We start from the raw sequence: 63,718 nt of genomic DNA on the forward strand, positions 1-63,718 counted from the left end.
GTTTATTCCCAAGTATTTGAATTTTTTGTTTGTTTTAATTGTTAATGGAATGGTTTTCTTAATTTCTTCTTCTTCAGATGGATTATTTGCATAAAGGCTGTTGATTTTTGGGTGCTGATTTTTATCCTGCTACTTTAATAAACGTTAATTATTTTAATTATTTTTTTCTGTGGAATTTTTAGGGTTCTCTATGTATGTTATCATATTGTCTGCAAATGGTGATAGCCTCACTTCTTTTTTTCCAATGTATATTCTTTGTATATTTTTCTTTTATCTTGTTGTTCTGGATAGAACTTCCAGTATATTGAAAAGCAGTGGCAAGAGTGGACATCCTTGTCTTGATCCTGATCTTAAAGGAAAGGCTTTCAGCTTTTCACCATTGAGAATAACACTGGCTGTGGGTTTGTCGTATGTGGCTTTTATTTTGCTAAGTTATGTTCCTTCTATGCTGAGAATTTCAAGGGCCTTCATCATACATGGATATTGAAATTTGTCAAATACTTTCCATCTATTGATATGATTGTATGGTGATTTTTATTTTTATTGATGTGATGGATTACATTAATTGATTTTGCATTTTTTTCCGTATTACTTTTTCATGTTCATTTCTAGCTGTATACTATTGTAAAGTTATCATACTTTAATGTAAATCTTTTCAAAGTCAGAAGAAGCCATACAAAACACTGTTGAGCCTAAGAGAAAAATAGACTGCTAAAATTCACATTGAATTATGCATTTATTTGCCTCCTAATGTTTCATGTTTAATTTAAAGATGATATTGTACAAAATTTTCCATGTTTACATGCTAATTTCAAGTACTTCCTTATTTTCATCTTGGAAAAACCTATAGAAAACATCATACTCAATAATGAAAGAGAATGTGTTTCCTCTAAGATCAGGAAAAAGCTATTATTTGACTCTCCTCACTTATATCCAACACTTCACCGGTGGTTACAGTCAGGGTTCTTAGTAATGTAAAAGAATTTAAAAGCATCTCTAATAGAAAGGAAGAAGTAAAATGATCCCTTTTATGTAGCTTTGCTTAAGGAATCTTTACTGAAATAGTATCAGAATTAATATTTAAGTCATTAAGGTCTAAGAACACAAGAGTAATATATGAAATAAAGTGCATTTGATCCAATTAACAATTCACAGTCCAGGACTCTAAATAATAAATAATTACATGCAAAATAACACTACAGAATATATTTAAGTAAAAACATTTTAAATTAACTGCAAGATTTATACACCAAAAAGCACAAAACCTTGTTGAAATAAAGAAGCTAAAAATAAATGCATAAGCATTCATGTTCATAGAATGAATGAATTTTAACTAGTATCAATATTCTCCAACTTGGTCTACAGGCTCATTGCAATAACTATCAAAATGCATTTTTGAAAAATTGGCAAAATCTAATTGCTGCAAATAGAGGGCCAACAGGCATATGAAAAAACTGTTCAGCATCACTTGTAATAAGGGAAATGCAAATCAAAACCACAATGAGATACCATATCACACTAGTGAGAATGACACACACTAAACAAGCTAGCAACAACAAATGTTGGTGAGGATGTGGAGAAAAAGGAGCTCTCCTACTAGAGATAATGTAAAATGGTCCAACCACTATGGAAAGCTGTTTGGAGGTTTCAAAACCTACTAAAAATGGAGCTTCCATATAACCCAGAAATTCCACTCCTAGGTATCTACCCAAAAGACACAAAAACATTAATTCAAAAGGATACCTGCACCCCTATGTTTATTGCTGCATTATTTACAATAGGCAAGATATGGAATCAACCCAAATGCTCAAAAACAGATGACTGGATCAAGAAGATGTGGTACATATTCACAATGGAATATTACTTGGATGTCAAAAAGGATAAACTAATGCCATTTGCAGCAACATGGATGGAGCTGGAAAGGATCATGATTAGTGAAATAAGCCAGAAAGAAAAAGAAAAATACTGGATGGTTTCACTCATAGCAGGAGTGTAATGGATCAGGAAAATAGATAGCTAGATACATAGGGTGTGTGTGTGTATAGTAATTGTAATAAAGTAAAAACGAGCATTAACTAACAACTATAAACCAGAGACATTCTATGGGGGAGGAGAGGGGAACAGTATCAAAACTGGGGTAGGAAGAGCACATGGGATTATGGTGATGGCACACGAGTGAAGTAGTGGTGGGAAATCCACGGGGATTATAACTGAGATGGGAAAATGCACAAAATAAAGAATAATGTAAAAAATAAAAGTAATTGCTGCAAATAGATTTTTGCAAGAGTAGGTGTAGACCCCTGTAACTATTCTTTCTGTCCCTTGTCCCATTCCTTTCCCCCCCCTCCCTGTTGACCTTGGAGCCCTCAGGGTGTTTATTGATGTTGAAGATGTTTTGAACATGTTTGATGTAGTCAAACTATGTGTAATATGAATTTTCTATATTTGTTTTTAACTATTCTGACTTGCTTTGCTTCATATACTTTTTTCAAATTCTCTCCATCTTACTGAAAATGGATGCACTTCATTTTTTGTTATAGCTATGTAATATTCCATGGTATATATGTATGGCATCTTTTTGATCCAATCATCCAGTGAAGGAGATTTAGGCTGCTCCCATATCTTAGCTATTGTAAATAATGCAGCTGTAACTAATATAGAACATATGTGATTCATTATCGATGGTTTTATATTCTGTGGATAATTTGCAAATTGGTTTCACCAGTTCACATTTTTACCAATAGGATACTAATGCTCCTTTTTCTCCACATTCTATCTAGCACCTGCTGTTGTGGCTTTTTTTGATATGTGCCACTTCAAAGGTGTGAGGTAGTATCTTATTATAAAGTTAATCTGCATCTCTAAGAGTGATGATGAACTATTTTCTAAATATCTTTTAGCCTTCTGGATATCCTCTTTAGTCAATTGTCCATTCATTTCTGCTACCCATTTATTATTAGTTTATTGTTATTGAATTATATGAGATTTTTTTAATATATCATGGATATTAATTCCTTACCAGTTACACATTTTGTAAATATTTTTCCCATTTTGTAGGATGTTCATTTAAACACCTTTTATTTTCTTTTGTAATATAGAAGCTTTTTAACTTAAGGTTAACCTAATTATTTAATTTTGTTCTTAATTCCTTTGCCATAGGGATTGAATCAACAATAACTTTTTTCCTTTTCTATTTATCATCTTTTTTTAACATTTTTTATTTTCTTACATTGTTGTTCATTTTTGTACAATATTAGATTTCTACCTTTATGTGTAGTCCCCATAAATCTCCCACAACCACATCGCCTGAAAACCATCACCAAAGACCCTTGTTCTCCCTCCCTTGTTTTGGCCCCTTTCTCGGCTCTTTTCCTGCTGTGTGCCTCAGATCTATAGTTTGCCTTCAAGGCAAGGCTGGCTTTTTTTTTTTTTTTTTTTACCCTTTGTACCCTTTGTTCGACTTTCTATATTCCTCTTATTTATAAATGAAATCATTTTATATTTTTCGTTTACTTTCTTACTTATTTTGCTCACTATAATGTCTTCCAGCGCTATACATGTTGCTGCAAATGGTATGAGTTTATCTTTTTTGATTGCTGGGTAGTATTCCATTGTGTATAGATACCACTTCATGATCCAGTCATCTGTTCGGGGGTAAATAGATTGCTTCCATATCTTAGTTATCGTAAATAGTGCTGTAGTAAACAGGAGTGTAGGTTTCCTTTCAAATTGATGTTTTTGTATCCTTTGGTTAGATTCCTAGGAATGAAATTACTGGATCATAGGTGTAGGGTAAATTATTTAATCGGGCTTTTACACCACTTGCCTCTGTGGCTATCAACTGCAGCCTTGATCATGTTCATACAGAAGGCTCTTGGAGCATGGGTGCAGAGCATGTGTGCCTGATTGTGGATACTTAGCATGTGTGTGTGTGTGCACATGCACAAGTGTGCACACCTGAGCCAAGAGTTCAGGGATATAAGGGTAGCATCACTCAGATGCAGAGAGCGGTGGCAGATGTCTACAGGAGGACACACTGACTACACAAGAGGCGAGACCACAAGAGAAAGCCAGAGAGAGCCCAGGAAAAGAAGAATAAAGATTCACAGGGGTCTGGGAGGCTCAGGTGCCTCCAGCCCCCCACCTCCCTGCCATGTCAGCCTTTTACATATTAGATTGTTGTTGGTCTTATAACTAAATCTATTTTTCTTTTATGTGTAGCTTTCCAATTTTCCCAGCACCATTTATTAAATAGACTCTTTTCCCCATTTTATGATCCTGGACAATTTATTCTAGATTAGCTGCTGGCATGTGTGTGGATTTATTTCTCAACTTTGATTAATTTCCATTGTTCCATGTATTTGTTTTTGTGCCACTACCATATTGTTCATAATAGTATTGTGTATAGTAAGATTTGAAGTCAGGTAACATAATACCTCCATTTTTTCCCTTTTTTCTTAAGATTGTTTTTGCAATTAGAGATCTTACTGATTTCTTATAAATTTCAATATTTTTATTCAGTTTCTTTGAAAAATATTGTTGGGACTTTGATGGAGGTTGTGATAAATTTGTATAACATTTCTGGCAAGATAGGTTTATTATATTGATTCTCCATATCCATGAGGATGAAATATCCTTTCATTTCTTTATGTTACTAAGTCCTTTGATAAAGTAAATAATAATAAATGAATATATCTAATTTAGGACTTCTGCTCCATGATGGCACAGGGGTTAAAGTCTCAGTGCTATCAAACTATCGCCAGCTATTATGGCACATGTTCAATCCCTAGCCAGGGAGGTGGCCCACATGGTTCAGCAAACCTCTCCTATCTCTCTCCTCTCACTACTGCTCGCAGCAGTGTACTTCAGTAGATCCATCTGTCCTGCTCCCCACTCTTTTTCTGATGAGTCCCCTCACCGCCCCCCATCACCTGGACCTCTTTAGTTACAAAGAAACTATACATACAGTTCTTGTATGCATAAACAAATAAAAATAAATCTTTATATATTTAATTTAAATTTTTAAAAAATCTTTTTTCAAAGAAAATTGAAGAACTCATTGCCTATAGAACTATACTATAAGATATGTAAATGGAAATATCTTTACACAGAAGTTAATGACATAAAAAACTGAAACTGCATGAAACAATAATGGTTTCTGCAAATGGGTAAAATTGAGGTAAATATAAAACACAATTTTGCCTATTTTTTTCACTCTAAAATATAATTGGTTATTAGAGAAAACACAGTAGAAATGATAGTGGGGTTTTACATTCTCTAAAAATATATATGTGACAAAACAGTCAAAACACCAAAGCAGTTTATTGTTTCAGTGTTCTTAAACCACATGTGTAGCAGTATAAAATTATTTGAATACAGGCTCTGACTAATTTCATATTTGTATCATACGCCTTGTTACTCGATGTAAGAAGGTTCAAGACAAGTGGGCTACATGAGTTTACATAAGAATGTGAAGCTCCAATGTGAAACTGTAATAGATAATTATGCAGGCATTTCTACCAGTAACCCCATCAGATTACCCATGGAATGGAAACTTGATAGAGATCCCCTGTTTCCTGAACATTTGGAGAGACAAATAACATGTACGTCAATATCCACTTAGTCATGTCTTTGAGTCCTAAGACAAGTTAGGGTTCAGTAGGCAGCTGCAGGGACAGTGTAGACAGAAACTTCGGAAGACCTAAACAGGCTTCTAAGATAAAGACAATAAATTCTAAGAAGTGCTAACCAAAATATACTCCAGAGGTGATGTGAAAAACTCCAGGAGGACTAAATAAAGACCATAAAACTTGAGAGAATAAGACCTTGGAGTTCTCCCTGGTGGCCCAACGAATTAGGACACAGCACTGCAAGCAAACCACAGCCGCCCCAGTACAAGTTTGATCTCTGGCCATGGAGTTGATCCACATGGCGAGGCAGACCTCTCCTGAACCGCCTGCTGCTCCCCTCAGCAGTGTACTTTGTCAGTGGGCCTGATCTGCTCCCCACTCTGTCTCTAATGAATCCTCTCACCGCTCCTGCACCTCTGGCCTGTACCCCAGTTCTGTATGCATAAATAAGTTTTACAAAATCTTTAAAACAAACAAAAAAAATACCTTGGACAGGGAAGATAAACTCTAAAATAAGCACTAGGAAAATGTGCACATCTGCCCAGAGAGGTAGGACCACTAGGAAGAGTCAGTCACAAAATAGGATGATAGGATTTTAGAGTAGAGAAAAAGAAAAGTTAACTACCCTAGACACAGCCCATAGGCCTTCCTTGCCCCTGCCAAGGACAGCATACTTGGGAGTCCATACTTTGTTCCTTTAAAAAAAAACTTTACTTTTTAAACAAAGTTTGTATCTCTCTGATTACTTACCTAAAACATCTACAAATTCCTTTTTACAGCTTTGTGAGGCACCAACCTGTGGGGTTGTGGTGGCTGGGATTCAGCGCTGCCACTGCAGCCTGGAATCCACTCCTGGTGGGGAGGCTAGGCCTGAACACCTGAAATTACAGTATCTTTATCACTCTTTAAGAAAAGACAATCTTAATCAGTAGAAGTACAAAACACTCATAGCTTGAGCGTACTTGAGGGGATCTATTGCAGCTTTTAGGGAAGAACAAGAAAAAAAAAATCTGTACTCCTGAAAGAGACAGTAGTCTGTGTGAAGACTAATACTAAATCAAGAGTAAATACAGGTCAAATAAACAATCCTCCAGTTCACTGTGTCTTCTAGAACTGAGGTTGTTTCAACTCAACAGAGAATACCCCATCTCTCCTCCCCCATCAATAAAATGAAAAATGTCAAATATAAATGACAGTGGAAAATAGCTTGAAAAGTTGTCAGCAGCATCTGCTCTCTGAGGGGCATTACACAAAATATTCCCAAAATCAAGGAATGACTCAATGACAAAGGTAAAACAGATCTTGAGAAGAAACTTTGATGGGCCCCCAGCCACCATTATGAATGACAACTTGACTTTGGCCCAGAAGTGCTTCAGGGGGAGGTCCCAGAAACCCATATCTTGGTCCCTGCACTTGCCCAGACAACCCAGCAACCAGACCATAGCTCAGAAGAGTTTATGGGGATGTCCCAGAACCAACCCACACCTCACTAGGCCCCAACATTTGCGCTCACCTCACCATCCAATAATGCCTGGAACAGTGTAAAGAAGGATTCACACACAAGAGAAGACCCAAAGACAGCAGAGCAAACCAGAAAGCAAACAGCGGGGAGAAAGAATAATACAAATGGCTAAGAGAGAAAACAAATCTCAGATCCAAACCACAAAGACATGGAAGAGCTTTTATTTGTATTAGACACAGAATTCAAAATTTCCATAATCCTGAAAATCAAATAATTGAAACAATACAAAGCAGAAAAGTACTTCAGAGATATGCAAGAAAAGTTCAGAAAAGCAAATGAATGCTATGAGTATTACAATCAATAAACCCAAAATCAAACTTGATACTCTAAATAAGGAAATAATGGAAATGCAAGATATAAAATGATCAATGAAGGAAATGAAAAATTCTAGAAAAAGCCAAGAAATAGAACAAATCAAATGGAAAATTGAATCAGTGATCTTGAAGATGCAAATGGAGAAGGAACCAATATAGAAAATGGGAGTCATGGCAAAGAAATGTCTTTTGGGAACTTAATAGCAAGGGGAACAAACACAAATATAAACAAATGAGCTTACCACAAAATAAAAGACATCGGCTCAGGAAAAGAAACTATCATTAAAATTAAAAGATGCTAGGGCCCTCCCTGGTGGCGCAGCGGGTTAAAGCACAGCACTGAGAATCTAAAGCCGCTTCCTCATGAGTTCGAATCCCGCCTGCCCCGGAGGTGACCACATGGCGTGGCAGACCTCTCCTGACCCGCCCCTTGCTCCCCTCAGCAGTGTGTTTCGTTGATCTGCCTGTTCTGCACTCCGCTCTGTCTCTGGTGAATTCTCTCACCCACCGCATCTCTGGCCTGTATCCCAGTTCTGTATGCACAAATAAAAAAAAAAAATAAAATCTTTAAAAAAAAAAATTAAAAGATGCTATATTGAATGGGAGCAGACATCTGCATATCATACATCCGGCAAAGGGGAAATAGCCAAGATATGCAAAGAACTCATATACCTCAGCAACAAATGACCCAATAAAAAAATGGGCACAAGAGAGCAAGAGCTAAACAGATACTGTTTGAAAGAAAACAGACAGATCACCAACAGAAGTATAAAAATATAAAAATAAAGTGTTTATTATCAACAGGTATGTGCAAAGCAATACCACAATGTGATATCCCTTCACAATCATGAGAATTGCCCACATTAAAAATAATAATAATAAAACAGAAGCAGCAAGTGCTGAAATGGATATGGAGAAAAAAGGAACCCTCATACACTGTCGAAGGGAATGTAAATTAACCCAATCCATATGGAAAACAATAAGAGTTTTCTCAAAATACTCAAAATACATTTATCCTATAATCTAGAAATTCCATTTCTAGGTATCTACCCAAATAATGCACAAACACTACCTGAAGGAATAGATGCACCTCTATGTTCTCTGAAGTGCTATGTACAATAGCCAAGTTATTATTATACAAACAACCTAAGTGACAGATGAGTGGATAAGAAATTGCATTAAATATACAAAATGGAATACTATTTAGCTATGAAGAAACATGAAATCTTGTCATTTGCAACATCATTGGAGGTGGACAGGATTATGCTAGGCTAAATAAGTAAGAAGAAAGCCAAACACTGGATGATTTCACTCATATGTGGAACTGAAATAGAGGGGAACTGACAAAACTAAACCAAAATAAATGGTGGCACTCTGACCATAGAGCTGAGACCACCAGATGGGGAAGATTGGTGTAAGGAGCAAAGGGGAGACAACCCAGTGGACTATGATGAAGATCATGAGTGTTTTGGTGTTTGGTATGGTATGGTAACTTACATCTGAATAGTTACAAATCTGTATTTCTAAATCATATACCATGTTGTTTCACAACTATATCTCAATAAACAAAATAATCTAATCAACAATTCCAATAAAGATTCAGGATACAACATCAACATACAGGTATCAGTGCATTACTTTACATTATGTTGAACCATAAGAAAAAGAAATAAAGAAAACTATGCATTAGAATCAAAAACAATAAAAGAGTTAGGAATAAATTTAACCAAGTATGTGAAAGGCTGGTATAATGAATATTACAAGATTTTGTGGAAACAAATTTGATAAGATACAAACAAATGGAAATATAGGCTGCCAACAAGTTTTAGTAAATTTAAGAATATTAAAAACATAACAACCACACTGGTATGAGACTCTAAATGAACAGCAAGGGGAAATATTAATGATAAATCTGATAAGGGGTTGGCATCTAAAATGCATAGAGAACCCATACAACGTGGCAGCAAGAAAATGAATGACCCAATTAAAAAATAGGCAGACTACCTGAATAAACATTTTTCCAGAGAAGATATATGAATGGTCAACAGCTACATGAGAAGGTTCTCAACATCACTAACTATCAAAGAAATGCACATCAAAATCAGGATGGAATATCACCTCACACCTGTCAGGATGTTTATAAAGAAGTCAGGTGATAAAAAATGCTGATGCAGTGTGGAGAAGAAGGAACACTTGTGTACTGTGGTGGGGATGTAAATTGGTACACTCACTATAGAAAAAATTATGAAGTTTCTTTTTTTTTAAAGATTTATCTATATATACAGAAGTGGGATATAGGCCAGAGATGCAGCAGCAGTGAAAGGCTTCATCAGAGACAGGGTGGGGAGCAGAACAGGCAGATCTACGAAGTACACTGCTGAGGGGAGCAGCGGGTGGGTCAGGAGAGGTCTACCCCACCATGAGGATCACCTCCTTCCTGGGCCCGGGATAGAACTCACACTGAAGCAGTTGTGGCTATCTTGCAGTGCTACACCCTAACCTGTTGTGCCACCAGAAAGGGCCCTTAAGTATTTTTCAAACATTTAAAGTAGAATTACCATTTGATCCAACAGTAACATTTCTGGTATATATCTGAACAAAAAGAGGTAAGTATCTCAAGGTGCTATCTGCACTTCTTGTTCACTGCAGTATTAGTCACAAGAGCCAAAATACATGAACAAATAAAGTATTCATTGATGGATAAATGTCTAAAGAAAATGTAATACAAATATATAATGGTGGTGTATAAATCACAACTCTAGTGTAAAACTTTAAAGACAAAAGTATTAAAAATAATTATAGTGTAAAACTTTAAAGACAAAAGTATTAAAAATAATTATAGCTATAACAGTTTGTTAATAGTGACCTAATATGAAAATATGTGAACTGTGATGTGTGACAGTAGAAGTACAGTTTTACGTGTAATTGAAGTCATCAGCTTAAAATAAGATTTTGCAGCTACATGAAGTTTTATGTATATAGATACACAAAAGATAAAGAAAAAGAATCAAATACCTCTAAAAAAGCATTAACTCACAAAGAAAAAAGGAATGAATTCTTATGAAATAGAAGAGAATATTTAAAAGGGTAATAGAAAGCACTTACTAACCTCTAGTTACTTTATTTTTAAATTTTTAAAAATATATTCATTACATCATCCTTCATTTTTGTATATTGTGTGATTTCCCTGTGAAATTCCCACCACCAATTTACCCAGGCACCATCACCATAATCCCTTGTGCTCTTCCTATTCCTGACCTGATCCTTCTCCCTCTCCTCCCCTACAGAAAGTCTCTGATCTACAGCTGCCTGATGATTTTGATTTTTACTTCATTGTAATTACTTTTTTTTTTGCTGATTCCATATTTGGTTTCTCTACATTCCTCCTATAAGTGAGACCGTTTGATATTTTTCTTTTTCTTTCTGGCATCTTTCACTGGGCATAATCCCTTCCAGCTCCACCCATGTTGCTGTGAAAGGCATGAATTTATCCTTTTTGATTGCCAAGCAATATTCCATTGTATAAATATACCACATTTCTTGATCCAGTCATCTATTTGGGGGCATTTCGGTTGCTTTCATAGCTTGTAAAGTATGATGCAATAAACACAGGGGTGTACGTGTCCTTTGAATTAATGTTTTTTTGTCCTTTGAGCAGATTATCCTAGAGTGGAATTGCTCTGCCTTTTGCCTAAAATCAAGTGTAGTGTCTATTCTTATCCGTATACTTACTTTAAAATGCTAATGGATTAAGTTCCCTAATCAGAAGCAGAGTGAATTTATGAAAAAACAGGATCCAACAAAATGATGTAATTTTCAGAACACATAGATTAAACATAAAGCAATAGAAAATGATATTATATGCAAATGAAAACTATAATAGAGAGCAGGGTAACTATACTTATCTCAGTGAAAATGTACTTTCAGTCAAAACAGTCATAAGGGGAAAAATGAGACATTGTACAATAAATAATAAAAGAATCAACTTACCAATAGTCATAAATATATGTATCCAAGATTAAATTATATTAAGCAAATATTTGAACTGTTGTATTGAAGACAATACAACAATAAAAGCAGGGGAACTTCAATAGCCTACTTTTACTAGTAGATAAATCATCCACAAAGAAAACCACTAAGGAAGAGTTAACCTTAATCATTCTGCGGACCAAATGAACCTAGCAAAATATACACTGAACATTTCATCCTAGAGCAGCAGAGTATATATTCTTTATAACCATTCATGAAACTTTCTCTAGGACACATCATATATTAGGCCACAAATAAGTTTTAACACAATTCTAAAACATGAATTCTTATTACTTTCTACAACAATGTAATAAATAGAAATTAATAACACAAGAAAAATTTCAAAATCAATGAATGACAAAAATAACATACTCTTGAACAGTAAATGGGTTACAGGAAAAATGCAAATGGATGCTATAAAAATTCTTGAGACAAATGAAAATGAGAGCACAAAACTTATGTGATGCAGAATTGTTAGTTTGAATAGCAATAAATACCTATGTTAAAATATAAGAAATCTCTTAAGAATCCATCTAACTTATACCTGAAGCAGGTATAAGTATATAGAAATAAAGGAAATAGAATATATCAAGAAAAATAAGAGTTCTGGGCTCTCCCTGGTGGCACAATGAATTAAAGCACCACATTATGAAGCTCTCCAAAGCCACTGCAGCACAAGTTCGATCCCCAGTCAAGAAGCTGACACACATGGCTTGGGCAAACCTCTTCTGACCCGCCTGCTGCTCCCCTCAGAAGTGTACTTTGTCAATCTGCCTGTTCTGCTCCCCACTCTGTCTCTGGTGAATCCTCTCACCCACCACACCTCTGGCCTGTACCCCAGTTCTGTAAGCATAAATACCCTTTAAAAAAAATAAGAGTTCTTTTGAAAAGATAAACAAAACTGACAAATCATTAGTTATGCTAAGAGAATACTCAAATAAATAAAGCCATATGAAATGAGTCACTATAACCCATACATCAAAATAAAAAGGAAATAAGAGATCATCATGAAATTATATGACAATCAACTCAGTAATTTAAAAAGAATGGTTAAATTTCTAGAAATATACCATAAAGCATATCATGAAGAAATAGAAGCTCTAAGTAGAGGTATACCTAGTATACAGATTAAGTCAATAAGCAAAATTCTTCCTACATAGAAAAACTCAAGTCCAAATGACTTCATAGGGTGAATACTATCAAACATTTAAAGAATTAATGCCTATTCTTCAGAAATTGTTCTCAAAAAATAAACATGAAGGAACACTTTGTGACTCAATTAGTAAGGTCTGCATTACACTAATACCAAAGTCAGACAATGACACCACAAGAAAACTACAGACCAATAACACTTATGAACATAAATTCAGAAATCCTCAACAAAATGCTAGCAAAATAAATACAACAGTACATTGAAAGGACAATGCACCACAAAGAAGTTGAATTTATTCCTGGGAATGTAAGAATATTTGACATTTACAAATCAATAAAATGTGACATACCACACTAACAGAATGAGGATAAATGTATTATTATTTCAATATGTAATATATAGAGAAATACATATTAAACCAAATATATTCAATATATGTAGAAAAAGTATTTGACAGAATTCAACTGACATACATGATTAAAAACAAATTTTCAACAAACTGAGTATAAGAATAATGTAACTAAACATAATAAAAGTTACATATATATATACATATATATATACATATATATCAAGTGCGCAACTAACATACTCAATGATAAAAAAGGCTCTAGATCAAGAACAAGACAAGGATGCCTACTGTCTCCATTTCTATTGACATAATACTGGAAGTCTTAGTCCTAACTATTGAACAAGATGAAGAAATAAGTGGCATTCCAATAGGAAAGGAAAAGGTAAAATTATCTGTTTGAAGATGACATAATATTATATAGGACAACCTAAAGATTTTCCAAAATATATTAGAACTAATAAATAGAATCAACAAGGTAGAGGATAAAAATCTCAACATACACATTTGATGAGTTTCTATACACTAACAACTTTTGAAAAAGAAAATAAGAAACCAATACTATTTACAATAAAATTTAAAAGATTTAAAATTTAAGAATAAATTTACCTAGAGATAGATACAAATGGAGTACATGGAAAAAAAGTGTTGCTGAAATAAACATTTTAAAATATAGTTAAGTGGTAAATATCAAGTTATTCATACACTGGACAACTTACTGTAGTTAATATCCTGGATGAGTCAGGTTCTCCAGATAAACAGAAACAACATAATCAATTATAATATATATTATAGTGTAGCATGCAATGCACTCTAGTCATAGTACAATATATATGTGCTAGAGAGTTATTATAGGGATTAGTTCATGCAAATATGGAGGCCAAGAAGCCCCACAATCCTCCACTTGCAAGCTGAAGAATAGAAAAGCCCGTGGAACAATTCAGTCCAAGTACAAAGATCCGAGGACCAGGAGCATTGATGTCTGAAAACAGGAAACAGACGTCCCAGCTCAAACAAAAAGTAAATTCACTCCCCATCTGCCTTTTTGTTATAGCCAATCTCTCAAATGATTGGCTGATGACTATCTGCAGGTGTGGAGTACATTTTTTACTTGTTCTTGTACTTTTAATTTTTATTTATTTGTTTGTAATTGAGATATCACCATAGCACAGCCTTTTAAAGAAATGGTGTTAGAAAAATAGAACAGCAATATTGAGAATAATGAGGTTGGACACTTACCTTATAGCAGATATTAAACTTAAAATTGATTAAAGATCTGGCCCTCCCTGGTGGCGCAGCGGGTTAAAGCACAGCACAAAGAAGCTTCAGCCACTTCCGCATGAGTTCGATTCCCACCTGCCCCGGACCATATGGTGAGGCAGACCTCTCCGGACCCGCCTACTGCTCCCCTCAGCAGTGTACTTAGTCGATCTGCCTGTTCTGTACCCCACTCTGTCTCTGGTGAATCCTCTCACCCTCCGCATCTCTGGCCTGTACATCAGTTCTGTACGAATAAATAAATCTTTTTTAAAAATTGGTTAAAGATCTTAATGTAGGAACTAAAACTAGAAAATTCTGGGAAGTAAATCTAAGGGAAAGCTTTATGACATGGATTTGGCAATTGATTCTTCCAATTGCAACAAATGCAGAGACAACAAAAGAAAAACTAAGTCAACTTGACTAGTTCAAAAATATTCAGTAATTCCACTTCTGAGTATATAAGCAAAACTATTAAAATCTGGGTCTTCAAGAGGTATTTGTACATTTATGTTCATGGTAACATTATTCACAGAAGCTAAAAGGCAACATAAAATTATCACTGGTGGAATTGCTTTCTTTAGCAAATCTCTTCCTCAAACACAATTAAAAGTCACAAACGGCCCTCCCTGGTGGCGCAGCCGGTTAAAAGCACAGCACTAAGAAACTAAAGCTACTTCCGCTTGAGTTCGATCCCCGCCTGCCCCAGAGGAGATCCACATGGAGCGGCAGACCTCTCCTAACCCGCCCGCTGATCCCCTCAGCAGTGTACTTCCACGATCTGCCTGTTCTGCTCCCCACTCTATCTCTGGTGAGTCCTCTCACCGCCCCTGCACCTCTGGCCTGTACCCCAGTTCTGTGTGAATAAATAAATAAATCTTTTTTAAAAAATCACAACCATCTCTGACATGTATATCTCAACAGCTCATTACCAGCATGACAGAATCAACCCACACATTTTTTTTTCTCTGAGATGGGTGCTTTGTGACTCACTAAGGTCTCAGAGCAGCAAGAATGAAGAGGAGCCTTAACAGGGCAGTGACCACTTCTGTTGGAGGAACAAAACTATGAGAAACCATAGGCTCTGGTCTGCCCAGAGGAGCACAGAAGACCTTAAAAACTGTGAGCATGAAATATTATGTTGCATGCTGACTGTGCCCTGAGACAGATTGATCAGCTCTGGAGCATTGGTCAAATTATATAACATGGGCAGGGGCAAAATACAATCTCCACCACCCTCACTCATCCAAAACTGATTTATTCTGAGGCTAGAATTTCACTGTGAACCACCAAGTACCATGATACTAAGAATGGAGAATGGGGAAGCAAAGTTCTTGACACAGAGTGGAGGTTGGGTTGGCTTGCCCATTTCCCCACACTTTCACCCTACATAACAAGTAAGATACCAAAAACTACAGCCACAGCGCCACCTACTGTGTTTGGGAGAGGCAACTCACATGCAAAGAATAATTCAGCACCTGGAACCTAGGATGAATCTGCAGGATGAGAAAAACAAGTAGCAAATGCTAAGCATTACACACCGAACTGGAGGAAATAATAGAGTTTATAATTAATAAATAATTAAATAATTAAAATATCAAATAATTAAATAAATATCAAATAAATAAATTATTTAAATAATAATTAAAAAATCAAAGTAGTTTGAGTTTAAGATTCAATATATAATAGTCGGTTCAAAACATTTAAAAAATAAACCATATCCAGAAATTTTCCTCCAAAGACATTGAAATTATTTTTTAAAACAAACAGAAATGACAGATATGGAATACAATAAAGGAAATTTTAAAAAATATGGAATCTTAGTACATAGACTAAATCCTGCAGAAGAAAGAATTTGAGAAAAAGAGAAAAAATAAGAAGTGAAAGAAGAGAAACAAGTAACATTTAGGAAATGTTAAGGAACTCTAAGGGAAATACTAGGCTCCAAGAAGAAACATATGAAAGGTGGTGAAAAAGGCAAGGAGCTGTAGCTTTATTCAAAGAACATACAAGCCAAAGGAAAGAAATAACCACATATGTCCAGGAAGCAGAGAGAACACCTACACTAAGACACATCGTTGATAAATTACCAAAAATGAATGAGAAAGAAAATTATTAAAGGCCATGAAGAGAGGGGAAAGATGTAACATACAGACACCCTGAACAGCATTGGTCAGACTGTTCAGCAGAAACCCTATGGACAATAAGTGAGTGAAAAAATATATTTACAAGCTAAAGAATAAAAACTAAGAGTCAAGAATACTCTATCCCACAATGTTATCATTCAAATATGATGAAGAAATAAAGGCTTTCCAAAACAAATGAAAACTAATGGAATGTATCACCTCCATACATGCCACACAAGAAATGTTGAAAGAGCTTCTACAGGAAGAGGGGAAAAAATGAAAGAATACAAAACTTGATTAGGGTGGTAAATAGGGAAAAATGGATCAGAAATATTACCAAAAAACACCAATGGGATGACAACAAAACACTTTAAAGGAGGAAGGAAAGGACAGATTATGTACAGCCAAGTAATGAGTCAATATCAGCATATAAAAAAGACTATTCTAGATATAGAAAGTTGATACAAATCTCATGGTCTCATGGCAACCACGAAAACCTAAACCAGAGACACAGAAGAAGAAATGAAGACTGAAAGACCCACCAGGGGAAGCCACACAAATGAAAAGTCACATAAAATCACATGGGAAAAAGAAACCCCCCAAAAAAGATGAAACAGTCAATAAGCAAATGGTAAGTTGGCAGTAAATTAAGTCTGCTAAATATGAATGGTCTAAATTCACCAATCAAAAACTCAGAATAGCACCTTGGATTTTAAAAAATCATCCATAAACATGATGCATATAAGAGTCTCGCCTCACATCTAAAGACAAAAATAGACATAAAGTGGAAGATTGGATGGAGCAAGATATTGAAGCCAAGAACATAGTAGGAAAAAAGCAAGGACTGTTATTCTCATATTTGATAAATTAGATTTTCAGACAAATATGCTCACTATATAATGATTAAGCTGACAATTCATCAAAAAGATATCATGGCACTCAATATTTATGCACCCAAATTAGGTACATCCAAATATATAAAACAATTAATAGCAAACCTAAAGCAACTCATTGACAGCAACAAAATTAGAGTAGGAGATCTGAACATACAACTTACTTCAATAGATATAAAGTGTGAAAACAGAAAGAAACAAGGAAATAATTGCCTTAAATGCGGTATCAGATCAGATGGACTTAACACGTATGTGGATCTTTGTCCAAAATGAAAATAATGGGCATTATTCTTAGGTACACATGAACATTGTCAAAAATAGATCATGTTGCTGGCACAAAACAAGCCTGAAAAAATGCATGAAAATCTAATTACATTACCATCTAATAGATCACAAAGGAATAAAGAAGAAAATCAACTACAAAAGGGAACCTGTTAGAAAAAGAAAAAATCCAAACTGTAGAGAAAAAGCAAAACACTTTTGAAAACTCTTTGGTCAATGCAAATAAGGGAATTAGGGATTGGAGGGTAGGAGGGAGTAATTATAACAAAGTAAAAGTCAAAGTCAACAGGCAATTATAAACCAGAGACATTCTTGGGGAGGGGGGAGGAATTTGGTTCAAAACAGGAATGGAAAGAGTACAAGAGACTACAGTGATGGTGCATGGGTGAACTGGTAGTGGGAACTCCGTGGGTAACATACATGAGATGATAAAGTACACATTGTATGAAAATGAAAAATGATGTAATATATATATTATTAAATAAATAAATAGAAAATTATTTGGTCAATGAAGAAAATGCAAGGTGAAATGACACCTGTCCACACCAATGATTAACCCAGTGCTAAGAACAGTATCTGACGTGCAACCAACAGTGCTGACCTAGCCTGCCACTGTGCCCCACTCTGGTGAGTGCCCATGTGCCACTCCAGATTCCACGAGGCCCCAACCAACATGACCAAGAATGAAGGGATGCCCAGAATATGTGGGTGAAGGACATATGCCGAGGAGAACTCCCAACTACAGCAGTAGAGTGATATTCCATTGTATATATATACCACATCTTATTCCAGTCATCCATTGGGCATTTGGGTTGATTCCACATCCCCCCTATTTTAAATAATGCAAAAATAAACATAGGGGTACAGGTATCCTTTTGAATTAATGTTTTTGCCTCTTTTGGGTAGATACCTAGGAGTGGAATTGCTAGATCCCATGGAAGCTCCATTTTTAGCAGTTTGAGACACCTCCACACAATTTTCCATAGCAGTTGAACCAGTCTACATTTCCACCAGCAATGTGGACGAGTTTCTTTTTGTCCACATCCTCACCAACATTTGTTGTTGCTAGTTTTTTATATATGTGCCATTGTCACTTTGGTACATATATGCAATGGAATACTACTCAGCAATCAAAAAAGATAAACTCATGCCATTTGCAGCAACATGGGCGGAACTAGAAAGGATCATGCTTTGTGAAATAAGCCAGAAAGAAATAGAAAAATACCAGATGGTTTCATTAATCACAGGAATGTAAAGGTCAGGGAAAAAAGTAATTGTAATAAAGTAAAAACTAAAACCAACAAGCAACTATAAACCAGAGCATGCTACAGGGGAGGAGAGGGGAATAGATTGGGGTAGGAAGAGTGCACAGGACTATGGTGATGGCAGATGTGTGAATTGGTGGTGAGAAGCCCACGGGGATTACAACCAAGATGAAAAAATGTACAAAATGAAGAATGATGTAAAATATATAAATAAAAAAATAAAAAAAGAAAGCAACTACAGCAGTAGAGGCCCAAAAGCAAATAATGGGGAGAAAGAAAAATACAAATGATCACATAAGTCTTCAGGGGAAATAATACAGCACAGTAAAGTAATAACTCTCCAGAGCCTAAGCATAAAGATATGGAGGAGCTTATCTTCACTATCAGATACAGAATTCAAAATTGCCATGATAAAGAAATGCAAACAAATGGAATTATACAGAGAAAACACAGAAAAACAAATCAGAGATATGTCAGAAAACTCAGAAAGGAAATGAAGGGTAGCATAGACATAGTCCATGAGATGATCAAAACTGAGATTTTGAATAATAATGGAATTGCATGATATAAAATATTCAAGGAGATGAAAAATTCAGAATAAATTCATGGAAGAAGAATAGACCAAATGAAGATTGAATCAGTGAACTAAAAAATGCCAATGGAGATGAACACAAGTAGCAAAAGAAAATAAGTAAAAATAAAAATTAAGAAATACTTTGGGAATTATATGACTCCCATGAGAAAAGGGAATGTAATGATCATATGCATCTTAGAAGGAGACAAGAAAAAGAAGGAACTGAAAAATATTTAAAGAAGTAATAGAAGGTAGAACACAACAGTCAACATATATGTACAGTTAATGTATGACAAAGGAACCAAAAACATACACTGGAACAAGTAAAGATTCCAAAAAATAGTGCTGTGAAAACAGGAAAGCTGCTTGCAAAAGAATGAAACTAGACCACAATTTCACAAGATACACAAAAATTAATTCAAACAGAAAAAAAGACTAGGATGTAAAATATGAAACCAAGGAAACATAGGGAAATCATTTCATGACAAGTTGGATTGATGCCTTTAGGGATTCATCCCCAACAGTAGGGAGAAGAAACAAGGGCATAAACAGCTGGGACTTCATCTAACTAAAAAGCTGTACAGTGAAAGAAACCATAACCAAAATGAAAAGACACCCAACTGGGTGAGAGAAAATATTTGCACACCATGCATCTGACAAAGAACTGATAGTAGAGGTATAAATTCTATAAAAACAAAATGCATACAGCCCCCACAAAAATTGGTGAAAGAACTAAACAGGGGCCTCCCTGGTGGCACAAGAGGTTAAGTCTCAGCACTAAGAAGCTATCACCAGCCTCTGCAGCATGAGTTCGATCCCTGGCCAGGGAGGTAACCCACATGGTGTAACTAATTTCTCCTGTCTTGTCTGCTGCTCTTCTCAGCAATGTATTTCAGTAGCTCCACCTGTCCTACTCCCCACTCTGTCTCTGGTGAATCCTCTCAAACCCCACATTTTTGGCCTACACCCCAGCTCCTGTATGCATACTTAAAATAAATCTTTTTAAAAAAGAACTAATCAAACAGACACAACTCCAAAGAAGACATTAAAATGACCAGCAGGCACATGATAAAATGTTTACAATCACTTATTATTAGAGAAATGCAAATCAAGACCACTCCTGTGAGAATGGCCCACATCAAAAAGATCAGAGACAACAAGTGTTGGCAAGAATGTGGAGAAAAGGGAACCCTCCTACACTGCTGGTGGGGGTGCAAATTGGTCCAGTCCCTGTGGAAAGCTGTGTGGAGGTTTCTCAAAAGACTAAAAATGGATCAGTAATTGCACTCCTAGGTATTTACCCCCAAAATTCAAAAACACTAATTTGAAAGTAAACTTGCACTCCCATATTTATTGCAGCACTATTTACTATAGCTAAATTATGGAAACAATCGAAGTGCCACAAAACAAGTGAGTGGATCAAGAAGATGTGATATACAAATACCCAAAAAGAAATGACTGGATCAAGATGTGGTATGCATACACAACGGAATACTGTTCAGCAATCCGGAAAGATAAACTCATGCCATTTGCAGCAACATGGATGAAACTAGAAGGGATTATACTCAATGAAAAAAAAGCCAGAAGGAAAAATAAAAATATCAGATGGTTTCACTTATAGGAAGAATATAGGGGAAACAAATAAAGACTTGGGAGGAAAATAACAACAACAACAACAACAAAACTCAAACAACTATAAACCAGAGACACTCTGCAGGGAAGGGGCAGGGAGAGAGATCAAAAACACGGGAGAGAAGAGAACAAGGGACTATGGCGATGGTGCACAGGTGAATTAGTCAGGGGAATTCTGTGGGGACTATACCTGAGAGGAGAAAGCAAACATTGTACAAAAATGAACAACGATGTAAAATACATATAAATAACTAAATTATATTTCAAAAAAGAAAGGAGATGTGGTATATATACACAATGGAATAATCACTCAGTGATCAAAAAAGATAAACTCATGCCATTTGCGGCACATGGATGGAGCTGCAAGGGATAATGCTCAGCATAAGTTAGAAGGAGAAAGATTAACACGAGGTGGAATCACTAATACATGGACAATGAAGTTACTAAACTAATAATCAGATAAAGATAAAGACAAGATTAAAAACTAACCCTTGATAGCTGACGACAGAACTGAAACACCAAGGTGAGGGTGAGGGTGAGGGTGAGGGAAGGGATAAGAACAAAGAGGGAAGGAAATACACTGAACTATGGTGGTGGAATATGGGTGAGTTAGTGGTGGGTGCACTATGGCAGTATAGTACCTGATCAGAGTATCCCAACATTACCCCAATTAAGTTAAATCAATAAATTTATTGTTTAAATATATATAACAATCATGAAACTCAGACTAGGAATCACAGGTGGTTTAGTGTAGGGTGAATGGAACATGTACACATATGGAAGAGTAAAAATGTAACCTCAAAATTCAAATAAAAATTTTATAAAAATAATGAAAGTTCTGGACCAGACAACATTACTAGTTAATTCCACCAAATTTAAAAGAAGATCTAACACGTAAGTCTCAAAATCGTCAAAAAAATTTGCAGAATAAGCAACCAAACACACAGCACTCAGCACTAGGTCAAAATCACCCTGATACCAAAACAATACAAGGTGAGCACACACACTCACACAAAAGAAACTATGGATCAATACCTCTGTTGCCTATAGATGCAATTATCTTTAGCATAATTGTGGCAATTATTGGGCATAGAAATACATAAAGACAATCATGTATCATGACCACATGGGATTCATCCTATGTAAGCAAGATGGTTCAACATATTCAACTCAATATTATTGACTAAATCAACAAAAAAAATACATAAAATCACGTGATCATACCAACATTCCCATTCTCAAATAAATGGGAATTGAAAGAACATATCTCAAAATAATAGAAGCCAGATAGAACAATACCACAGCAAGCATAATATTCAATGGTGAAAATTAAAAGCATTTCCCCTAACATCAGGTACAAAAGTTTTTTAGTTTGCTATGTTCCATTTGTTAATTTTGCTTTTGCTTTTTTTGCCACCAGAGTTGCATCCCCAAGTACATCTTTGCATTAGGTGTTCTATAGTGCATCCACTTTCATTCAACTCTGACCCATACAATTGAACGTAGTACTGGACGTCTATTGCAAGTGCAATTAAGCACAAAAAAAAAAGAACTTAAAGTAATCAAAAAATCAAAAACTGTATTAAATTTGTCAATTCTGGGCCCTCCCTGGTGGTGTAACGGGTTAGGACACAACACAGCAAGTTAGCCGTGGCTGCTTCAGTGCGAGTTCGATCCCGGACACCAGAGGTGACCAACATGGTGCGGCAGACCTCTCCTGACCCACCTGCGGCTCCTCTCAGCAGTGTACTTTGCCAGTCGGCCTGTTCTGCTCCCCACTCTGTCTCTGGTGAGTCCTCTCACTGCCCCCGTACCTCTGGCCTGTACCCCAGTTCTGTACGCATAAATAAATGATTTTTTTTAATTATCAATTCCTTACATATCTATACTAAATAACTTTAGGGTTACATGTTTACATTTGCGCACATGCTACACTCACCCTCCACCAAGCCTTCCATACTACTCATTCCCCATCCCCTCTCTCCTCTACCCTGTACCCTCTAGTAGCCAATATATTTTTCAGTAAGCAAAAGATTTTATTTGCTGTGTTTTACCAGTATCATTTTTTGTTATTTATAATTTCAGATAAGTAAAACCATCAAATATCTGGCTTTCACTTTGTCACCTATTTCACTTAGCATAATCACCTCAAGGTAATGTTTGCCCCAAAAGGCTCTCTTTTATCATTTTTTTTTAAGATTTATTTACCCATATAGAACTGGGGTACAGGCCAGAGATGCGGAGGGTGAGAGGATTCACCAGAGACAGAGTGGGGAGCAGAACAGGCAGATCGACGAAGTACACTGCTGAGGGGAGCAGCGGGCGGGTCAGGAGAGGTCTGCCACGCCATGTGGTCTCCTCCGGGGCAGGCGGGAATCGAACTCATGCGGAAGTGACTTTAGCTTCTCAGTGCAGTGCTTTAACCCGCTGCGCCACCAGGGAGGGCCTCTTTTATCATTTTTAAAGCTGAGTAGCATTCTATTGAATATGTATTCCACAATTACTTTATCCAGTCATCTGTCAGTGGGAACTTAGATTGGCTCCAAGACTAGGCAATTGCAAACAGCACTGCTATGAACCTACGAGTATTCTTTTCTTATTAGAGTTTCCATATTCTTTACATGAATACCTAGCAATCCTATTGCTAGATCATATAGGCTTTCCATTTTTATTTTTTGAGGAAATCTATGTGTTTTCCCTAAAGGAAGAAATAGAATAAGACATTTTAAAACATGGAAAGATATTTCTTGCAAATATCTCAGGCTTAAGACATAACAACAAAATGATTTGTTTAACCAATGGGAAAAACAGGAGTTACTGAGGCCAGTAGTGGCCACTTACAATACCCAAAGTCATATCCAGTACTGTCCTGCACAAAGGCTGTTATGATGGTGTCTTCCCACCACTGAGGATGTGAAGCACCTCTCCGGAACAACAGGCCACATGTCTAAGATGGCGTCTTCCTATCCCTGCCGAACTGGGGCACTCAGCAATCAGAGTCCAGGCCAGGTTCCAACTCACAAAAACAACAAGAGACACTCCAAGAGCTGCAGAACACTTTGGCACAGCACCATATGAAAGACACTCAGGACAGCAGCCACAGCCTCACTCATGCAGCTAAGCCAAGATGTAACTGCAGCAAAACCAGGAACTGTTTCAGTCACTCAGCTACTTGCACAGCCTCTTCCCCTCCAACATGAAGGCCTCCACCTTCAGTAGTCCACAGCAGCCTTCTGCAACATCAGCACAGTCTGGGGCTGCTAGCCACTGGCCCCCAAAATGCTGAAGCAGCTCAAACCTTGAATCTTGGATACCAGACCAAAAAAAAAAACAACCTCCTCCTTTTTCTTTCTCGCTCCTTCCCTCTTCTGCTTTCAACCTTCTCTCCTTTTTCCTCTCCAAGGAAGCCCCTCCTCAAAATTCAATACATTTTAGCATTTTCTCTGAGGCGATTTGTCTTTACCAGCAACCCCCTCAGGAAAGGGCCCCACCTGCAACAGTCCTTGACTTAAGCAACCCAGTTACAAAACTGGACCACTATATCACACCATATACAGAAATTAGTGGATTAAAGATTTGGATGTAGGACCTGAAACCTTAAAATACATAGAAGTAAACAGGGAAAACACTTCATGACATTGACTTCAGAGATGTCTTTGAGGACTTAAATCCACAGAGAGAGAAAAACCAAAGCAAAAATAAACAAATGGGACTATACCAAACTAAAAAGCATTTGCATAGTAAAAGAAATTACTGAGTAAAAATATATGTATTTGCACACGTGTCACAAGTATTAATAACCAAGATCTACAAAGAATACATACAACTTAACAAGAAAACAAATAGCCCAATTTAATAAATGGGCAGAAGACCTAAATAGATACCTCTCTGAAGAAGGCATACAGATTGCCAATAGGCATATGAAAAATGCTCACTACTCGTCATCAAGAAATGCAAATTGAAACCACAATAATTTCCCATCTCCTGTGACAATGGCCCAAGTCTAAAAGACCATCAACAGGTGTTGGAGAGTATGGAGAAAAGGGACCCCTTGTACAGCATTAGTGGGAATGTAGAGTGTACCTTCCACTATGGAAAACAGCATGGATGGCTCTCAAAATATTAAAAATAGGGCCCTCCCTGGTGGTGCAGAAAAAAGCACTGCACTAAGCACTGCACTAAGAAGCTTAAGCCACTTCAGCATGAGTTCATCCCCGCCTGCCCCAGAGGTGATCCACATGGTGCGGCAGACCTCTCCTGACCCGCCCTCTGCTCCCCTCAGCAGTGTACTTCATCTATCTGCCTGTTCTGCTCCCCCACTCTGTCTCTGGTGAATCCTCTCAACCTCCGCATCTCTGGCCTGTACCACAGTTCTGTATGAATAAGTAAAAAATCTTAAAAAAAAAATAGATCTAACATGATCTTACAATCCCACCCCGTAGGTATCTACCCTAAAACACTAATTTTAAGGGGTATATGTGCACTGCAACACCATGTACAACAGCTAAGTTTTGTAAACAACCTAAGGTTCAAAAAACTGCATTAAGAAAATGTGATATATGTACACAATACTATGCTGCTATAAACAGATGAAGTCTTGCAATTTGAAGCAACATGGATAGAACTGGAGCGGGTTATACTAAGCAAAATGAGTCAGAAGGAGAAAAACAAGTGCCGGATGATTTCACTCATATATGAAGATAGAGAAACAAAATAAAGGAACAAAATATCAAAACCAAAACGAGCCCCAGAATACTAGAAAGCTGTAGACTTGAAGCTGCCAGACGGACAGGGTGGGGAAAGGTGAGATCAGTGGAGAAGGGGACCTAATGGATAATTTTGGAAGATTATTAGAGTTTTGGTGGTGGGCAGGGTATTGCTACACACATCTGAAGAGTTGTGAACATATATCCCCAAATCATATGCAGTGTTGTAAACCATTGTTATGTCAATAAAAATAATGCATTTTCAAAGAGGAAAAGGAATTTTAAACTCATTCACAATAGCATCAACAACAGTAAACACTTAGGAATAAATTTAACTCAGGAGGTGGAAGATCTTTACACTGAAAACTCTACGATATTGAGGAGAGGCATTGAAGAAGATACAGTAAAGGGGAAAATACACAATGTTCATGGACTGGATGAATTAATATTGTAAAATGCCCATACTACTCACAGTCTTATACAGATTCAATTCTAAATTCTTATGAAGTTTCTAAAATGGAAGTTTTTATAAAAGTAGTAGAAACAACTCTAAAATTCATATGAAAGTAGAAAACATCCCCTCAAATTCAAAGCAATCCTGAAAAAGATAATCTTTCTTAAATCTTATCCATTCTCCTAGTTTGGTGAGCATTATTACCACTACCCTGTACTCTTCCTAGGGTAGTTTGGTTATGTCTGTTTCTTTTTTTTAAAAAATTTATTTATTTATACATACAGAAATGGGGTACAGGTCACAGGTGCAGGGGCGATGAGAGGTTTCACCAGAAACAGAGCGGGGAGCAGAACAGGTCGACTGACGAAGTACACTGCTGAGGGGAGCTGCGGGCAAGTCAGGAGAGGTCTGCCATGCCATGTGGATCACCTCCGGGATAAGGATCAAACTCATGCTGAAGTGGCTTTAGCTTCTTAGTGCTATGCTTTAACCCGCTGCGCCACCAGGGAGGGCCCATGTCTGTTCCTTTACAGGCTTTTTTGGGAATTTTGTCTTGCTGTTTGTTTTAGGGGGGGGGGGCATATTCTATCTCCCCATTTTGCCTGATTCTTGTGCTTACTTCTGTATATAATCAACACTATTACCTCTCCTGGTCTTGTAGGACCTCTCCTGGTCTTGTAGGAATAGCTTTATGCAGGTGCTCTCCTGTGCCTTTCAGAAACACAGTCCTCCATGGCCACTTAATCAGGTGTACCAGTTGTTCCCTATATGAGTTGTGCCCATCCTCATGCTCTGTTAATGTGACACTGTAGGGCCATAGGCCCAGCCTGATGATGGCATGGTGTGTGGGCAGTCTAGGTGTGCAGCTGTGGTGTGCTGGGCAGACGGTACCATGGGCTGGGGCAAACCTGGTGCACTGCCGCTGCAGTGCCAGTGGGTGGAATTGCTGTCATATCATAGCCACATGCACATGGCTTGTGGGATGTGGCAGTGGCCCTCAGTTTCAGGGTACAGAGCAATAACACACAGAGGTTCTGGTTGCTGGAAAGTGTCGGGTGGCAGTTTAGGGTGCTGGGCACCGGCATGCAGTTACACTGCTCATTGGGAAGAACTCTCCGCAGGCCACACCCACAGTTTTTAATGGAGGTGTTTGGGATTGTTAGCATTGGCAATGTTGCCAAGATGGTGCTCGCCAGTGTTTCTGATCAAGGGATAATCCCAAAAGCTTACTACCCCTCAGGCAGAAGCTAAAAGATTTCCTTCACTTATAATTCTGTTCATCCCAGTGCACTGGGATATTGGATCAGTAAATCTTTGTGCAGTCCCATTAGAGGGTGCTCTGTTCCCTGTAATTCTTAGGTTTCCTGAGTATTTTTCCTGGTGCCTTCAGTACCAGGACTCTACAGGCTTATCTCTGCTATGCAGAAAAGAAAGATTGGAGTGATTGATGTAAAACAACACCTTCCCTTGCTCCACAGGAATAGTTTTGCAACTTCAGAATCCCCCCACATTTGGGGTGAGACTTCTCAATGAGGGTTTATCCGCACTTTGCCTATCAATCAGTCTATGCCATCTTTTCATCATTTGTTTTTGGAACTCCATTTGTCTGGTTTTCAGTTTATCTGTCTTGTTATTATTTCAAATGCAGTCATACATTTGCTGTGTGTGTGTGAAGGTTAGTTCAGATGCCTCCTATACCACCATCTTGAACTGATCACAAGATACTATCTTGACTCATTTTTAGTTAATTTTTGGATATAGTATTATGAAGGGTCAAATAAAAATTCCTGTACTGTGGATATCCATTTAGTCCAGCGCCATTTTTTTTTTTTTTTTGGCATGAGGATCCACAACTTTATTTACAGAAAGCAATGGCCAAAAGGAAGTGTTGAGGGAATATAGAAGCCACACTACAAAAACAATCAATTCAGCCATCCAAAACAATGCCAACCTGCTTTCATACCCATACAAGTATATTTCACTGTAACAGCACAGAAAAGATAACGCTAAACCAAATAATTATGTTGTGTTTTAAATACACACATACACACACACACACACACACACACACACACATAGAGAGAGAGAGAGAGAGAGAGAGAATATCACTCTGTGCTTTTCCTTAGCAGTGTGGGCTGCATAAGCTCAGAGGGATCATTTAACCATCAGTTTTAATCCTCTTAACACAGGACTAGTTGGTTTCCTGTGTAGACCTTAAGGGCTTGTTGTGGATGTGAATAGACTGCAATTCACTAGGCTGACAATAAAGCCCTCTGATATACTTAACAGTCTCCCCAATCTTCTAAGCACTAGGCAAAGCCTTCAATTCCCCACATTGGCAAATTTACGACAATACAACCCAACTTATGTACCAGAAGCAAGATGAAAGTATCAGATATGAAATGTTAAGTTCATCTCCTTTTGACTTAAAAGGTTCAAATGCATCCTCCAAAAACAGAGGAATTCAGCATAAATGATAAAGTTTACAATTGCAGCTACTGGCTTGCAAGAAACAGACAAATTCAGGGTGGCCTGACTCACTGAAGAGGATTAGAGTGAAGAAGTGCAGTGTCCTCACCCTTATCTTGTGACCTTTATAAGCTTCCAGCGCCTGTCAGGAATATACCTTCACAAGGCACCAGAGAGAGCAGAGCACAGCTTATTACGTGAGCTGCCTACTGCTCAAAATCAAAGCAAAGTTTATCAAGTTCAACTTGGAGAAAAGACAGTGAAATGAAGGTAAGGAAGACTGCCGAGGAGAGAGAATGTGAGATTTGTAAACACCAGGGCTGTCTTCCATGCAGAGGCAATAAAACATAGCTGAGCAGTGCCAACATAGCTTTGGATAATTAAATTGATTTGCATCTTAACTGGGAGGGACACACAACCGGCTGTTGTATGTGATCAAACAGAATGAGTATATTTGATCCTATGTTCTGAGAGAAAGGAGCAAAATAAAGCAAAGGACAGTCCCAGCATCATTTTTTGAAATGACTGTCCTTTCCCCTTGAGGTAGTTTTGGCACACTTACCAGAAATCACTTGATCACATATGTGAAAGTTTATTTCTGAGTTATCTATCCTATCCCTTAATATATATGTCTGCTTTTATGCTAATGCCATACTTTTGATTACTGTAGCTTTATATTAAGTGGAAAGGTAAGCAGTTTAGTTTTGTTCTTGTTTGAAATTGCTTTGCTTATGCTTGAACCCTAGAGATTTTATATGGATTTTATATTCCTGCAAAAATGTCACTGGGATTTTGATAGGGACTTCACTGAATCTATAGATTACTTTGGGAAGTATTTATATTTTATTATTAGGTTTTCCAATCTGTAAGAATGGGATGCCTTTCCATTTATTTATGTCTTCCTTAATTTCTTCCAGCAATCAGTGTTTTATAGTTTTCATCATAGAAGACATTCGTTTCCTCGGCTGTTAATTCCTAAATATTGTATTCTTTTAGACTCCAATGAGAATGTGATTGCATTACCTTTTCAGATTGATCATGGCTTATGTGTAGAAATACAACTAATTTTTGCATATTGACTTTGAATTCTGATGTTTTCATTAACTCATTTATACTTTTAACCGATTTTTGTAGTTTTCTACATATAACATCACATCTACAAATAAAACTCATTTTTCTTCCTTTTAAATTTTCAAACATCTTATTTTTTTCCTTTTCTTTGAATTCTGTTTTTATATGGGTAATATTGGCTTACATCACTTTCCATAGAAGCAAGACCAGTCTATGTTCTGTCCCCACCAACAGTGTACAAGAGTCCATTTATCTCCATAGTCTCTCCAACATGTATTGCTCTGGTATTTTTTACATATCATTGTGGTTTTGGTTTGCATTTCTCTGACAATAAATTATGATAAGCATTTTTGTCATGTGTCTGTTGGCCAAATGTATGCCATCTTTGTGAAGTACCTCTTTAGTAGTTCTGCCCATTTTGGATTGGGTTATTTTCTTTTTGTTGAGTTGTATGATTTCTTTGAAATACTTGTATATAAGCTCCTTATCAGCTATATGACATACAAATGTTTTCTCCATTCAGTAGATTTAGTGGTAGATTCTCTTGCTGTTGAGAAGCTTTTATATTTGATGTGCTCCCTATTATTTATATTACCTTTTATTTTCCTCATTGATGGAAACCAATATGCAAAGACATCAATGAATCCTATGTCTTGAAGAGTTCTGCCTATGTTTTCTTCTGTTATTTTATTACTTCAGGACTTACATCTGAGTCTTTTATCCATGTCACTCTTGATTTTTGTGTATGATGTGAAATAATAGCCTAGATTCATTTTTTTAATATATTGCTGTCCAATTTTCCCAGCATCGTTTATTGAAGAGGCTTTCCTTTCTCCAACGTATACTCTAAATTACTTTGTCATAAATTAACTGTCCATATAGGTGGGGTTTATTTCTGGACTTTAAATTCTATTCCATTGGTCTGTGTATCTGTTTTGTTCTAGCATAATTCTGGTTTGATTATTAAAGCTTTGCAGTATAGTTTGAAGTTTGGGAGTATACTACCACTGTTCCTCATTTTTGTCATTATTATTTTGGCTATTTGGGGTCTTTTGTGGTTCCATATGAATTATTTTAATAATGCCCTTGAAGCTTTGATAGGGAATATATTGAAAATGTATTTTGTTTTGCATAGATGGCCATCCTAACAATGTAAATTCTTCTGACCCATAAGCAGAGAATGGTTTTCCATTTCTTCAAGTCTTCTATTTCTTTTAACAATGACTTAGACTTTTCAATTTAAGAGTCCTAGATATTTTAATTATTATATTCAATTGAAAATGGGGTTGTTTTCTTGATTTCCAACTCTTCTAGCTTATTGCTTGTTGGAAGGCAACTGATTTTTTTATTTTTTTTTATTTTGTATTGATTTTGTAAACTTATACTTTGTTGAACTGACTTATTGTTTCACTTATTTTTAATGGAATCTTTAGGGATTTCCACATCTATAATCATGTCATCTGCTAATAATAGTTTTGTTTCTTCTTTCCAAATTTGGATTTCACTTACATACTTCAACTGCCTAATTGTTCTGCAAAGGCTTTTAATATTAGGTTAAATAGTAGTGGTAAAGTGGGCAGCTTTGTCTTTCATTTTTCACAATTGGTTATATGAGTTGTGAGTTTGTCATATTTGACCTTTATTACATAAAGGTATGCTCCTTTTATCCTCATTTTTCTAAGCGTTATTATCATACATGAATGTTGGATCTTGTTATATGCTTTCTCTGCATCTATTGAAATGACCATATGGCTTTTACCTTTCCTTTTGTTGATGTGGTGATTATAGCGATTAATATACAAATGGTGAAACAAGCTTATATCCCTGGAATAAATCCCACTTGGTCATGGTGTATGATCCTTCTAATACATTATTAGATTTGGTTTGATAAGATTTTGTTGAGTACCTTTGCATTTACATTTATCAGGGATATCAGTCTGTAGTTTTGTTGTATATGTGATGCCCTTGTCTGCTTTTAGTAATGATAATATTAGGCTCATAAAAAGTATTGGAAATGTTCCCTCTTTGATTTTTTAATGAGTTTGAAAGTGAAAGATCATCTCCATACTTCTTTCCATAGGGTCTCTATGACCTACCTTCCCACCATAAGAGTAAGAGTGCTTCTTTTTCTCCAAATCCTCAACAGCACTTTACATTTCTGATTTCTTTTATTATGAGTCATACTCACTGGCATGAGGTGGTATCTCATTGTGGTTTATTTCGCATTTCTCTGACGATAGGTGTTAAACATTTTTCCATGTGTCTATTGGCCATCTGTATGTCTTCTTTGGGGAAGTGTCTATTTAACTTCCTCTGTTTATTTTATGTTTGGGTTATTTCCTTTTTGTTCAGTGGTAAGAGTTCTTCGTATTTTTTTGTATCAGTCTCTTTATGTTGTGCAAATATCTTCTCCCATTCAGTCAGGTATCTCTTTGTTTTAATTACAGTTTATTTCACTGTGGAGGAGCTTTTTAGTTTGATATAGTAACAATTGTTTATATTCTCTTTTGTTTTCCTTTCTTCTGGAGATGAATCTGCAAGCATATTTCTAAGGTTTATGTTTTAAGAGTGTTTTCCCTGTGTTTTTTCCTACATATTTTAGGGTTGCAAGTCTTATAGCCAAGTCTTTTAACCATTTTTAGTTGATTTTTGTATATGGTGTGAGATAATAGTCAAATATTTTCTTTTGTATGTGCATTCAAATTTCCCAACCCCACTTGGAAATTGGAAATTGGAGTGAAGTGTATACTCTTCACTCCTTTGTCATGGATTAGCTGTCCATAAATGTATGGGTTTATTTCTAGACTCTCAATTCTATTCTATTGGTCTGCATATCTATTTTTGTTCTGGTGTCATGTTCTTTTAATTATTACAGCTTTATATTGTAGTTTAACTTTTCAGTGTGTAATATCCTCATTTTTTCTTTTAGTCAGGAGAGTTTTGGTTATTTGGCTTTTTTTGTAATTACATATGAAATTCAATAGTGTTTGTTCCCTATCTTTGAAGAATGACATTGAAATTTTTATTGGGGTTGCATTGAACCTATAAATTGTTTAGGGTAGGATGGCCATTTTGACAATGTTGATTTTTCTAATCTCTGAACAAGGGGTATCTTTCCATTTCTTTGTGTTTTCTTCTATCTCCTTTAATAATATCTTAAGTTTTCCTCCTATAGGCCCTTTATCTCCCTTGCTAATTTTACTCCTAGGATTTCTGTGTGTGAGAGAGAAAAAAAAACAGATTGCAAATGGGCTGTTTCTCTTAACTTCTTCCTCTTCTAGCTCATTGCTTGTATATCAGGAGGCAACTGACTTTTATGTACTGATTTTGTACCAGTCCACTTTACCAAACTGGTTTATTGTTTAAATTGGTTTGTCCATGGATGTTTTAGGGTCTTCAGTATGTATTTTTGCGTTATCTGAAAATAATGATAACTTTACTTCTTGCCCAATTTGAGAGTTCCTTTTATAGCTTTTCTTGCCTAATTGCCAGGTAGGACTTCCAATACTATGTTGGATAGTAGTGGGGAGTGTGAACGTTCTTGTCTTGCACTAGCTCTTAGTGGAAAGGCTTTCACTTTTTCATCATTGAGAATGATGTTAGCTGTATGTTTATCATATGTAGACTTTATTATGTTTAAGATATGTTCCACTTACCCCCAGTTTTTCTAGGGTTTCATCACAAATGGATGTTGTGTGTGTGTGTGTGTGTTTTTTTAAGATTTATTTATTTATGCATTACAGAACTGGGGTACAGGTCAGAGGTGCAGGGGCAGTGAGAGACTTCACCAGAGACAGAGTGGGGAACAGAACAGGCTAACTGACGAAGTACACTGCTGAGGGGAGCAGCGGGCAGGTCAAGAGAGGTCTGCCGCGCCATGTGGTCACCTCGGGGGCTGACGAGAATCGAACTCATGCTGAAGTGGCTTTAGCTTCTTAGTGCTGTGCTCCAACCCACTGCTCCACCAGGGAGGGCCGGATGGTGAGTTTTAACAAATATTTTCCTGGAATCTGTTGACATGATCATATGGTTTTAATCTTTCTTTTTGTTGATGTGGTGAATTATGTTGGTTGATTTTCAGTTGTTTAACTATCCTTTTGTCCCTGGAATAGAACACACTTTATCATGATATATATATCCTTTTAATGTATTGGTACAGTCAGTTTGTTACATTTTATTGAGGATTTTAACATCTGTGTCATTAAGTAGATTGATCTGTAGTTTTTTTTTTGTGTGTGTGTGATGTCTTTGGTATTGATATAAGCCAGTGATACTAGCTCATAAGATGTGTTTGAGAGTATTCTTTATCTTTTAATTTTTGGGAAAAGTTGGAGGAGGTATTATGTCCATCTCATCTTGGTTGTTTAAGTTGCATATATATAAATTGTCATAATAATCTCTTATTTTCTTATGGATTTCTGCCATTTCTGTTGCATCTTCTCTTGCTCCATATTTTATCCTATTTATGAATTTTCTCCATTTCTCTTTGTGGGCCTAGCTATAGGTCTGTTATTCAAAGAACCAGCTTTTGATTTCATTGATCTTTTGGGCTTTTTAAGTTTCTGTTTCATTTATATCTGCTCTAATTCCCTTATATACTTCTTTCTGCTGTTTTTTATTCCTATTTTTTAGTTCCTCTACATGAGAGATTAAGTTATTTCTTTGGGCTCTTTCTTCTTTTTTGATGAGGGCCTGTATGGTATATATTTTCTTCTCATTTATTGTTTTTGTTGTGCCCTATCCATTCTGAAAGATTGTGTCCTCATTATCATTTGTCTCAAGGTATTTTTAATTTCTGATTTGATTTCCTCACTGATCTTGTAGACTCTCCATAGTGTGGTTCAACCTCTATGTATTAAAGGATTTCTTGGCTTTCTTTTTGTCAGAGAAGATACTTGGTATTGATACCAGGTAGCAGGGGACCCTAAACTGGCCAAGACCTTGCTGCCCAAATACTTCACCAAATACTGTCTGGATTCTTCACCCACATACACAATTGCAAGACTGCTCAGGCTGAGGAAACAACAACAAAGGGGTTTCTTTAACAAATGGGAAAACAAGTATTACTGAGGCCAATAATGGCCCTTTACTTTACTCAAAGTTGTGTCCAGTACTGTCCTGCACAAAGACCATTATGATAGTTTCTTCCTGCCCTGCCGACCTGGGGCACACGGCAGCCAGACTCCAGGCCTGGTTCCAAGTTGCGAAGACAACAGAAGACACACAGGAGATACTCTGCAGCTTCAGGATACTCCAGCACAGCACTCGACAAGTAACATTTAGAAAAGCAGCCACAGTCACCAAATGGCCCAACAAAATGCCTCACTCACGCAGCTAAGCCAGGCTATGACCGCAACAAAACCAGGAACCTCTTTAGTCACTCAGCTACTTACAAAGCCTCTTCCTGCAGCCTCTGCCTTCAGAGGTCCACAGCGCCCTTCTCTAAGGTCAGCCCCATCCTGGGGCTCAAATTCACTGGCCCCCAAAATGCTAAAAGCAACTCCAACCTGGAACTCTGAAGCCCAGACAAACAGAAACCTTCTTCCTTTTCCTTCTCCTTGTCTCCTGCAGTCACTCTTATTTCCTATCCAAGGTAGTCCCTCTTCAAAATCTGATACTTTTTAACATTATTGCTGAGGCTGTCTTCACAGCAACCCCCTCAGGGAGGGCCACCACCTGCAACAGTCCTTGGCTTCAGCCACTGAGTTACATTTCCCACTTTTAATTTTTATCACCACATCTATAGTGAATACTGGACAAAACCTCTACATGACATAACTACAAACAGCATTATATAACACAGTGGCACAGCTACTGGTATCAATATGATTTCAGTCTTCATGAACTTGTTGATACTTGGCTTGTGACCCAGTGTGTCTATCCATATGCACTGGAGAAAAATTTATATTTTACTTCAATACCCTATAATGGCTATTAAAGCCATGTGGTTTAATTCTTTGCTTAGGGCAATTATATTGTTATTTGTTTTCTGACTCATTGACAGATATACAAGAATCCAACCACATATTTATTTTCTACAGTGTTGGTTTAGAGTTGATAGAAATTATCTAGTATATTTTTGTCCTCATTCATTTGGTGAGTAAATACTGATGAGTGTTACGTCTTCCTGTGTATTGATCCCTAGTAATTTTACAGTGCTCTGCCCTTTTTTAGCTGGAGGTCTGTTTTATATGATATATATAGATATAGATATAAATATAGATATAGATATATGACTGTCCCTGTGTTCCTATGGGTGTCATTTCCTTGTAGAATTCATTTTGAACTCTTTATTTTCAGTTTCTATTTATCCTTGGAACTTAGGTACATTTCCTGGAAGAAGCAAAAGGTTGGATTCTGTTTCCTAATGCAAGAAAATATTCTGTATCTTTTTATTTATGAGTTCAGCCCATTGACATTTAGAATGATTATTGATATATGAGTATCTGCTACTGCCACTTTGTGGTTCATAGTTTTTTGCTTCTCTTTAATTCCTTGTTCAGTTCTTTGTGTTCATTCTTCTCTTTGATTTAAATACTAAAGCTCTTTTTAGTTTTTCTTGGAGGGGTCAAGTAATGGTTTCAAAGTCCCTAAAATTCTGTTTGTCTGAGAAGTCCTTTAATTTTTTCCTCATATCTGAAGAAGAGCATTGCTGGCAATTTTTATATCTGAGTATTTTGAATGTTACTCCATTGCCTTCCTACCCACAGGGTTTCTTCAGAGAAATCTCATGTTAGTCTAATTGAGATTTATCAGCTTCTGCCTCCTCATCAGCTTCATTATGTTCTCTTTGTCCTGTACTCCTGGAGGTTTTACTACTATATATTTTGCTGCAGGTCTCCTTTAATTTAAGTATCTTGGTGTTCTTTTAACTTCCTTTATTTGTATGTTTAGTTCCTTCTTCAAGTTTAGGGTACTTTCTTCTATTATTTACTTAAATAAGCTTCTATTCCCTTCTCTCTTTGTTCTCTAGGACTCTTATTTTTTCTTTCCTTGTGGTATCAGATAATCCTTGAAGTGTTCTTTTTTTTTTTCCATTTTTTTCTCTTTGTATCTCTCTTTTACCATCTTGATTCTTTCCCCATTTTGCATCTTAATCAGAATAATGTTGGATCAGAACATCAGCTCCAGTCATCTTAATTGGTTACAACCAACACAACAGAAAGCAGAGGCCCTCTCCTGCTTGGGGCCACCAAACAGGATGACAGCAGCTGCATGTACTATCAACTCAGCACCTTTCCAGAAATCAGTGATCCTAATGGTAGATGGTGCTTATCTACCTCTGGTGAGATAAGAGCTTGTAGGGGAGTCTGGGAGTCTGCATGGAGTATGTACCTTTAGTAATCATCAACTTGGCATACTACATCCCCAGGTATATCAGTTACAAACCTATAAGTCCATAGTTGGCTAGGAGGTGAGGAAAGTCCTGAGAGTCCATGTGAAAGAGGAATATTCATTTTTTTTTTGGTAGGCTAGGGTCCCAGATCAGCTACAGGAGCTCAGGAGGGGTGGGGACTGCATTCGAGAATGCCCAACTACCTGTTAAATAAGTCAGATTCATGCATGCGAGGCCAGGTTTCCCTATAGTAAGCAGACTTTGCCCAACTGTAGTACACTGGGAACTGAGAGTAACAGGTTTTATAGCTGGTAGAGGTTGAGGTTGACATGATCACTCAGAGCAAACTTCCCTGGTATTTTTAGGAGTAGGATACTCCACCACCCACTCCAGGAACTAAAAATTCACAGGGATTCAATGTCTAACCACTGCCTCCAGCTTTTGTGCATAGTTCTAGATATGTGTGCTGCCAAGATCTGGACCTTCTTTGGTCTGTTTTTGGATCTGGCACAACTGTCAGCAGTAGTAGCTATGCATTCTGCAACAGCTATCTGTGACTGTGGAACAGGGGTGGACAGGGAAAAAGGGTGACAAGGCAGGAGGCCGGATGGAAGGATGGAATGGCCACTTGCCTGCTCAGATTCTGAAACAAGGGAGGCACCAAAAAGCCCCATGGAGGGGGGAGGACTATAGATTAACAAATGACAATTCCAGTTAAGAGTACAAGTCACTCTCTGTGGGTTCTCACCCATGTGCACAATTGCAAGAGACCTTAGGCTCCAGGAACAACATGGGGTTTATTTTACAAAGAGGGGAAACAAAGAGCTTACTGTAGCCACAGTGGCTGTCTCACCTAGAGAGCATCAGTGATGGTCGGTACCAGTCACCAGGAGTGCTGGACATCACTGGCCCAGAGTGATGGTCACCACTGCTCCCTCAGAGGTGGTGTCAGAGACACCCACTGTTAACAGCTCTTGGTGAGGTGTTGGGCTATGCCCCACAACAAACAACAATTTGAGATGCAAGGCCCAGAGACTTTGGTGCTCCTTTCAGGCAATGCCAGAGACTGGACCAGACGCTCAGGGTCTGACAGAGATCTTCGGGTTTTCTTCCCTCCTTGGAGGTTGGCTGCTGGGTGCTTCTTTTCCTCTTTTTCCAGAGGCCAGAAACAAAATCTTCCCCTGCTTCCTTCTTCTTTTGGAGGCTGGTGTCATCTCTCCTGTTCATCTCTTCAGGGCTGGTGTTGTCTTTTCTTCTTTTCCTCAGGGGCTGACATCAGCACCCTCGCAGCTCCCTACAACCCTGGCTTATATCATTTTTCAGAGTGTCCCTGCCTGATTGGGCCATTTTCAATCATGTTGGAACAATCAACTTATAGTACCTAATTGGTCCATTCCACAATCCAGAAACTACAACTGTTACATAAAAGGGCTCTGAGGAGTAGCTGCTGCAGCTGACAAAAGGGTTGTTTCTGGACTCTGAAGATCAGCAGCCACAACTGACCTGTGGTGGTGCAGCATGTTGAAAGAATACCAGTGCTCCTACAGGCTCTACCGCTGAAGCAGCTGGGTTTTGGTAACAACTCCACCCTCACCCTCATTCTCACAACTCCTTGGGTTTTTTGAAGATCCACTTCAATAAGGCATGTGTGGGGGTAATCAGGAGTACTGCAGTTATATTTTTCTGGGTTTACTTTCCTGATGCAGCTTATGCCACCATGTTTTCAGGTGTATTCTCAAGCATCGTTTATGACCAAATGTTCTAATGCTAGAAATCAAACACAAAATAAACCTGAAAAAAAAAAAAAAGATCATGTGGAAACTAAACAAATTTTTAATAACCCCTAGATAAATGCAAAAAAAAAAAATCAAAAGAGAAACTCTTCTGAAGGCTAACAAAAATGAAAAGATAAATTAACAGACCCTATAAGATGAAGCACAGGGTGATATTAAGAGGAAAAGACAAATACAAACACACAATGATAAACAAGAAAAGTCTTAAATGAAAACCATAGTCTGAAGAACTAAAAAGGGAGAAAATACGAAACAAAAATCAGTGAAAAAAAGGAAATAATAAAATAGAATAGAAATATAGAATAAAATAGAAACCAAAAAGAAAATATAAAATATCAATAAAACCGGCCCTCCCTGGTGGCGCAGTGGGTTAAAGCACAACACTGGGAAGCTAAAGCCACTTCCGCATGAGTTCGATTCCCGCCTGCCCCAGAGGAGACCACATGGTGTGGCAGACCTCTCCTGACCCGCCCACTGCTCCCCTCAGCTGTGTACTTCATGATCTGCCTATTCTGCTTCCCACTCTGTCTCTGGTGAATCCTCTCGCCGGCCCTGCACCTCTGGCCTGTACCCCAGTTCTGTATGAATAAATAAATAAATCTTAAAAAAATATATCAATAAAACCAAGGACAGGTTTTTTTCAAAAGATGAACACTAGGGTAGATTCACTTAGAACTACAAAACATCATAAGAGACTACTATGAATATCTATACGCAAACAAATTGAACAATCTAAAAGAAATGGACACATTTTTAGAACAATACAATCTTCCAAAACTGAGCTGGGATGAAAAGAACAGCTTGAACAGAGCATTAACCATTTCAGCAGTCAAAAAAGTGTAATATAAAAATCTCATAAGAACAAAGTCCAGACCAAATGGCTTTACTAGTGAATAAAAACTTTCAAAAAGTATCTAATACCTCTCTTCTTGAATTTGTTCAAAAAATTAAAGAAGAGGATTGATTCCCAAGCATATTCTATGAGGCCTACATCACCCGGATCCCAAAATTATATGAGATCAGCACAAAACCAATGCCACTGATGAATATAAATGCAAATATCTCAACAAAAATAGCAAATTTAACACAGTAATACCTAAAAAGAATCATGCATCATGATCTATGGGAAGGTGGAAGATCTAAATAGACATTTCACCAAAGAAAATATATAGATGATCAACAGACATATGAAAAGATATTCTATATCACTTACTTTTAAGGAAGTGCAAGTCAAAATAACAAGGAGACTTCATACCAGTTAGGAAGTCTATCATCAAAAAGGCAAGAAATAATAAATGTTAGCGAAAAGTATGGAGAAAAAGGAAGCCTCATATACTGTTGGCTAGAATGAATTAGTGATACCACTATGGATAACATAGGGAAGTTACTCAAAAAATTAAAAATAGAACTACTGTATGATCCAATAATCCCACTTCTGGGTATTTACTCAAAGAATATGAAAGCACTAACTCAAAAATCATATGCACGCCTATGTTTGCTGCAGCCTTATTCTCAAAAACGAGGATATGGAAATAACCCCAAGTGTAAATGATGGATGGATGGAAAAACAGATGTGGACTACTACTTGGTCACAGAAAAGATGAAATTCTGTCATTTGTGAATATATTGATGGACCTTGAGGGGATTATATTAAGTGAAATAAATGCACAATGATGGATGGATGGCTAAAGGAGATGTGGAATACTACTTGGCCACAAAAAAGATGAAAGTCTGTCATTTGTGAAAATATTGATGGACCTTGAGGAGATTATGTCAAGTGAAAGAAACCAAAGGAAAAAAACAAACGTCATATGATTTCACTCATTTGTGGAATATGAAAGAAAAAAGCAAGCAGACAAAACAAAACAAACCCATTGACTAAAAACAGAATGATGATTACCAGAGGAGAAAGGGATGGAGCAACAGATAGAGGTGGTCAATTGGTTACTGGTGAATAGTGACTGGACATTTGGTGTTGGACATGATGTGATAATATAATTGCTGATATAAGAAACCTTACAGTACAAACTTACAGTGTTTTAAGCTTGTTGACTCAATTAAAAAATAAAACTATAAAAAAAGTAATACTATGCAATAACATTCACAAAAGAATGAATTCTAATGAAATAGAAACTATAGCCTTAAATGATAGTGATAAGTAAAAGTAGATTTATTGATTGTAACAAATTTATCACCGATGGGTGGTAAGATTTGACAATAATGGATAAGGTTATGGGTGTGAGGGGACATGAAGTAAATGGGATTCCATGTACTTTCAATTTTGCAATGAACCTGAAACTGTTGTAAAAATATATTGTGTTAGTTAATATATATGTATATACGCAAGTACATGCGAACACATATACCAGTCTTAGCATACAATCAATACAAAGGGAATTTGAAGACTGAACCTGGCCCAATGGTCACAGTTTGTCAATCCTAAATGAAAGTTTCAAGGATGTTGGTTTTTGTTCTGGGTTAGGTGAAGAATAATGCAGTTTGGATGTTTAGGAGAGAATGGAGATGCAATGTAGAAATTTTCCAGTGAGGAAACAAGCAAATGGTAAAATGAGGTGACATGAAGATATGAAAAGTGATTTTGAAAAAGAAAGAATAAAGAAACTGAACTAAGGGACTCCCTGGTAGCCTAGGGGCTAAGTCTCAGTGCTATCGTCACCACAGCCTGGATGCCTGAGATAGGAGTGAACCCACACATGGTGCCACAGACCTCTCCTGTCTCACCCTCAGCAGTGTGTTTCAGTCAATCTGCCTGTTCTGCTCCGCACTCTATCTCTGGTGAATCCTTTCACCCTCCATACCTCTGGCCTATACCCCAGTTCTTCATAAATAAATAAAATAACTCTTTAAAAATTAAAAAAAAAACTGGATTGAAGTAAAATAAAACTTTTAAAGTAAAATGCTCATAGGTAAAATGATAATAGTGGGTAGTCACTTTTAAAGGTGTTTCATGTGCTTTCATCCTAACATTTTCTTTTTTTAGGATAGATCAGTGAAAGAGAACAATGGGTCCGTGTCATGAAGAGCCTTAAATGCCAGACTTCTGAGCCTAAGCACAGTAAGAAAATGGAAACCAGACCCCAGGCCTAAATCCCAAGGTTACAAATTTGACTGTTTTCAAGTTAGTGACATGAATTTTGCAGCTAGGGTGATGCAGGATGGGGACCTAGTACCACTAAACACTAGTATTTATTTTAAATAGTCATACTATCTCTCTGAGCCGCTAAAAATGAAATGATAATAAATAGTTCATGGGGTTGTTGTGATGATTAAATAAGGTCATGTTATTTCCTTTTTCTTAATAGCTTTGATTATTACCATCCAGCATACCATAAAATTTACTTATTAGAATCTCTCCCCTCCATAATGTAAGATTAATAAAGTCAGAGGCTTTTACAATAATTAAAACAGCATGGTACTAGAACAAAAACAGACACACAGACCAACGGAATAGAACTGAAAACCCAGAAATAAAGCTGCACATATATGATCAACTGATCTATGACAAAGGAGCAAAGAATATGCTCTGGAACAAGGACAGTCTCTTCAATAAACGATACTGGGAAAACTGGATTGCCACATGCAAAAGATTGAAACTAGACTACTATGTCACACCATACACACAAAACAACTCAAAATAGACAAAAACCTTAAATATAAGACCTAACACCATAAAATATATAGAAGAAAACATAGACAAAACACTCCATGACATATACCTCAGAAATATCTTTGAGGACTCATCTCAGAAGCAAAGAAAGTAAAGGAAAAAATAACAGCTGGGACTACATCAAACTAAATATCTTCTGCACAGCAAAAGAGACAGTAATCAAAACAAAGAGATACCCTATTGAGTGGGAGGAAATATTTCACACCATACATTGATAGGGGATTGATATGAAAGATCTACAAAGAGCTCACATAACTCAGTAAGTACAAAACAAACACCCCAGTCAAAAAATGGGCAGAAGAGCTAAAAGGACACTTCTCCAAAAAGAAACTAAAATGACCAACAGGTATATGTAAAAATGCTCAACATCATTTATTATGAGGGAAATGCAAATCGAAACCACAATGAGATACAACCATACACTGGTAAGAATGGCCCATGATTGAAAAACTGGCAACAGCAAATGCCAGAGAAGATGTGGAGTAAAAAGAACCTTTTACTCTACTGGTGGGAATGCAAACCAGTCCAGTCACTATGGAAAGTTGTGTGGAAGATCCTCAAATTACTAAAAATGGATCAACCATATGATATAGGGATTCCATTCCTAGGAATCATCCCAATGGACACACACACACACACAAACACTAATTTGAAAGGATACCTGTACTCCTATGTTTACTGCAGCAGTATTTATAATAGCCAAGTTGTGGAACAACCTAAATGCCCCCAAACAGATGACTGGATCAAGATGTGGTACATATACACAATGGAATGTTACTCTGCAATCAAAAAAGATCAACTCATGCCATTTGCAGCAACATGGATGGAGCTGGAAGGGATTATGCTCAGTGATACAAGACAGAAGGAAAAAAGAAAATTATAGGATGGTTTCACTTATAGTTAGAATATAAGAAAACTGGAAAATTGGTCAGGAAAAGACAAAATTTGAAGCTGACCATAGATCTGAGGTATACAGCAGGGCAGAGGTTGGGAAAGTGGTCAAAACAGGGAAGGAAAGAACAAAAAGGAGATTGGTAGTGGTTCACAGGAGACTTGGTGGTGGGAGTTTTATGGGGACTACACCTGAGAGGAAAAATCAAATATTGTACAAAAATGAATAATAATGTAAGACATTTTTAATAAATTTAAACTAAATATTAAAAATATTTCAAACCCTAAATCCCTCCATATTATTTCAGTGATACATTGCAAATTTGTTATATTATACTTTTACTATCATTAAATTTGAAATATTTTTTTTAAAGATTTATTTATTTATTCATACAGAACTGGGGTACAGGCCAGAGGCTCAGGGATGGTGAGAGGCTTCACCAGAGACAGAGTGGGGAGCAGAACAGGCAGATTGACGAAGTACACTGCTGAGGGGAGCAGCGGGCGGGTCAGGAGTGGTCTGGCTCGCCATGTGGTCTCCTCCGGGGCAGGCGGGAATCGAACTCATGCGGAAGTGGCTTCAGATTCTCAGTGCTGTGCTTTAACCCGCTGCGCCACCAGGGAGGGCCAAATTTGAAATATTTTTATAAAAATATAAAAATAAAGTCTTCTCACTATTGATGTTTCCAAGCATAGAACAACACACCTAGAACTCAATGAATATTTCTTAAATGAATTCATAAATACAGTGGTTCCATACTGTATACCAAGTTAGGAAGTTTTCATATATTATCTCAGCAAATCCTTCTTTGCAATGCAGTTAGCATACCTATTTCACATAGGGGATACCCTAAAATTCCCAGAGGTGAAGTAATATTCCCAAGGCCACAGAGGAAATTAGTGAATGTCCCATGTTGCACTGAATTTCATGAAGGAAAACAGTCTCTGAACAGGAGTAAAGCCTGGCTGTGAGAAATTTGGATAAGGCTGAAGAGGTGGGACAGGGTAGAGCTTGAAAGAAACACAGATTGGAGATGTAATTTCTTGAGGGTCAACCTTGAACTCCTGAGTAGCTATAGGTAAGCCCAAGGTGTTTTCATTAATTAAAGCTTTGCAAAGGAAATCTTCCCAAGTACAAAAGTAAGTTGGGAGCTACAACTGCCCTGAATTTGAGACTGCAGGATTTTGTCCCTCTGGAGCACTGACTGTGAGGCAGAAGCCAAAGATGTAACTGAAAGAAATACCTGAGATTAGTGCCCTCATATGAAAATAAGACCATGACCCACATGGTTCTGCTCCCTCTTTTTTTCCCTTTGTCATAGCCTACTCTCTTCATATTTCTTTAATTTGTGCTTATTTGTAAAACATCCAATTCATCTGGCCCGCCATCCACTAGGATGTACAACCTTACATATGTAGAACAGGAATATTTGGGTCTTGTTCAGTGCTATATATCCCCAGAGCCTACAACAGTGCCTGACACATAGTAGGCATTTGCGGTATAGTTGTGAAATGAATCACTGTCCTTGCCACCAAGGTCCTCTTCCTGGGAGTAGGGGGAGCTAGAACAGAAAGCCCATTCTGTGGTAATATTGGGCTAAAGCCACATCAAGCACCCTGCCAGTGAATATGAGCAAAGGGGATACCATAGCTGCAGGCTAGGCCTGAGAAGATCAAGAAAGGGAGGAGGCCCCTGAAAATGAGGACCGAATCCTAGGGACCAGGGCTTGGCTCCACTTCTAAACTTCTCCATGCCATTTTGGAAAGAGCTGATCAGAAACCCCTGGAAGAGCTCCTGCCTCTCAAAGACTGGTGCTGGAGAACCAAATAGACAAAAGAGGGAAAGATGAGACTGAAGTTCCAGGAGGGGAGGGAGAGGGAGAGAGGAACAGAGGGAGAGGAAGGGAGAGAAACAAGTCCCTGTGAAAGTGAAATGACCCTTCATTTGAATGCAAATGTTATGTAAAAGCCTGAAGCCCCTTTACATCAGCCCAACCATTGGTGGCCGTCTACACCGGGACCCCAGTCACCTGGACACGTCAGGGTGGGAAACGCGGGATGGAGTAGTCTCGGAGGCTCAGAGGTGCTCAAACCACAGCCACAGACAGATCTCCTGATTCCCTGCTGCTTCTCAAAGTTGGGTCGTGGCTTTCCGGAGACCTGGACATGGCTTAGGGAGCCCCTTCCTTGTAACCACAGCACCATGTACGGAAACTGCCTTTCGGAAAAAGAAGCGGGCATGTACCCGAGCACTCTCAGGAACCCCTCGGGGGACGGCGCTTCAGGGGCTGGCGGCCCTGGGAGTTCACTACCAGTCTCCAACGTCGCAGCAGCCTCAGCTTACGCACACTACATGGGGTATCCCCACATGCCCTGCATGGATCCTCACGGACAGTCGCTGGGGGCCTGGGGTTCGCCCTATAGTCCCCCCCGGGAAGACTGGAGTGCGTATCCAGGGCCGTCCAGTACCATGGGCACGGTGCCCATGAACGACGTGGCCTCCAGTCCAGCCTTTGGCTCCCCTGAATGTGGCAACCTAGGCGCCGCGGGTGGTGGAAACGGTGGGGGCAACCTGCCAGCTCCAACAGGTGGGTCACTGTTCCCCATGGACGCCTGCGCTGCGGACGCCCATTCCCCCAGCAGAAGCCGCCACAGTCCCTACGCGTGGATGCGAAAGACCTTGCAAGTGACGGGTGAGTGGACTGTCCCCGTGCCCTCACGCCTTTGCTTGCCTTTGCTTCTCTTCTTAGCTTTTCACCTGCCCACGCTCCTACTCCTCAGGCCTCGCCCTCCCCACCCCCCACCCAACCCCCGCCCCCAGGCTCATAGCTGAGAAGGCCACTGCCTAGCTGGCTGCCCAGGGCTGGTCCTTCAGTGATGCCCTCGAGTGTTTATCTGCTCAAAGTCTGCAGCGTGTGGCGCTTGAAGCTAAACAGACACTAGGGTTTTGTGGTTTTGTTTTTGTTCTTTTTTTGTCATTCCCCAGTCAGTCAAGGGTGCAAACACGTGGACAACAGGCATGTCAAGCCACACGAATAGGGGTCCAACCCTGTAGTGACCCAGCTGGGAAAACAGATGCTGGGAAAACCAATGAGGAGAGTCAGGGAAGGGTAACTGGGGTGCTCAGGCACCACCACAGCTTGACCCCTTCCACTTACAGCCCTTCCCCACCTGGGCGGGTCAGCACACTTCCCAAAGGTGGTGATGCTCAACCTAGATTCACCGTGCTCGACCAGCAGCCCACCCTCCAGTTTTGCCATGAAGGCCAGATGCCTCTCAAAGCCCAGGTTTCTTTGCCCAAATTGGCAAGGGGGACTGGACTCAATCACATTGCCTTCTTGCCTTCTCCCGGTGCTCTTTTCTCAATCCAAGTGTCGAGGCAGGCAAGAAGGTGGGGACACGGTGAGCTACTCACCGATAACAGTGGCTGAGCTCCAAGGTCTATCAGCTCCAGCACTGATGCATGGTTCAAGTCCTCCTAACTGTCCAAGCAGCAGGTTTCCTGAGGCACCCGGGTTAAAAGGCATGTCGGCTATGCCAAGTGGAAAGGTCTAGAGACCCCCAACCTAACTTTGACCAACTCTCCTTCCAGCAAGCCAGTGAGTAGCTGCTGAGAGTCAGGGGCCAGGACTCTCTGCTTTAATCTTGGACGGGGAGAAGGGAGGTGGGGACATGTTTGTTTTCAAGTAGTCTTTCATCACATTATTATTCCAACCCATTGCTCCCTGTCATCAGAGAAAATTAGCAAAATCTGACTTTATCATTTTCATTCCTTTGGGGAAGAAATGGCATTCAATTGCATTTGTTCACAAAAGACTGCTTCTGTTCACAGTTCTGCATTTTCCTCCTTGCTGTTAAAAGCAAAGGCGGGAGGGTGGGAAGGATCCAGCTATTACCACTAGCTAAACTCAGAGTGGAGGGGCAGTTCCTGTTTATTAGGACATTACCAAGGCAACAACCTCACATTAAAAGCAAAAGTACTTAAGTATGTGGCTTTAAGGTGTTTTGGACATAAATCTGCATTGTTTTTTGAAACATAGGTGAGTTAGTTTACTATATAGAATAGAAAATGAAGTTAGGGTGGGGTACTCCCATGGCTGCTATTACATCTAATCTTAGAGTAGTAATTCACATCCATTCACTAAACTCTACCCATCAGCAAAAGCCAGAAAAGAAGTAATTGCTCCCAGTCCAGGATTATGTTTTGAAACAGTAAAAAAGAAAAGTCAAATTAGAATGTTGTTTGGAAGAGAGAAAAATTGGAGGGAGGGTAATTAAAATGTGTGTATATAAAATATATTTTAATTCCCTCATATGTGTGTGTGTGTATATCTTGAGTGTGTGTATATATATGTGTGTGTGTGTGTGTATATGTGTGTGTATATATGTGTGTGTGTTTATCTCATGAATTTTCTGTTTATGAGATAAATATGACCAGTCTCTGCTTAAAAATCTTCTGCTTGCATTTGCTTTTATAAGCTAGCATTGGTCTCTTAGGTAGTTCTAGTGCCAGGAGATGTTTACAAAGGGAACTGTGGCATCTTCATCATAAGCCTTCAATCCCAACCCTTATGCCACTTTCATGAGGTCTTCTCTCCAACTTCTTTGAGAATTTAAAATTGAATGATGTTGGAACCCCTCTGACTCCCAGCAGCTACCTATAGATGATGTTTTATTAAACTCAGTCTTTGTTGCATTTTAATATCTTGTAAATTAAAATGATCCCTTTGCTATATTCATGTAGCCCAATGTATATATTTAGCAATAATTTAAGAATTTGATGGAAAGTGTGGTCCCTCTCTCCCAGAAAAGTGCACAAAACACATCTGCCCGTGCATATGCATGTCACTTCTTAAAATAATATCTAGATCCAGATTACCAACACCACAAAAAAAATTTGAACTGATCACTTCACTGGACCACTCAGGACCAAAATGCACCCATTTGTATCCTTAGTACTTAGTGGGTGTTAAATATTTGCTAAATGAATGAATGAGTCAGATCCTTCTAAATTTTCTACTTTACTCTGTAGTATTGTGGGACAACATTTGGCTTATGACTGAGAAGAAAATAGATGAACTACAAAATGGAAGTAACCCCTCCCTGATTAAGGTAATCAAGTGAAAGCTCTTTCCATTCTGAAGAATGTCTTAAACAGCCTTAAGTTAAAGAAAGAAAAAGCGCATGTACCAAGGTACAACCAGAAACCATTTTATACTGATCATTATCACATTTGATATTCTAATGAGAGAAAGGGACTGACACACGAAGTAAATGCCTGCTCTCTAGGTGACTGAATCAGAGGGGGATGCTTTTATCTCCATGTTGTTCTCTATGTGGCCTGTGACAGTACATATCTTACTGTAAAGATTGTATAAAACAGAAAACTGACAAAGTTTCTTTGAAAAGTTACAATATTTTCATATTGTAAACATTGTCGGTGCCTTACAACTAGGAATTATTTTTTTCATCTCTATTTCTTTTCCACAAAGTTGGATGAGTACTGGCTTGGCTGTAAACTATGCAGAGATGGAGAAAGGCTTCCTGGTTAAGAGTGAGAAAGGGAATGGAAGAAGGAAGTGATTTTGAATAGCTCTGATGAAATCACTAAACAAAACACTGAGGAAGTTGTACTTAAAAGGTTTATTCACTTAGGACTCTTCATAAAATGAGTTGCTTAGTAATTCTTGAAGTTTATTGTTGTCTGCCTTAGTTTTGATTGTTTTGTTGGACATTTTAAAAAAAGAATTAGGTACAGTTTTAGATAAAAGAAGCAACGTATTCCTCTAAGATAATGAATGATGTAAAGTCATAAGATAGATGAATAATGAGCTGGAAAATCACCATGATGCATTCAGTTGCACTGTATCCCCTCTAGAAGGAAGGTAGTTTTCATCATTTTTATCCTCAACACCATCATCATCATAGCTTCTAGGTTTAGAGGGTGCTTTTCTGCCCACCAGCATTTTCACAGTCAGTCCCTCCAAAGAGTATATTAAGGGAAGTAATAAGTCATCATCTATAATGACATTTGCTTGCAAACTCTGGAGATAGTGTCTCCTGAACTGCAGAGATTTGTCTGAGTCTTTGCAGGGGGCAGCGTGAGGCAATAAGCTACCAAGAAATGGAAGCAACCTTTAATACATCTTAAGTGTTGTGATTTTCCATATCTCCAGAGGAGATCCTTTACACTCAAAAAAAGTAGACTCTAGAAGAAAATAGCTTGAATAGTAAAAAATTTCATTCTTTGTTGGTCCTTTGGTATGACAATATGAACATTAAGCTCTATTAAGAAAATGTCCAAAGCCTGTTTGACCTAATTTCATCATTTAAGAGGAAGAGACAGAGGTGGAGGAGAAACATGGAGTTGGTGGAGAAAGGAACGCAAGAGGAGCACCAGGAAATAGGAATTCATTTCTCTTTGCAAACTGTGCAGTCAATATTTCCCTCTGAGCTATGTCTTCTTGAGGTTGGAGGTCTTATCTGTCAGATTTGGGGCAACAGATCCTTTTTAACACTTCACATGCCTTTGATATGCAGTTGGCTCTTCCTTATCCCTCCTTTCTTCAGGGGTTATATTGCCGGAAAGGGTGAGGATTTCCATGGCAAATAAAGAGGCCTGGTCTTGACTTTATTGTCCTCAGATGAAACTGCAAGAGGGGAGTTTATGACCAATGGGGGTGGGGAAGAACTGCAACCTTCCTGAGTTCCAGAAGTCTGGTTATAGTTACTGATTACCAAAGAATGGAAAATACAGACACACACAAGTTGAATTTTAACTTCTCCCACAAGCTAGAATTTAATCACTTAGCCACTTTAGGATTGGGAACCCTCTCTTCAAATATATATGTCCATTTAAGGCCTGAGGTTCTGGAACTAAGTTAAGCTTCAAAGTTTTAATTGCGGCTTCAAATACACATTCTGCTGTTGTAACATTCCAAATGCCAGTACCCTTGATTTCCTGAGTCTGTTAGGACTCAGGAAAACCAGCCAAAGCTTGGGCCTTTGAGGAAGTTTCACAGACTGGGGCTCCTCATTTTTCATTTTCAAGGGGTAAAGTTTTGTTTCGTTCATTAGTCCATGAGTTATTCAGCCATTTAGTTTAATCCTAAGACATACTATTCATTTAGAATTTGTTTCTACATTCAGGTCTTTTTTTTTTTTTTTCTTTCCAGGAGATAAAAGGGTGTCTGACATTTGTTTAGGGCTTGTAAATTCCAAGTCAATTGGCTGGTGTTCCTGAATGTAAAGAGGGTTCAGGATGGTATCTGATGCTATGGAGCTCCTTTGTTTGGCTTCGCTGAATCTTAACACCTCAATGGAGTTTAGGGACCCACTTTAAAGAAACCTTTGTCCTACAGATCGCTGCCCAAAACTTCACATCAAAAACAACTAGTGAGGATCAGAAGGAGTTTGCCAAAAGTCATAGAGGAACGGAGGGAAATCCTTGATGGGGTTACAAAAATTGAAAGGAAAATAATAAACTTTCCTATCATGTTTGAAAAATTCCAAAGGAGAAATAAAACTCTACTTGAAGGAGGTCATGAAGATTGAGTTAAATGGTATATCACACAAAGCAACTGTTTGTATATCCCTGCAAAGAATATTCATTTTATTCTACTTGAATCAACATTTCCTCCTTCTCCCACTCACTATCTCTTGGGAATAAAGACAACCCACCCCCAAAAAAACAAAAGCACTGAACTTTTTTCTTAATAGGTAATAAGAGCTATCTTAGAACAGAATCTAAGTGATAATATTTTATTTTTTAATTACTATCCAACTAAATTCTTTCTAGTGATTGCATGTAACTATGTAACTAATAACATCAGGAACACAGAATGGCTTGCACACTTGGGTAATTTTTATTCATCTCAGCATGTTTAAAGTGGGAATGACATTTAGCACAATGGTCTGTGTTTGGGTCCTTGACTAGCACAGTCACTTTCTTACCTACACTGAGCCACAGGCAACTTATGTGCAAATGGGGGTAAGACTTGTGCTGCATTATTTAAAAGGGTAGATGAGAGATTTTCTATAAACAAAGGGCATACAAACAGAAATGTATACATATAGCAGTGACAGATAACCAAGTACTTAATGGAGATGTAAACATAAGACATATCTGGTTCATAAATGTATTTATTTATATATGAAAATAGAATTGTTCAAAAGAAACAATCTCCCAGGAAGTAAAATAGGATTGAATGCAATGCTTTCTCCCCTAACAGGGAAAACCAGGACAAAAGAAAAGTATCGTGTGGTTTACACTGATCATCAAAGGTTGGAGCTGGAGAAGGAATTCCACTGCAATAAATACATCACCATTCGGAGAAAATCAGAGCTGGCAGTCAACCTGGGTCTTTCTGAGAGACAGGTACACCAGACATACATCCAACAGGTCTCATAGTCATTTCAATAAGCTGAATTTTAGGGAAGTCTATAAGCAGAAGTAGAAGCAAAACAAGACCAAGACATTATCCAAGCTCTCTTGAAGCCTACATTAACCCTACTGGTGGGTGGATCTAATAACAAAAATTGAATATGGTATGGAAGCAAGAAGAGGGAACACAGGAGATAGAGAATGATTAAAACTCCTATAGAATTGATCGTTCAAGTCAAAATCTTGATCTGGTTCCCTAAAAGTCTAAAATCAATAGATTGAAAGGATATATATTTGTAAAACATGACAATTATCTAGTTCACATCAAACTACCGCAGTAACTGAATGCCAATGCTGCTACCTGCTATGTGTTACTCAGGATGGGAAATTTCACTTTTATGGTCCATATAAAGCTATGGTGCCTGCCTCAATTTTAGCTTACCATGGGTATTCAGTGGAGATTAAATCATGGCAAGAGTTGATAGTTTCTATTTAACTGGGCTTTGACAATATATATTGCATTATCCCTTTTCAACCATGTATGAAGGAGCATTGGTATCATAATAAGAGATACAGTATTTCATCATCCTTATTTTCCCAGTTCTGTTTCATTAACGTTAGGAAATTTCTTTTAATAACAGATCATAATCACCTTTGTTGTTTAAATCCTTCCCTTTTCATCACCACAATTTCAGCATCTGCCACTCTATCACTATTTCCGCCTGTGTAACAGATGCGGTGGGTAAAGTATAATACAAAGAACACTGCCTTCAGAGTCAGTAGCCCTGGATTTGAGCTCAGTTTCATCTCATAAAAGGCACTTACCCTCTCTAAGTGACAGCGTTTTTAACCTGTTAAATGGGCAGACTTCACTAGGTCATCGTGGACTGAAGTGAAATGATGCATGCGAAATGGCCTTGTATATGTAAAAGTCCGTGTACAATATCAACAATGACTATAAAAATTGCATTCAGTATATTGCCCCATTAAATCAAAAGCATTTTGTGTTTCAGGTGAAAATCTGGTTTCAGAATCGCAGAGCCAAGGAGAGAAAGATGATCAAAAAGAAAATCTCCCAGTTTGAGAACAGTGGTGGCTCAGTGCAAAGTGACTCTGGCTCCATCAGCCCTGGGGAAATAGCTAACACTTTTTTCACCACCCCATCAGCTGTCTGTGGATTTCAACCTATTGAGATACAGCAGGTTATAGTCTCTGAATAAAAGACAAAGAGAAAATGGATAGAGCCTTTCCCTTAGCATTGTCTTTTTGGTCTCTAAGATATCAGCAGGGGAGTTGGGGCAGGATGTATTTCCTTGTGAGGCCGCATTCAGATAAAGCAATGTGCAATGGGTTGAAGATAATTCATAGGTCCCTTAGTATTAGAAACCATCCCCCAAACCTCCTGTTATCTGTCAGTTACTCAGGAAGCTTGGTAGTAAACTATATAATTAAAAACTACAACCACAGACCCTTGCAACTCCATTCACAATTTCACAAACTTTGTGAACAGACTGCAAGTAAAAGAAACAAATAGGTCTGCCAGGGGGCACCATTGTGTATATGCACTTGTGTTTGTTATTTGATGCTGGCTGTGTTTTTTATGCTCTCTTGCCAGGACTGGGGGAAAGGTAAGCAGAAATTTTTGTCTCTAGCTACCTCTCCAGGTGTTTCACTCAAAAGCTAACAGGGTTTTCATAACAATGAGGTGATTACAAATCTATTGTCACAGGTTAAGTAAAATATATTTTTAAAAGATAAGTTTTTCCTTCTCTCACCCTGATTTGGTATCAAGTATCTTATCTCAGAATTTCTAATTGGCAGGGTCAATTTCAAATTTTTCCAAAACAGTGAAATCAGACTAGAACAGTGTGTGTCAAGTTGGTTGAATCTTAACAAAAGTGAGCGCCAACACAGAGAATAAACTCTTACCCTGTGGTGCTCTTCCACTCCATGTACAGTTGTAGTTCAGTGGCAGTCAGATTAACATGAGCACAAGAACAGTGCATTAGCCTATAATCTCTCCCTGACATCACCTTTCAACCTATTCAGTTTTACCTACCGGGTGATATCAAGATGCTGTGGCGCAAGGTGCTGCAATTTACAAGTTACCAACACAACACTTGGGCTGTGCTGAGTAGTTTTTGGTGTTTGTCCAGCATACCATTTGCATTTGGCAATGGCCAAATGCTGTGCTTTGAATCATTTTAAATGAAGCTAGTTTACAAGAAAATTTGATTAAAGTAAGAAAGTAATCGGAGCACAACTTTTCCCCCCCTTTATCAAGATATATATTTGATGTTCTTAAGAAAATTAGAATCTTGAGCTCAGCTATCAGTTCCGAGGTTGGGAGTAAGAAATTTGTCCGCCCTTTCCTTTTGAAAATCTAAGAAAGATGGTTTACTTTTTAAAGCCTCTCATTTAGTCTTGAAAATATTTAAGGAAAAACACTTTCATCTTTCATCCAGCCTTTTGGAATTATCATATGGCTTTCCCCCATTCCTCTCCATAACACTCTTATAAGGGAGGTAATCAATTGCCAATTTTGCTAATAGGGAGATGTTGCTATGACCAATCAGATCACGTTCCAGAGACACACAGGTAGACAACCATGAATGCTGATGAGAACCCCTAGTTGCATAAGAATCCTGTTCCTCAATCTCTAGAGAGCACCTCTTTCCATTCATTTTCTATTTGATTATGCCATTAAAGTGGCACATAGCTGCTTAAACAACAGCCAGTGATGTTTCTAATTACTACCTAACACTGCAGCCTTAACCCTTTATTTTCCAACTCATCTGCAGTGATGTCTTACATTTGTGTAATATTTTATAGTTTTCAATGCACTTTCACATCTCTTATTTGTAATATTTGGCCCTAATAATCTTATGAGATAGGCAAGAGTTGCTATCCTCACTTTGTAGCTTAGGTAACTAAAGACTATAGGGACTGAAATATCTTTGATTAACCAACTACTTCTCTAGCCAATATCTACATATTGAGGGATGGTGATGAGGATAAATCAATTTAAACTCTTATTTCTCTTCAAATCATTACCAACTTTCCAGTAAGTTAATGGCAAAATCTATGACTAGAATTCATATCCACTAGATTCAATGAATGTTTGTTGAGTGCCTACTCTGTGCTAGGGTTTCTCAACTTCCAGAGCAACACATATTCTCTTCCTCACTACCTCCAATAAGTATGGAATTGACTGCATAGCATGTGCATGCTAATTGGTCAGTGGGGTTTCTAGAGCATTGAATACAAAAAACCAGTATTATAAAAGTGAATTCTTCTAGTGTAGTTGGGGGGGGGGGAAATTAGAGATTCGAAGGACACGGAAGCTAAGTACAGAGTATACATAGACAAGGTTACACTCAAAAGTTAGCTTCCTCATTCCTATTAGCCTCCCCTACCCTCCCCCCACCACCAATGGTATACCTTTGGTTATAGCAGTAGACTTCTCTGTAGGGTTATTCTTTCCTACTATAAATTTTTGTTCCATAAAGAAACAGTTCTCTATCTTTGGAGATTCTGATTCTCTAGAACATGTAACAGAACTACAATATGGAATTGCAGCCACTTTCTCTGAGAAAACATGCTAATTCGTTCTCTGAAAGCTGAGGTAATGTATACTCATGCTTATATGTCTGGAATGTGATGATTGTGCTGGAGGTATATAGATTAAAAAAAAAAAAGTTAAACACCAAAACTCAGAAATTGCTTTCAAAGTAGTTTTTGATAAAGAATTTCTTCTGGTGAAAGAAGAAACAGAAATGAAATCATGCCTAAAGATTAATAGTATTCAATTAGGACAATAGAGCCATGCAATTTTTTTCTTTTGATTGCTTTTCCATTTATTCTGTTCATATTAGAAAATAAATATGTCCATAAGAAACATGTTTTTATCCTAAACCTTTCTTTAACTTATACATAAGTAATTTATAACTCTAGAATCTTCCTAAAAATTTATAGAAGTGTTCCCACATCCCTGTTCCTTTTTAAACATCCCTGATCTAGTCTGGAAGTTATGTACAGCTGTAAAGAAAAATCTTGGGGAAGTGCTTGGCTTCTTTTCAAAAGAGGAAGGAAGCAAGGTCTAAGGGAAATTTTCTACTCTTCATTCAGATTCAGAGAATCAAACCTTGTCTGGGTTGGAATATTTTGACACTATCAAGCCAAGTCAAAAAAGAAAGAAGAAACCAGCAAGGGGGAGGGTGGTAAAAAGGAGAGCTATTAAAACAGTATGAGGAACATTTGGGGGTGGTAAAAATGTGGTTTATTTTGGGGTTGGAAAAATGTGGGGGTTTTTTTTCCTTAATTCTGGTGATGGGCTCATTAATATATATACATGCCAGTTTCTTTTCTCATCCATGCCTGAAAGAATGATTCTCACAAGGAAGGATTGTAAGATGGGCTATTATGCTTCATTGAAGTAGTGGCCAGAAGATATGCCTTCAACATTTATAAGCACATTCATGGAGTGGGCTTCAAGAAGCAGACCTTTTGAGCACTCAAAGAGATCTGGAAATTTGCCATGAAGGAGATGGGTGCTCCTAATGCATCACTGAGTGCAGGCTCAACAAAATTGTTTGAGCTAAAGGAAAAAAGGAATGTTCCACACTGTATCCATGTGCAGTTGTCCAGAAAATTAAATGAAAATGCAAACAATTTGCATACATTGGTTACCTATGTACCTGTCACCACTTTCAATATCCAGTCTAGTCAACATGGATGAGAATTAATTATGATTGTCAAATAAAGTTGTAAGTTGCCCAAAATGTCAAAAATCAATTCTTAATATGTACAATTACTTATATGTCAACTATGCCTTAAGAAAATTGCAAACAAATACAGCATAGTGGTTACAATGCCAATAACAGAAAGAAGGAACTCACTAGAGGATTTAGTCTATAGAGTTATTCACTTTAGATACCTTAGCTTTAGACCCCAGGTGGGGAGCACTTCTTTGCATATGCATTATAATTGTGCTACTGATCTTTCATACCATGGAGTTGCGTTTGAAGGGAAGAAAGAGACCAAGGCATATGAGCACTGCATCTTCAAGCATGAGTGCCAGTGCAAAGGAAGGAAGTCCGCTACTGTGTGCCCACAGAAACAATAATATCAATTGAAAGTAGCTATACACCTGGTGTGAAAGAAGTAGCACAGAATTGAAAAGTGAGACCTAAAGTTAGAGTTATACCTAATTCTCCAACTAGTTTGTAATTTTTTGGTTAAGTCACTTTACCAATAAAGGACTTTATTTCATTTATGAAATTTAGAGATTTGATTTGATTTCAAGAGTTTAATCTAGCTCTAATTTCTACATGACATCCTGAGAAGAGCCATGATTTTTACCCTTTCATAAAATAAAACACACACATGCACACACACACACACACACACACATTATCTTTCTCTCTCTCTTGATTTCTCAGGTATTAAAATACCACCAAAGCAATATCTAGTCCTTTGGTCTCAAAGATATTTTCTGTCTTCAAAAGTTTACAATGGGAATGTTGTAAACAAAGTCCCCTTATCTCCATGTCTACAACATGCTTTTACTTTTCTTGACAATCTCTTAAACTCTAGGTCTGTAAATCTCTAAATAAAATTCAAATGCTACTGGGAAGGGAAGGTCTTACTCTCAGTCATTTCTCAAATACCTTTCAAACCAGAAAAGCTTTTAAAGGCCAGTTCAACATGAATCATGTGAAAATGCCTTCCTAAAGCAGGAATGACTCTCCTAAGTAGAGGATATCACAAAATTAATACAAATTGCTTGTATTTAAAAAAATTTTTAGTTGTTCTTGTGCACATTTTTTGTGGTTTTTACTTCAGCTTTTTTTAAATTGAAGCAATATTTCATCATTGCATTATATTTCAGGTGTATCATTGAGAATCAATATGTTCAATAATACATTAAGTTCACTAAATGTCCAATATTATTCTTCATTATATCACATTTGTTTCTATTTACCCACCTCCACCATCCTTCCCTTCTGGTAAAAACTAGTTGGAATTATAGTCCAAACATTTATTTTTGTTTTATTTCATTTATCAGTTTGTTTTCTCTATATATCACAACTGAGTGAATAACACAGTTTGTCTTTCTCTAGCTTAACTCACTAAGCATAATCCTTGGTCCACCAATGTTTTGCAAATGGCAGGATTTCACCTTTTAGAGCTGTGTCATATTCCATTCTGTACATGACACCACATCTGTAACCACACTGAAGTCTTTTCCATAATTTGGCAACTATAAACAGTGCTGCAATAAACATGGGAGTGCAAGTTGTGGTAGCTGGGTCTTTGTTTTCATTAGACTCCAGTTATATTTTAATTTCTTCTTTTGATATCTTCATTAACCCAATAGTCATTAGTAGTATGTTGTTTGGTCTCCATATATTAGAATTTCTCCCATTTTTCCTTTCTAGTTTGATACAGTTGTAATCAAAGAACATATTTGATTCAACCTTCATGAGTTTATCTATACTTGCTTTGAATCCAACATGTGATCTATCCTCAATAACATTCCATGTAGATTTGAGAAGACTGTGTACTTAGTTTTGGTGGATACAGTGCACTATGAATATTTAGGCCATATGATCTAACTACTCATCTTAAGCAATTCATTTCTAGTTGATTTTCTGCCTTGTTGATCTGTCCATTGATATGTAAGGTGTTGAATCCCCTATGTTTATTTTGCCGATCAACATCTATTTTTAGATTTGTTAATATTTGTCTTATATTTTGATGCTCCAACATTGGTGAGTACATGTTGATGTGTATTGTCTTCCTAATATATTGATCACTTAGTCATTATAAAGAGTCTATGTTAATTTCTTGTTACAGTTTTGTAGCTGGAAGTCTCTTTTATCTGATATAAGTATACTCATACATGTCTTTTTCTGCATCCTATGCTCATGTAGAATTATTTTTTAACCATTTTCCTGACTATATTCATCTTGGAGTTCAAATGTGTCTCCTGCTGAAAACAGAAAGTTGAGTTTCATTTTCCGATTCAACCAGGCATTTACATTTAGGGTGGTTGGTTACAGATGATATTTACTACTGCCATATTTTCTGCTCCTATTTGTTTGCTCATATAGTTTTAATTTTTCTTCACTTCAATTAGATAGAAGAGCTTTTTTCAACATTTCTTGCATGGGATATCTAGGGCTTGCAAATTCCTTAACCATTTGATTATCTGAGAAGGCCATTATTTCTCCCTCATATCTGAAAAGAGTCTTGCAGGAAATTATATTCTTGGCTTATATTTTGAATGTCTTCCCGTTGTCTCCTTGCTGTCAGGTATCTCTGAGAAGTCTGATTTAAGACTAATGAGGATGCCTTTATAGATTACCTGATTCCCCCTAGCTGCCTTTTGTTGTTTGTCTTGAACTATTCGTAGTGTTGTTGTTGTTGTTTAAAGATTTATTTATTTATTCATATGGAACTGTGGTACACACCAGAGATATGGAGGGTGAGAGAATTCACCAGAGACAGAGAGGGGAGCAGAACAGGCAGATCAAAGAAGTACACTGCTGAGGGGAGCAGCGGGCGGGTCAGGAGAGGTCTGCTGTGCCATATGGAGCTCCTCCGGGGCAGGCGGGGATTGAACTCATGCGGAAGTGGCCTTAGCTTCTCAGTGCTGTGCTTTAACCCACTGCGCCACCAGGGAGGGCCTGTTTTTTTGGTTTTTTTTTTTTAAGATTTATTTATTTATGCATACAGAACTGGGGTACAGGCCAGAGGTGTGGTAGGTGAGAGGATTCACCATAGACAGAGTGGGGAGCAGAACAGACAGATCCACTGAAACACACTGCAGAGGGAAGCAGCAGGCAAGACAGGAGAGATTTGCTGTGCCAGGTGGATCAGCTTCCTGGCTCAAGATAGAACTCAGGCCACAGCAGTGATAGCACTGAGACTTAATCCCTAGGTCATAAGGGAGGCCCCACATCCATTATTCTTCTGTTGCTTTTCCTAATGTCACTGGATAGTTCTGAAGTGCTTTCATATCTGTTTTCTCATGCATCTCCTTCTACCTGGTTCCTTACACATAGTTAACTACCTTCCAGGTCACTTATATCCTCCATTTCATCTATTCTGCTTTCATAGTTTTCTCTACACTTTTTTAATCTCATACATTTGGCTTTTGACATCTTGAATGTCTATTATTTATTTAAGGATTCAGTTTCTATTTTCTGTACATTAATTTATTTCTCAGGTCATTCACTTGTTTACATGAATTTTGTTGATGCTCTTTAACCATGCCTTCTGAGTTTTCATGTATCACTCTGACTTGCTTTTCAACATTTTCTTCCATATCTTTGAATTTATTGATCACAGTCATTTTGAACTCTCAATTTCATAGGAAGATAATATCAGGGTATCATTTAAAATATTAGCCACAACAGATAAATTCTTCCATATCTTTGTGGTGAATTCTGGAGAGTTGGTCTCTCCTTCTGATGTCATAGTCCTTTGAAGTGACAGTGTCATTGTTTTGTGTTTGTTTGGTCAGACAACTTTGCTGCTGTATTTTCCTGTTTTTTAAAGTACATATAGCAGTAAGTTAGAGATTTAAAGTATATCTATCTAACTTCCCAGCATGTGGTAGTTGGTTTTATGTGATTTTAGCTACTTAGCCTTCCCAGTAGGTCCAGAATTCAGATTGTTCAGCTGATGAGCCAGGGTGAGGAGGGGACTAAGAAATCTAGCCACCACTGAATGCTCTTCTAGGTACAGGCTTTTGTTCATGGCACCACCAGAAGCCTTCTTCTGTATTCCAGACCTGAGACTCTGAATCTGCTCTCTCTCAGTTTGCTTCAGTCTGTACCAGTCCCAATGGGAGGCAGAGAGGGAGTGCAGCCCAACACACTCTCCTTGTTCTGTTCACTGTGGACCCAGCCTGCAGAGAACACCTCCACTCTTGCACATGCATTTCTGTTAAGTCCAGGGTGTTTGCCTTCACAATGTTCAGTATCCCTCCCAAGGGATGCTGGCGGAGTGGTTGTAGAGTGGTGGCACTGCAACATTCCCCAAAGCCTCTTCTTCCTACCACAGACTCCATGTGTCTCTCTCCAGAGATTCCTCAATCTTGAGACATGAATCTCCTGTGTCCCACCTGGTGCACTCTGCCCACTATCTCTGATGTCCAAAAGGTGTTCCAGTTTTGCCCCAAGCTATAGGATTCTCTGTGCAGTTTCCACTGGCTAACTTAGATGAGGAGTAACGCAAGGAGCCTCCTTATGCGATCTTGGTGGCCCTCCCCAAGATGTTTTATCTACCCTAATTTCGTAGCATTGTTTAAAGTCAGGGAGTGTGATAACTCCATTTTTGTTCATTTTTTTCATGAGTGTTTTGCTATGTGGGGTCTTCTGTAGTTCTAAATCAATTTCATTATTTTTTCCTATTTTAGTTATAAAATCCATTTTGGGGTTTTAATAGGGGTTGCACTGAATTTATATATTATTCTGGGTAATATAGCCATCTTAAAAAGTTATTTCCTCCAACTCTTTAGTACAATATACCTTTCTATCTTTTTTACTATATTGTGGGGTTTAGTTTGCTGGTATTTTGCTGAGGATTTCTGCATCTATGCTCATAGCAGATAATGGCCTATAATTTTCTTTTTGATGTGATGGCTTTGCATTGTTTTGTAGCTAGGGTAATGCTGACTTCATAGAATGTGACTGGGAGTTTTCCCTCTTTCAAATTTATGAAAAAGGCGCACATTATTTCTTCCTGGAAAGATTGGTAGATTTTACTAATAAAGCCATCTGATCTTGTACTTTGTTGTAGAGGATGTTCTGATTACTAGATTTTTTTTTCTGGCAGGTCTGTTCTGGTTTTCTGTTTCTTCCTTATTCAGTCCAGGAATATTTTATATTTCTAAAACTTGTCCTAATTGTTGCCATGTATGAGTGCATTTCTCCAGTATATTTTGTAACTTCTTCTCCTCCGTTTCTGGTTTTATTTATGTTTTCTTCTTTGTGAATCTGGCTAAAGGTTTGTCTATTATTTTATATTTCAAAGAACTATCTATTGGTTTCTTTGGTCTTTTTGGTGTGACAGAAACTGTGTGTACAGGAAAATATGCATTCTGGAATCACAGAGAGGAGCAAAGAGACTATGCTCCAAAGTTCAGACCCCACCCCTCACACCTATGATACCAGGAACCCAACTCTCTTTTCACCTTCCCTTATTCTCCACCCATTGTCCAGATGTAGAAAAGAGAACTATATAAAGCTAAGGCCACAGCACCACCTACTGGGAGTAAAGGAAATGCATCTATTAGATAACCCAGTGTGCAAACAAGATAAAAATCACAGAAACGTGGAATAGCAGAAAGAGAGTAATGAATATGAAAAAATCAAACTGAAAGTCACAGAATGTGCTAACATAAAGGACAGAGAATTCAAAATACTTAACATGAAGAAACTCAACACAATATAAGAAAACACAGAAAGGCAACTCAATAGACCTAGGAAAGAAATTAAATAGAAGGAATGCTGCACCCAAAAGATTGCATATATTTTTACAAACTTAATAAGAAAATTTGGATATGAAAATTCAATAAACAAAATAAAGACTGCTATAGAAATTGTAGTAACTAGGATGGATCTTATGGAGAAAATAATGATTGAAATAGAAATCTACAAATGACTCAGATGGAAGAAGACAGAAGATAAGATAGGAAAATAGTGAAGAAACTACAAGAATTATCAATTAATTAGGAAAAGAAACACAAGAATAGTGGATATCCAGGGAGGTAAAGAGAAGGAAAAGGAAGTAGAAGGTAATAATACCTGAGAATTTCCTAAACCCATTGAAAAAAAAAAAAACTATACAAATCAATGAAGCCAGTAGAACACTTAGCCATCTGAATGTAAAAAGAGTGACATCAAGACATAGAATAGTATAACAGACAAAAGACAACAATGAAAAAAATGTATCAGTGGCTATTAGAGAAAAAAATCTAATAACATACAAAGGAATCCCCATCAGGTTTGCATCAGATTTCTCAAGAGAAACTACTTTATCAAGGAGAAAGTAAAATGACATATACAAAATACCAAATGATAATGACTACCAGTCATAAATGCGTTATACAACAAAGTTATTATTCATATATGATAGGAAAATAAAAGTTTTCTCAAACAAAGGTTAATGGAGCCTACCACTAGATTTGCCTTATAGGAAATGTTGAAAGTCACTCTTCCATACAAAAAGAAAAAACAAAAGTGCACAAAGCCTTGAGTAAGGTGATACATAGAAGTTGATATATAGAACATATATAGAAGATAGAATCAGAGGGTTGCAAATATATCCTAGAATAAGGCTGAAATAATGAACTACAGTATAAAAGCCAAAGGAAAAGAAACATTACAAACAACTGTAGTTAGTTCAGGTTGCCAGTGACATCACAATATTAAAAAGGGTAATGGGGCAATGAAAAAAACATTAAAGGGGTTGAGAAGGATGGAATCTACAAGCAAATGATGACAAAATGAGGTCAGCAACTCCCCCAAAAATGCTTCTTAGATATGAAAAGCTCTACAATCCTCACAGCAACCACAAAACAAAAACCTGGAGCAAAGACACAATGTACTACATAAAGAAGAAACTTGGAGAATCACCATGGAAAACACCCAAAAGAAATGACAGCGAAAAACACAAGGAAAAAGCAACAATGGAAATATGGAACAAATAAAAAAGAAGAGAAAATAGGGGTAGTAACACCTCATATATCAAAAATCACCCTAAACACAAATGGACTCAACTCACCAATCAAGAGGCACAGACTGACTGGATGGGAAAAAAAAAAAAAAAAAGAATCCAACTATATGCTATTCCATACAGGATTTATATGTCACTTCTACAGAAGTAAAG

General features: G+C 37.6%; 1 protein-coding gene across 1 annotated transcript; it reads left to right on the forward strand.

Moving 5' to 3' along the window:
• The first annotated feature begins 45,637 nt into the window (after positions 1-45,637).
• Positions 45,638-53,037, forward strand: CDX4 (caudal type homeobox 4). The gene is made up of 3 exons (XM_004685583.1): positions 45,638-46,127; positions 51,666-51,811; positions 52,831-53,037. The coding sequence occupies exons 1-3, from the start codon at positions 45,638-45,640 to the stop codon at positions 53,035-53,037; spliced, it is 843 nt and encodes a 280-aa protein (XP_004685640.1).
• Positions 53,038-63,718: the final 10,681 nt, after the last annotated feature.

The sequence above is a fragment of the Condylura cristata genome, unplaced genomic scaffold (genome assembly GCF_000260355.1).
Source record: "Condylura cristata isolate star-nosed mole 26May11 unplaced genomic scaffold, ConCri1.0 scaffold00019, whole genome shotgun sequence".
NCBI lineage: Eukaryota > Metazoa > Chordata > Mammalia > Eulipotyphla > Talpidae > Condylura > Condylura cristata.

What these genes read in the sequence shown, in the direction of transcription:
- CDX4 (XM_004685583.1), top strand. Translation starts at nt 45,638, where the DNA reads ATGTACGGAAACTGCCTTTCGGAAAAAGAAGCGGGCATGTACCCGAGC. An exon ending in AAAGACCTTGCAAGTGACGG is followed by an intron (nt 46,128 to 51,665) that starts GTGAGTGGACTG and finishes CTCCCCTAACAG; the next exon opens with GGAAAACCAGGACAAAAGAA. An exon ending in TGGGTCTTTCTGAGAGACAG is followed by an intron (nt 51,812 to 52,830) that starts GTACACCAGACA and finishes TTTGTGTTTCAG; the next exon opens with GTGAAAATCTGGTTTCAGAA.